This window comes from Salvelinus fontinalis, chromosome 12 (assembly GCF_029448725.1).
Source record: "Salvelinus fontinalis isolate EN_2023a chromosome 12, ASM2944872v1, whole genome shotgun sequence".
Classification (NCBI taxonomy): Eukaryota; Metazoa; Chordata; class Actinopteri; order Salmoniformes; family Salmonidae; genus Salvelinus; species Salvelinus fontinalis.
Genome location: NC_074676.1, coordinates 32,879,057 through 32,940,004, shown reverse-complemented (window position 1 = coordinate 32,940,004; position 60,948 = coordinate 32,879,057). Strand labels below are relative to the sequence as shown.

General features: G+C 41.8%; 1 protein-coding gene across 5 annotated transcripts; it reads right to left on the bottom strand.

Moving 5' to 3' along the window:
- Positions 1–1,324: 1,324 nt before the first annotated feature.
- Positions 1,325–52,871, bottom strand: LOC129867203 (kelch-like protein 25). 5 transcript variants are annotated; one of them, XR_008761589.1, is made up of 5 exons: positions 52,628–52,871; positions 46,774–48,622; positions 19,658–19,848; positions 15,229–15,307; positions 4,909–14,889 (listed from the first exon to the last, which is right to left on the bottom strand). XR_008761589.1 is itself a non-coding variant. In XM_055940444.1 (3 exons), the coding sequence occupies exon 2, from the start codon at positions 48,576–48,578 to the stop codon at positions 46,812–46,814; it is 1,767 nt and encodes a 588-aa protein (XP_055796419.1). In that variant the 5' UTR covers positions 48,579–48,622; positions 52,624–52,869; the 3' UTR covers positions 1,325–2,822; positions 46,774–46,811. The 5 variants fall into 5 exon arrangements, 2 of the variants coding, with proteins under 2 accessions (XP_055796419.1, XP_055796420.1); XR_008761587.1 differs by having other exon boundaries at positions 52,624–52,870; XR_008761588.1 differs by lacking the exon at positions 19,658–19,848 and having other exon boundaries at positions 52,624–52,870.
- Between the last annotated feature and the right edge of the window lie 8,077 nt (positions 52,872–60,948).

Genomic DNA, 60,948 nt, shown 5'->3' with positions numbered 1-60,948 from the left:
ACCATCTTAAATGGTCATAATGAAAAGAAAAAGGAATGTGATATTAGCAGTCTCTTGTAAAAACCTAAGGGCATTAAAGTATGTATGTTGGAGGGTGATCTTGGATGATATTGGATATCAGCGATGATGAAGGGCAGCAGGTGGTCTGTCCAGACGGCTGAGAGGCAGGTGGGATCGTCTCCTGGCAGAAGACTCACCTTCCACCTGCCCAGAGGACTTGCTACGCTGCCTGGCGACGCCTGCCTGTGCCCTTCCTTGGCTGCCTTTGGAACTCCTCCTAAAGCTTCTGGGCTGACAGCCACACAGGCAGATTAGAGGTGAGGGTAAATGTGTCTGTAATGAGCTAAAAACAGAGTTGCAACAACCTTGTGGACATACTGTCACTCTGAGTGTCAGATTGAGAGATTGGTGAGTGGGTTGGTGTTATTATTTGAACGGGTTTAAGGATGAGTGGACATCTAGATCGAATATTCCCATTTTCACTACTTAAAAAGTGACCGGGGACCATACTTCTGTTTTTAAACTTTCCTTTCAGCTAAAAAAAAAAAAAAAGCTGTGAAATCTACAGTTTGCATTTATTTTCCCTGAGGGGAAATATCACTGTTGTGGTCAGCTTCCAAACCTGTCACTCCCAGCCTAATGGGTCATGCTAATATCTTCTCGCTGTAGCAGAGCAAACGTTACAAGAAAAGACCCTTGTATCCCAGGAAAGAGAGGATTGCAAGGCAAACAGTTATAAATAAAACTCTAAATAATTGATTTAGGCAGACAACATATTCAGCAGAGCAAGGTTTATTGTTACTGTTGCCTTCACTGGGCTAGCTTTAGGGTCTTTATATTGGTGCTCATGAAGGAGGGATTCTATATACAAGTGAAAATACAGAATAGGTCATTTGATGCAGCATGCTGCAAGAGTAAGTGTTTTGAATCCTATAGCAAAACAAAAAATATCGACCGAACTGTGCTTCCAAAAAACCTTGCATTAAATAATGAATCTTAGCTTTCAAGAGAACATATTTCTTGCATTGTTGTTGCTACAGCCAGTGAAGTGGACACCTCCTTCTACTACTTGGCTAGCTTAGCTGTGCCTATTACCTCTTCTATTAACGTTCTCATCAGACTAACCACATCAGAAAAAGGATGAAATTCCGGAATAAATCCCTACTGGTCTTAATCTAACTCTAATTACGATCATAAGATGATTTTGTCTACTTCAAAGCCCTCTGGAATGTCTGCATTAGAGGTGTGACAAATCAGGACGGCAGGCTGAGGCACTCATTTAAGCCCCCGTCCATGTACTTATGGAACCAACCAGTAGTCAATGTGAATTAAAAAGTAATTTATTCAAACACTTTAACAGAGTGAATTTATGACAAACCTTTCTACCAGTATTAGGCACAATGAATTCAGTTCACAAGGAGGCCTTATTACAGTCCTTGAAGGCACCCCCCACATGGAAAAGTAACTGTAGTTTAAAAGTGAGTCTTTATCATCATTTTTATTTTTTTTAACTTCTCCTACGGGGCTTCTGAAGAAAAAGGTTGTAGCTTCTGGGCGGCTATCATTCACACAAATAAACTCCAGAAATAAACCAAATTCACCCCCCAAAAATCCCAGTATCAAATCTTAGTACCCTCATTGACATATTATGAAATGTATAGTGCCAAGTGCAAATGTTGTATAACTAAAACACACATCAACCACAATGTACCCACTGGGTACAGATGCAATTTCAACATCTAGTTTTGATTTTACATTTGGTTGAGTTGTCAACAAATGTGAATTCAACATGAAATCAACAAGAAATGTCACCATGTCCATTGGATTTAGGTTAAAAGGTGGGTGAAAAAAAGAAAATTCCCTTACGATGATTACTTTTTGCTAATCCAATCAGTTTTCCATGTTTTCAATGTAATCACATTTAATTTTGGGGGTGAAATGACATGGAAACAATCTTGATTAAACCAGTTTTTGACCAGTGAGTAATGGGTATTGTTTCATACCTTCAAGAAATGCTTCAATGATAAGAGGTCTACAATAGCAAATTGTGCTGTGGTGTTGACAGGATTCCCAGGCTGAATTGTTTCATAGATACGAAGTAAATACAGTACAACTGCTTATACTTTAACATGTATTTCCCCTGAAAGTTAGATGATACGTGTTGTGTTTCTTTGATATACAGTATCTCATTGTTTTAAAGAGTTGACTTACAATGTAGTGTAGGGCTGCTTGTTGGATCTGAGTGTCTGCTGAGGCTCATTAATCGTGTGTGCTGAGAGCCTACAGCAAAGAGCCAACAAACAGCACCACATTTTATGATGGAAGGGATAGTGTTCCTGCTTACTGTAGTTTATTAATTGTCATTTACAAAAACCAATCACCCCTTAAGACTACATCGCCTGGGTTCAAAGCTGGAATGATCTAATTGGGGATCCCTCAAATAATAAGACATTTAAAAATGGCCTCAGTTAGAAATACTGAGCAATAATACCCACATCGGTTGTCTGTCTATAAAGGGTCTGTTTCTCACAGTGGTCATGAATAAGACTGTTAGGAAGCATGGTATGGATGTCTCCTTGTGCTGTGAGGGAGAAGATCCAGCGAATGGCATCCCTCTTGGAGGACCTTGTGTTCTGCCGTTGGACCACACACCCCTCAGATAATCTGGAACAGTCTTTACCTCCGAGGGGGTGTTTGGCGTAACAGCTATAGCTGGACGACCCTGGCGGAACCAACCCTTCGCTTGACACATCTCGTTGGTTTACAGGCAGGCAAGCCCCAGCAAGCCTCTGCTAGTCACTATGGCCGGAAACATGTGACATCTGTGAACAGAGAGGCGGATGGATACACAGTGAAACCAAAGTCTCATGTCTCAGAGGCAAAACACTGAAACAGACAAAACAGCACCAACGAGGAATACAGACTCAAGAAATGAACACAACTTATTGGTTTATTCAGATCCCCATTAGATTTTGCCGAAGCAGCAGCTATTCTTCCACAGATACACTGATAGACAAGAACGGTCACACAAATGTAAAATACAACGATATACAAACAATACAACTAAAGAATGTGTAGACTGTTAGTGTGTGCATCATTTCAGTCCCTATTGTGCCATGAGATGTTTTCTACATTTTTAATGGTAATTTTGCTTGAGTAATTGGAGATGGAAGGGAGTTCTTTGCGATCATGGCTCTGTATAATAAATACTGTGTGTTGGCATGAATTCGTTTTGGACTTGGACTGTGAGGAGACCCCTGGTGGCATGTATTGTGGGGTCTATATGGGTGTCTGAGCTGTATGTTATTTGATTATGCAAACTATCTGGAATTTTCATCACAGTAATATTTCTCATAAAAACTAGGAGAAGCAGTTAATCTCTCGTCAACCCTCAGGGCTCACTGCATCTCAGTGCAAGAGGCGTCATTACGGTCCCTGGTTTGAATCCAGGCTGAATCACATCTGGCCGTGATAGGGAGTCCCATAGGGCGGCGCACAATTGGCCCAGCGTCGTCCAGGTTTGGCCAGGGTATGCCGTCATTGTAAATAAGAATTTGTTCTTAACTGACTTGCCTAGTTAAATAAAGGTAAAATAAACCAGGAATGACTGGCATACATGCATGTTGTTGATGTTAGTTCTGTATGTGCAATTAAACCCCCTGTAGATTTAAGTCCTTAGATCACAATATCTACTAAGCTAATGTATGGAATTGTTATAAGTTGGTCATAAAATGTATAATTTAGCCATTTGATTTAGAATTTTTTAGGACCTATGTAGGTATAAAAAATACAATAAAAACATTGAATATAGCCTTTACTGCTAGAGCCCATAGAAACGCATTGAATAATTCATAAATGGCAAAACATAGTAAAAAATAATAATAATAAGAAACAAGGTTTTGAAGTGTCTGTCCTAAATCAGAGAGATATAATAAAACTCAGGTTTGGTCATATTATTTTGGGCTCATTACCCCGTATGCACTTTTTGCAATTTTTACAGCCAGGTCCTGGGTTACCTTCAGATGACTCCCCTGAAGCTTGTGTGCGTCGTAGAGCAGGTCAACCGACATCTTCATTCTCATGAGAGTCTCACTTGTCGATATTTGTAGCTCACACGGTTCGGGTTTTGCAGACTATATCATGACCAATTTCTTTGCCGGATCTTCTCATGTGTAAAAGAAAGTCCACTTTCACAAGTCCAATGTTTTGGAATGGGTGCAAACTTTATAACGGCGGAAAGAGGGGATTGAGCCACTAAAGAAATGTTAAATCTCTAGCATAAACACACGGAGCTGTTCAATATTCAAAATGATGTTACCGTTTGACGCTGTGGAGCTTCAATTGACTTTAGGGGGTTAAATGAAAGGCATGCTGCTCGGTTTTAGTTCTGAATTGTGTAAGTGCAAGATTATTACTGTACATTCATGTCGTGCAAAGCATTTTTTCGCAAGCAGATCCGCGTCATGTGAATCCCCCCCAATGATGTACACAGTAATGAAAGAGGCACATTATTTTCCTGTCAAACGGGCTCACAGTTTGTACATCTGCTGTTGCATTCTTCTGGTTTTGGCTTTGAGGCAACCTCTTTCGCTCACTCCTCCACCCACCAACCAGACCCCTTTGTCAGCATTCCACATATTGTGTAGATGCACATGGAGCATGATCAGCGCTGGAATCAGAATTAACTGCAGCCCAGAGAACAATGGGCCAGTGAGCTCCACAGAAACACAGCCACACAATGTGAGAATGGCTGCTCATATTAAACAGGTACAGCGCCTTCATAGAGTACTCACACCTCTTGACTTGTTCTACATTTTGTTGTAACAACCTGAATTCAAAATGGATTCAATATTATTTTTTCTAACCCATCTACAAACAATACTCAATAATGACAAAGTGAAAACATGCTAGTTGACATGTTTTGCAAATTTATTGAAAATGAAAAACAGAAATATCTCATTTACATAAGCATTCAATACCCCTGACTCCATTCATGTTACAATTACCGTTGGCAACGATTACAGCTGTGGGTCTTTCTGGGTAAGTCTCTAAGAGCTTTGCACACCAGGATTGTACAATATTATTTTTAACATTCTTCAAGTTCTGTCAAGTTGGTTGTTTATAAATTGATAGACAGCCATTTAAGTCTTGCCGTAGATTTTCAAGCCGATTTAAGTCAAAACTGTAATTAGGCCAGTCAGTAACATTCAATTCCAGTGTACAGTGTACATTTGGCCTTGTGTTTAGGTTATTGTCCTAATGAAAAGTGAATGTCTCCCAGTGTCTGTTGGAAAGCACACAACCAGGTTTTCCTCTAGGATTTTACCTGTTTACCTCGATTTATATATATTAAAAAAAGCTTGCCGATGACAAGCATACCCATAACATGATGAAGCCACCACCATGCTTGGAAATATGAAAAGTTGTACTCAGTGATTTTACCCAAACATAAGGTTTTGTATTCAGAACATAAAATGAATTGCTTTGCCACATTTTTTGCATTTTTACTTTAGTGCCCTATTGCAAACAAGATGCATGTTTTGGAATATTTTTATTCTGTACAGGCTTCCTTTTCAGGCTGTCAATTCGGTTAGTATAGTTTAGAAATTACAAATTTGTTGATCCATCATCCATTTTGTCATATCACAGCCAATTTGACTCTAACTTTTCTAAGGTCCTCATTGGCCTCATGATGAAATCCCAGAGCGGTTTCCTTCCTCTTCAGCAACTGAGTTAGGAAGGACACCTGCATCTTTGTAGTGACTGGGTGTATTGATCCACCATCCAAAGTGTAATTATTAACTTCACCATGCTCAAAAGGGATATTAAATGTCTGCATTCATTTTTTTAGCTGCCCTTTCTGAGGCATTGGAAGACCTCCCTGGTCTTGTGGTTGAATCTGTGTTTGAAACTCACTGCTCGACTGAGGAACTCTACAGTTGAAGTCGGAAGTTTACATACACTTAGGTTGGAGTCATTAAAACTCGTTTTTCAACCACTCCACAAATTTCTTGTTAACAAACTATAGTTTTGGCAAGTTGGTTAGGACATCTACTTTGTGCATGACACAAGTCATTTTTCCAAGAATTGTTAACAGACAGATTATTTCACTTATAATTCACTGTATCACAATTCCAGTGGGTCAGAAGTTTACATGCACTAAGTTGACTGTTCCTTTAAACAGCTTGGAAAATTCCAGAAAATTATGCCATGGCAATAGAAGCTTCTGATAGACTAATTGACTTCATTTGAGTCAATTTGAGCCAATAGGAGGTGTACCTTCAAACTCAGTGCCTCTTTGCTTGACATCATGGGAAAATCAAAAGAAATCAGCCAAGACCACAGAAAAACAATTGTAGACCTCCACAAGTCTGGTTCATCCTTGGGAGCAATTTCCAAACACCTGAAGGTACCACGTTCATCTGTACAAACAATAGTACGCAAGTATAAAGACCATGGGACCACGCAGCCGTCATACTGCTCAAGAAGGAGATGCGTTCTTTTTCCTAGCGATGAACGTACTTTGGTTACGAAAGGTGCAGATCAACCCCAGAACAACAGCAAAGGACCTTGTGAAGATGCTGGAGGAAATAGGTACAAAAGTATCTATATCCACAGTAAAACGAATCCTATATCAACATAACCTGAAAGACCGCTCAGCAAGGAAGAAGCCACTGCTCCAAAACCGCCATAAAAAAACAGACTACGGTTTACAACTGCACATGGGGACAAAGATCGTACTTTTTGGAGAAATGTCCTCTGGTCTGATGAAACAAAAATAGAACTGTATGGCCATAATGACCATTGTTATGTTTGGAGGAAAAAGGGGGAGGCTTGCAAGCCGAAGAACACCATCCCAACCATGAAGCACGGGGGTGGCAGCATCATCATGTGGGAGTGCTTTGCTGCAGGAGGGACTGGTGCACTTCACAAAATAGATGGCATCATGAGGAAAAACAATTATGTGGATATATTGAAGCAACATCTCAAGACATCAGTCAGGAAGTTACAGCTTGGTTGCAAATGGGTCTTCCAAATGGACAATGACCCCAAGCATACTTCCAAAGTTGTGGCAAAATGGCTTAAAGACAACAAAGTCAAGGTATTGAGTGGCCATTACAAAGCCCTGACCTCAATCCTATAGAAAATTTGTCGGCAGAACTGAAAATGCGTGTGCGAGCAAGGAGGCCTACAAACCTAGCTCAGTTACACCAGCTCTGTCAGGAGGAATGGGCCAACATTCACCCAACGTATTGGGGGAAGCTTGTGGAAGGCTACCCGAAACATTTGACCCAAGGTAAACAATTTAAAGGCAATGCTACCAAATACTAATTGAGTGTATGTAAACTTCTGACCCACTGGGAATGTGATGAAAGAAATAAAAGCTGAAATAAATCATTCTCTATACTATTATTCTGACATTTCACATTCTTAAAATGAAGAGGTGATCCTAACTGACCTAAAACAGGGAATTTTTACTTGGATTAAATGTCAGGAATTGTCAAAAACTGAGTTTAAATGTATTTGGCTAAGGTGTATGTAAACTTCCGACTTCAACTGTAGATGAGGTAATCATTCAGATATCATGTTAAACACTATTATTGTACACAGAGTGAGTCCATGCAACTTATTATGTGACTTGTTAAGCAAAGATTTACTTCTGAACTTTTTTTAGGCTTGCCATAACAAGCCACATTCCACATTATTTTCATATTTTGGGATATTGTGTGTAGGCCAGTGACACAAAATCTCAATTTAAACAATTTGGTTGCTTACCAAGATGACATTGAAATTTCCTGGGTGGCCTGGCTACAGTTTTGACTTACACTGAACAAAAATATAAACAACATGTAAAGACTTGGTCCCATGTTTCATGAGATTAAATAAAATATTTTCCATACGCACAAAAAGCTAATTTCTATCAAATGTTGTGCACAAATTTGTATACATCCCTGTTAGTGAGCATTCCTCCTTTGCCAAGATAATTTATCCACTTGACAGGTGTGGCATATGAAGAAGCTGATTAAACGGCATGATCATTACACAGGTGCACCTTGTGCTGGGGAAAATAAAAGACCAGTCTAAAATGTGCAGTCGTGTCACACAACACAATGCCACAGATGTCTCAAGTTGAGGGGCGTACAGTTGGCATGCTGACTGCAGGGATGTCTACCAGAGCTGTTGGCAAATGATTTAATGTTCATTTCTCTACCATAGGCCGCCTCCAACGTAATTTTAGATAATTTGGCAGTACGTTCAACCGGCAGGCATAAACTACGGACAACAAACACAATAGATACCGTGACAAGATGCGGATGCCCATTGTAGTGCCATTCATCCTCTGCCATCACCTCATGTTTCAGCATAATTCATGAATCCATTTTGCAAGGATCTGTACACAATTCCGGGAAGCTGAAAATGTCCCAGTTCTTCGAGGGCCTGAATAGTTACCAGCCATGTCACCCATTGAGCATGTTTGGGATGCTCTCGATCAATGTGTATGACAGCGTGATCCAGTTCCCGCCAATATCCAGCAACTTCGCCCAGCCATTGCAGAGGAGTGGGACAACATTCCACAGGCCACAATCAACAGCCTGATCAAATTTGTGTGAAGATGTATCTCGCTGTACGAGCCAAATGGTAGTCACACCAGATACTGACTGGTTTTCTTATCCACGCCCCTACCTTTTTTTAAGGTATCTGTGAACTTATCTGTTGCTTAACTGTGTCCCCAATCATGTGAAATCCATAGATTAGGGCCTAATGAATTTATTTCCATTGACGCAGCTTTCCAAGCTAAGCACCGTTAATTCTCTCCACGTAACCTTGACATGTTTTCACTGCACTCCAACTGAATGCTAATCATTTCCCTTTGAGAGTGCAAAGGCATTAAAAGAAAGATTCAACCATTTGGAATGTTATATCGTTTTTGGGCATATCGATTCCTAGGATAATTTCATGTTTTCATGTGTTTCACAAGCTCTTCCCGTTCACGCAGGCCGGAATAAACCTGGCATGAGGTAGCATTGTGATGAAGCCACTCCCACTACTCTGCAAGTTAATAGTATGATTACTTTAAGATCTCAAAAATATCCATTATACATGTCAGATTTCAATACAGGCCAATGTCTTTTCTATAATGAGACATTGATTATATTTTTGTGATATTCCTACCTCGAAAAATCAGTGACATGGATGCCAAAGAAAGCCAGGTTCACCCAAGAAATTGATCAAGAAAAAATAAATATTTTGTCTGTTTCATAATTTTCTTTCACCTGAACGTCTCACCGGTGAAAGCATCCAAGCAAGCGAAACAGCGCCCCTCTGACTCAGTATGTGTAGGCCACCTATCTGATGCTGTCAGGTCAAAAATAGTGACATTTTTTGCGCACTTAGCACTGAATGCAAGTCAAGCCAGCAAGCATTTGGCCTCTCTTGATAAAAAAAGTATAAAATAATAGCCAATCAGTGTTGAGCTAAACTGAGAGAGCTCAACTATGTATGAATGATCCTGGTGCACAAAAAAAATTAAAGTGTAATGGGAAACCAGTTTGGATTTGTCTTCACCAATCGAATCACGTCAAAATACCAAACATCATTGACAGAAAATAAATGAGAATTGTTGAATCTCGTTGTCCCCAGGTGGTTAACTAGCTATCTAAAAATGGCCCTTTTCTAAACTAGCCATGGATGGGGATAGGGATTTGGAATCGTGGTTTTACTTAATTCTCCGTACTGGCCAATGATTATAAACACAGTTCTTATCCAACCATAAATTCATACATTGTGCCCCTGGCTTGATAGGATGGGAGTTCAATATGTAGCTAGATGTAGTAGGCTAATGTTAACAAGTTGGCTCATTGTGCCCATGAAAGGAAGTTAGGATAGCAAGCAAGCACTTTAGCCAGGTAGCCTAGGACAAAAAATATATGACAGTCATAGACCATTTCGTCAACATGTTTTTTCTATTTGCGTGCATGCACACGCATATTTATCTTATGTTGATTGGACTAAATTGTTTTTGGTATCTTTCAGTTGGCACTGTATAAGACTTATTAGCATAGGTGATTTGATGTTGAAATGTTGCTGAAATAGTGGAGGCAGCTCTTGCTTTTGCTACTTGCAGTAATTCCGTGGTTCTAAATCAATAATTGTTTAGTAGTCTGAAAATGTCGGAAGAATGTACTTGTTTGACCATGCTGTAGGTCATGTAACTGTTTGTTACATGCAAAATGCTTTGAAGACTCGTTTTGTGATGAAACAAAATGTGTGGTTAATTTTATTCTGCCAATGTGTGGTCTTATTGTATCGGTCTTAAGCACAACCAGTCAAAAGTTTGGACACACCTACTCATTCAAGGGTTTTCTTTATTTTTACTATTTTCTACATTGTAGAATAATAGTGAAGACATTGAAACTATGAAATAACACATGGAATCATGTAGTAACCAAACAAGTGTACCACAAATCAAAATATTTTATTTGAGATTCTTCAAAAGTAGCCACCCTTTGCCTTGATGACCGCTTTGCACCGTCTTGGCATTCTCTCAACCAGCTTCATGAGGAAGTCACCTGGAATGCATTTCAATTAACAGGTGTGCCTTGTTAAATGTTAATTTGTGGAATTTCTTTCCTTCTGAATGCGTTCGAGCCAATAAATTGTGTTGTGACAAGGCAGGGGTCATGTACAGATGGCCCTATTTGGTAAAATACCAAGTCCATATTATGGCAAGAACAGCTCAAATAAGGAAAGAGAAACAACAGTCCATCCTTACTTTAAGACATAAAGGTCAGTCAATGCGGAAAGTTTCTTCAAGTGCAGTTGCAAAAACCATCAACTGCTATGAAAAACTGGCTCTCATGAGCCGCCACAGGAAAGGAAGAACCAGAGTAAGTTAGATACCAGCCTCAGAAATTGCAGCCCATCTACATGCTTCAAAGTTCAAGTAACAGACATCTCAACATCAACTGTTAAGAGGAGACTGCGGGAATCAGGCCTTCACGGTCGAATTGCTGCAAAGAAACCACTACTAAAGGACACCAATAAGAAGAAGAAACTTGCTTGAGTCAAGAAACACAAGCAATGAACATTAGACTAGTGGAAATCTGTCCTTGGTCTGATGAGTTCAAATTTGAGATTATTTTTCTTATTTTATTTTTATTTCACCTTTATTAACCAGGTAGGCCAGTTGAGAACAAGTTCTCATTTACCACTGCGACCTGGCCAAGATAAAGCAAAGCAGTGCAACACAAACAACACAGAGTTTCACATGGGATAAACAAACGTACAGTCAATAACACAATAGAAAAATATATATACAGTGTGTGCAAATGTAGTAAGATTAGGGAGGTAAGGCAATAAATGGGCCATAGTGGCGAAATAATTACAATTTAGCATTAACACTGGAGTGATAGATGAGCAGAAGATGAATGTGCAAGCAGCGATAATGGTGTGGAAATTAGCAAAAAAATAATAATATGGGGAGGAGGTAGTTGGGTAGTCTATTTACAGAAGGGCTGTGTACAGGTGCAATAATCGGTAAGCTGCTGACAGCTGATGCTTAAAGATAGTGAGAGAGATATAAGACTCCAGCTTCAGTGATTTTTGCAATTCGTTCCAGTCACTGGCAGCAGAGAACTGTAAGGAAAGGCGGCCAAAGGAGGAGTTGGCTTTGGGGATGACAAGTGAAATATACCTGCTGGTTCCAACCGCTGTGTCTTTGTAAGATGCAAAGTAGGTGAACGGATGATCTCCGCATGTGTGGTTCCCACCGTGAAGCAGGAGGTGTGATGGTGCTTTGCTGGTGACACTGTCTGTGATTGATTTAGAATTCAAGGCACACTTAACCAGGATGGCTACCACAGCATTCTGTAGCGATCCGCCATCCCATCTGGTTTGCGGTCAGCGGCACTATTATTTGTTTTTCAACAGGTAATTTGATGCAGCACTCCATCACTCTCCTTCTTGGTCAAATAGCCCTTACACAGCCTGGAGGTGTGTTGGGTCATTGTCCTGGCCTCCACAATCACCCAACCTCAACCCAATTGAGATGGTTTGTGAAGAATTGGACCGCAGAGTGAAGGAAAAGCAACCAACAACTGCTCAGCATATGTGGGAAGTCCTTCAAGACTGTTTGAAAAGCATTCCAGGCCAAGCTGATTAAGAGAATGCCAAGAGTGTGCAAAGCTGTCAAGGCAAAGGGTGGCTACTTTGAAGAATTTCAAATACAAAATATATTGATTTGTTTAACACTTTTTTGGTTACTACAATGTAGAAAATAGTAAAAATAAAGAAAAACCCTTGAATGAGTAGGTGTGTCCAAACTTTAAAACGGATTAAAATGTTTTTCCCACTTCAATCTACACACAATACCCCATAGCGACAAAGCAAAAACAGGTTTAGACATTTTTGGAAATATCAGATTTACATAGGTATTCAGACCCTTTATTCAGTACTTTGTTGAAGGACCTTTGGCAGCGATTACAGCCTAGAGTCGTCTTGGGTATGACACTATAAGCTTGGCACACCTGTATTTGGGGAGTTTCTCCCATTCTCCTCTGCAGATAAAGAAGCGCTGTCAGGTTGGATGGGGAGCGTTGCTGCACAGCTATTTTCAGGTCTCTTCAGAGATTTTCGAGGTTCAAGTCCGGGCTCTGGCTGGGCCACTCAAGGACATTCAGACTTGTCTCAAAGCCACTCCTGCATTGTCTTGGCTGTGTTCTTAGGGTCGTTGTCCTGTTGGAAGGTGAACCTTCACCCAAGTCTGAGTGCTCTGGAACAGGTTTTCATCAAGGATCTCTCTGTACTTTGCTCCGTTCATCTTTGCCTCGATCCTGACTAGTCTCTCAGTCCCAGGCCTCTGAACGCAAGGCACTACAGACTGTAGTGCGCACAGCCCAGTACATCACCGGGGCCAAGCTTCCTGCCACCCAGGACCTCTAGACCAGGTGGTGTCAGAGGAAGGCCCTACAAATTGTCAAAGACTCCAGCCACCCTAGTCATTGACTGTTCTCTCTGCTACCGCACAGCTAGGTCTAGGTTCAAGGGCTTCTAAACAGCTTCTACCCCCATGCCATTAGACTCCTGAACATCTAATAAAATGGCTACAGACTTTTTGCACCCCCCCCCCTCCCCTCCTTCTACACTGCTGCTACTCTGTTATTATCTATGCATAGTCACTTTAATAACTCTACCTACATGTACATATTACCTCAACTAACCGCACATTGACTCTGTACCGGTGCCCCCTGTATATAGCCTCGCTATTGTTATTTTACTGCTGCTCTTTAATTATTTACCTTTTTTAAGGTATATTCTTCACTGCATTGTTGGCTAAGGGCTTGTACATAAGCATTTCACTGTAAGGTCTACATCTGTTGTATTCAGCACGTGACAAATAAAATTTGATTTGAAAACATCCCCAAAGCATGATGCTGCCACCACCATGCTTCACCGTAGGGATGGTGCCATGTTTCTTTCAGACGTGCCGCTTGGCATTCAGGCCAAAGAGTTTAATCTTGGTTTCATCAGAGCAGAGAATCTTGTTTCTCATGGTCTGAGAGTCTTTAGGTGCCTATTGGCAAACTCCAAGCGGGCTGTCGTGCCTTTTACTGAAGAGTGGCTTCCGTCTGGCCACTCTACCATAAAGGCCTGACTTTGGTGGAGTGCTGCAGAGATGGTTGTCCTTCTGGAAGGTTCTCCCATCTCCACAGAGGATCTCTGGCGCTCTGTCAGTGACCATTGGGTTCTTGGTCACCTCCCTGACCAAGACCCTTCTCCCCCAACTGCTCAGTTTGGCCAGGCGGACAACTCTAGGAAGAGTCTTGGTGGTTCCAAACTTATTCCATTTAAGAATGGAGGCCACTGTGTTCTTGGGGACCTTCAATTCTGCAGGCACATTTTGGTACCCCTCCCCAGATCTGTGCCTCGACACAATCCTGTCTCTGAGCTCTAAGGACAATTCCTTCAACCTCATGGCTTGGTTTTTGCGCTGACATGCACTGTCAACTGTGGGACCTTACATACAGGTGTGTGCCTTTCCAAATCATTTCCAATCAATTCAATTAATCACAGGTAGACTCCAAGTTGTAGAAACATCAAAGATGATCAATAGAAACAGGATGCACCTGAGCTCAATTTCGAGTGTCATAGCAACGGGTGTGAATACTTTGTAAATACGGTATTTCTGTTTATTTTTTAAAAATGTATAAGGTTTGTTTTTTAATACAATTGCAAAAATGTACACTTAAAAATATAAAACACAACATGTAAAGTGTTGGTCCCATGTTTCATGAGTTGCAATAAAAGATCCCAGAAATTTTCCATACGCACAAAAATCGTATTTCTCTCACATTTTGAGCACAGTATAAGTCATTCCCCAGTGAGGGACATCACTGAGATTAACCTCCAACATTCATAATCTTGTTCAGTAGATGAGGGCAAATTTTGTCATGACATCCACAGGTTTTTAAAATGTTTTTATACATAGGAGTTTACAGGTTTTTGTTCCAGCCCTTCACCACACCTCAATCAACTAATTATGGTCTAAATGTAAGACTTGCACACAGTGCAATTCCCCAGAAGTCAAATCTGTATTTTAGAATGAGCGTCATAAATTACAATGACCTGAACAATCTGCATGATAAATAACATGGATGAATCTATTTCTATATCAAATAAAAGTTTATTGGTCACAGATTAGCAGATGTTATAGCTGGTGAAGCGAAATGCTTATGCTTCTAGCTCCAACAGTGCAGTAAGTAAGTATCTAACATTGTGATGTTGCACACCCCCCTGAAAAAAATCCTGGGATATGGTGATTGTCCTGGTGGCTGGGGAGGTTCAAGTTCTTTACATCTGGCCAGGTGTCAGGGTGGGATCTCCTTCAACCTGGAACAAGCACAGATAAGAGGGGAGAAATTAACCCCAATGCTCAAATTTCAGTGCTGGTTCAAGTTGCTGAAGCCACAACAAAAATAATTGCACATTAAGAGGTTGTTAAGTTTTGCATATTTATAGACTTGTTTTCATTAAGAGTAGTAAAATAACTTATCCTCTAATTTTAACTAGTAAAGCCAAACCCAATGGTACAACACAATATCGTAAGAGAAAGTTAGGTAAACAGACTCAACAGAATGCACAAATAACTTGGCTGGCAAGCAAGCCTAGATTGAAAAATGTAAATCCAGCCAGTTGTGTTCTGTTCAATCAGACGTTGAAATGTCTTACCTCCAAACGAGTCAAGCATGACTGTTTCCTCCTGCTAAGCAAATGTGTGAAATGCCAAATCAGGTGCCCTCTTTAGTCCCTGAAAACAAATGGGAAAACTAATTTGCCACATGTCTTTAGCTGGCTAGCAAATTAGCCAATTCATGATAAAAAAATAATAATAACGTCTGGGTCTTCACAATTAACACTACGGAATCTACGATTAGTGTTCATTTCCGGTCACAACTTGTAGACTTGTTTACGTGCTGCTGTGCGGTTTGTTGCTCACCTTTACCTGCCAACTTCACGGTTTCAATTTTTTAATTAACGTTTATATTTTTATTTTATCCCCTTGCTCAACTTTTTTCATTCAATTTCTTTCACCCTTTTTCACTCAGGACCTCCACTAGCCGAAGCTAAATAGTAACATTAACATGCTTTCTTATTGCAGTCGCTGTACTCATAATATACAGGAGAACGATCACCTTATGGCGAGGAAAGCTGTGCTGCAATCGTTAGGCATGGGTAATTTAAGTGTAGGAAAGGATGAAACAGCGTATACAGTATAAATCCCCTCGCACAGTCCCCACAGCCAGACAATGTTCTCATGGCTTCTGGAAGGAAATGCTGTAGGAATGCTCAACCGGTGTTGCTCATTCAGCCGACAAACTTTCAACGGGTCTCCCCATTAAGCAGCGGGTCGGAGTTAGAGGCCGAACCTTCTCTGGTCTCTGACTCCTCCCATTACGGGGTCTGAGACGCCGAAGCCTCCCACCATTAGCTCTGACAAATTGAAAACCCTAGTCATTGGCGACTCCATTACCCGCAGTATTAGACTTAAAACGAATCAACCAGCGATCATACACTGTTTACCAGGGGGCAGGGCTGCCGACGTTAAGGCTAATCTGAAGATGGTGCTGGCTAAAGCTAAAACTGGCGAGTGTATAGGGATATTGTTATCCAAGTCGGCACCAACGATGTTAGGATGAAACCGTCAGAGGTCACCAAGCGCAACATAGCTTCTGCGTGTAAATCAGCTAGAAAGATGTCGGCATCGAGTAATTGTCTCTGGCCCCCTCTCAGTTAGGGGGAGTGATGAGCTCTACAGCAGAGTCTCACAACTCAAATCGCTGGTTAAGAACTGTTTTCTGCCCCTCCCAAAAGATAGAATTTGTAGATAATTGGCCCTCGTTCTGGGACTCACCCACAAACAGGACCAAGCCTGGCCTGTTGAGGAGTGACGGACTCCATCCTAGCTGGAGGGGTGTTTATCTTATCTACGAACATAGACAGGGCTCCAACTCCCCTAGCTCTACAATGAGATAGCCAGCCTGCCAGCTTAGTGGAGTCTGCCACTAGCACAGTCAGTGTAGTCAGCTCAGCTATCCCCATTGAGAATATCTGTGCTTCGACCTAGGTTGGGCAAAACTAAACATGGTGGTGTTCGCCTTAGTAATCTCATTAGGATAAAGACCTCCTCCATTCCTGCCATTATTGAAAGAGATTGTGATACCTCACATCTCAATACGGTTACTTAATGTTACATCCCTCACTTCCAAGGCAGTTATAGTCAATGAACTAAAGGCTGATCATAATCTTGATGTGATTGGCCTGACAAACATGGCTTAAGCCTGATGAATATACAGTGTTAAATGAGGCCTCACCTCCTGGTTACACTAGTGACCATATAGCCCACACATCCCAGAAAGTCAGAGGTTTTGCTAACATTTACGATAGCACATTTCAATTTACAAAAAAAACCTGACGTTTGTGTCTCTTGAGCTTCTAGTCATGAAATCTATGCAGCCTACTCAATCACTTTTTATAGCTACTGTTTACAGGCCCCCTGGGCCATATACAGCGTTCCTCACCGAGTTCCTACCGGACCTTGTAGTCATAGCAGATTAAAGTCACGAAAAATGTGAATATTATTTTCACATGGAAAAGTCCACAGACCCACTCCAAGGTTTTCGGAGCCATCATCGACTCAGTGGGTTTTGTCCAACATGTCTCTGGACGTACTCACTGCCACAGTCATACTTTGGACCTAGTTTTGTCGCATGGAATAAATGTTTTGGATCTTAATGTTTTTCCTCATAATCCTGGACTATCGGACCACCATTTTATTATGTTTGTAATCGCAACAAATAATCTGCTCAGATACCAACCAAGGATCATCAAAAGTCGTACTTTAAATTCTCAGACAACCCAAAGATTCCTAGATGCCCTACCAGACCCCTGCCACCCACCCAAGGACATCAAAGTACAAAAATCAGTTAACCATTTAACTGAGGAACTCAATTTCACCTTGCGCAATACCCTAGATGAGTCGCACCCCTAAAAACATTTGTCTTAAGAAACTAGCTCCCTGATATACAGAAAATACCCAAGCTCTGAAGCAAGCTTCCAGAAAATTGGAACGGAAATGGCTCTACACCAAATTGGAAGTCTTCCGACTAGCTTGGAAAGACAGTACTGTGCAGTACCAACTTAATTGAGGAAAATAAGAACAATCCAAAATGTATTTTTGATACTGTCGCAAAGCTAACTAAAAGCAGCATTCCCCAAGAGAGGATGGCTTTCACTTCAACAGTGATAAATTCATGAACTTCTTTGATGAAAAGATCATGATCATTAGAAAGCAAATTACAGACTCCTATTTAAATATGGGTATGCATCCAAAGCTCAGCTGTCCTGAGTCTGACAGGATCTAGGATCAAGGGAGACACTCAAGTTATGTACTAGATCTCTAGACACATTGATGAAAATAATCATGGCCTCTAAACCTTCAAGCTGCATATTGGACCCTATTCCAACTAAACTACTGAAAGAGCTGCTTCCTGTGCTCTGCCCTCCTATGTTGAACATAATAAATGGCTCTCTATCCACCGGATGTGTACCAAACTCACTAAAAAAGTGGCAGTAATAAAGCCTCTTGAAAAAGCCAAACCGTGACCCAGAAAATATAAAAAACTATTGGCCTATATCAAATCTCCCATTCCTCTCAAAACATTTTGAAAAAGCTGTTGCACAGCAACTGACTGCCTTCCTGAAGACTAACAATGTATACGAAACACTTCAGTCTGGTTTTAGACCCCATCATAGCACTGAGACGGCACTTCTGAAGGTGGTCATTTAGCTTTTAATGGTATCAGACCGAGGCTCTGCATCTGTCCTCGTGCTCCTAGACCTTAGTGAAGAAACAGAGATCTGTTGAATCTGACAATTAATCTTGATGGTTGTACAGTCGTCTCAAATAAAACTGAAGGACCTCGGCATTACTCTGAACCCTGATCTCTCTTTTGACGAACATATCAAGACTGTTTCAAGGACAGCTTTTTTCCATCTACGTAACATTGCAAAAAATCTGAAACTTTCTGTCCAAAAATGACGACGAAAAACTTATCCATTCTTTTGTCACTTCTAGGTTAGACTACTGAAATTCTCTACTCTCCGGCTACCCGGAAAAAGCACTAAATAAACTTCAGTTAGTGCTAAACATGGCTGCTAGAATCTTGACTAGAACCAAAAAATGTGATCATATTACTCCAGTGCTAGGCTCTCTACACCGGCTTCCTGTTAAGGCAAGGGCTGAGTTCAAGGTTTTACTGCTAACCTAGCCAGCCATAGCTTTCCACCAGCACCGTACCATCCTCCAGTCCAACCAGCTGTGCGACGTTGACCTTACAGTGCTGTCCTTCACAACACTAGCAATCTCAGACAAAGTGTTCACTCTGGTCTTTCTGAAGCGCCGCTTGATGAGGCCGAAGCACCAGCCGGGGGCAAACTTGGTGAGTTTTGATAACTGTATTTCATTTTTTTTTTGGTGACTATGACTGTGGATTAGAGTCAGGCGTATTCTACTGATTGATGCTGGAAGACAAATTCCAGATAAATATTTTTGCCTTATTATATAATAGATGCGAAATGGCATTCTGAGGTATCACTACACAGTTCATACAGGGAATGTTAGCTACTGTAGCTAGCCAGCCATCTAACGTCAGCTGGCTAGCTAACAGCACGCTTTAACTAGCAATACAAACCGATTGTCATAGCTAGCTAAAGTTATCCAATAGGTTCAATGTTAGCTAGCTAACATTTGGCTCTAACTAGCAATGCGGAATGGCATTCTGAGAACTACACCAACGTTACACACACACACACGTTAATGTTAGCTAGCAAACAGCAAGCTTTAAATTGGGGCATTTTGTTTAGACGTCACATTAAGTAGCTAAAATATGAAATATAATCCCAATCCATAGAGTAACGTTACTAGCAATACAAACCAATTGTCATAGCAAGCTAAAGTTAACAAAGAACCTAACGTTATTTGGTTAGCAGGCCAGCCATCGAACTCCAGCTGGCTAGCTAACAGCAAGCTTTAGCTTGCAATTCAAATGTTAACAAAATTAGAAATGTATAATGTCTGAATCTGTAGCTAGATTCTTACCTGTATAAATGGATGAAAGCTTCATGGCAGACTACAACCCCTGTGTTTCCGTTTAGCTCGCACAGCTTGTTTGGCCGGTTGTGTTCCACCGATTTCAAAACGTGTTATTTTCAGAGAGAGTCAGCATTGCATGGCACGATCGTCATCCAGAAGTTTGTCCATCACAACTTTATCCCACTGACCTTTAGCATCTGATAAATTCAGGGCAGCAATGTTATTGAGAGCATTAGCAACATATTTGCAGTTCTCCATAGTTAAATCTTTCCAAAACTGCATTACGAGCAGCTCATTATATAGAAAAGATGCAACACTGCAGACCAATCCACACTCACATGCATGTCCAGCCCACTCGTTATCTCAGCCAATCATGGCTAGCGGGAAGGTTGCTGTCTTTGTGTCTAAACCAAATAGGCTCGTAATTCAACAATTTTATTCGTATTTAGAGGACAAAAAAGTTTGATATTAAAAAAGGCACATGAAAGTTCACATTCCACACATTCACATTACAGTCTGTAAGCCATTCAGTCACTACTATAGGATGTACACACACGTCAGTAAGCCATTCAGTCTTTACTATAAGATGACGTGTCCATAACAGTAAGATTTTTCCCATGTTTTGAGAAATGCTCATTTCATGTCATGCTTCCTTTCCATTTCTAGATATCAAAAAAAAAAAAATGTAATCAAGAAAACTCAAGATCTGACAAAGCAACATGAAAAGAAAGCACAGTGGCGGGAAAACGCAAAAGGTATTACAGAAAAAATAAACATCTAAAAGCTGTATTGGACATAATACCATCAAGCGAGGAAGACGAAACACTTCATGTTCAAGAAGCAAAATGAAGTTATTCAAAATCTTCAAGAAGACACAGCCTCAAGAGAACAGCCATTCTCACCTCAGCAGCCATCAACTCAACTCCTAAAAGAAGAGACACCAGGAACAATGAAGACATCTACCCCAAAGGACTCACCCAGAAAGAGGAACCGAAGAAAGAAAACAAATCAAAATTGAGGTCAAAGTTGCACTACACAGAAAAGCTGCTGGAGAAGACCAAAGAGATTGTCAACCTAAAGAATAGACTTGAGATGATGGCCAAGAGGAAGCAGGTAATTGACAACATGGAAGGCAGATAGGTCCAAAAGAAAACTACAAAGAGAGGTCATCAGAGAACATTATCCAGTAACAGCCAGAGAAGACTAATGTGCAAACTCATTAGCCACTTCTTTCATCAAGATGAAGTCTCCACTGTAATAAATGGTAAATCCGGAGAAATTCCGAAAGAGCCAGACATTCCATAAGAGAGCCCGGACGGACACTATGGAAGATTTGTCTGAGAATTCAAGGCACAACCTTTCAAAAGGCTCTACTTGCACATCATCATCTGCACATCCATCACTCCAGTGTTAATGCTAAATTGTAATTATTTCACCTCTATGGCCTATTTATTGCCTTACCTCCCTAATCTTCTACATTTGCACACACTGTACATAGATTTTTCTATTGTGTTATTGACTGTACGTTTGTGTAACTCTTGTTGTCTCACTGCTTTGCTTTATCTTGGCCAGGTTGCAGTTGTAAATGAGAACGTGTTCTCAACTGGCCTACCTGGTTAAAATGAAGGTGCAATAAAAAACATCTTTAAACTTAAGCCACTTTGGATTGGCCAGAAAAGAGTCAGACAGAAACATGTGCTTGCAAAACGCATGAAAACTTTGGCTGAAAGATAAAGCTGCACCAGAGCTTGGGGTCATAGACACATCATCAAGGGACACTGTACAGGCCAGTGTGTGTGTAGTGACAATGACATGTGCTCTAATGTTTTTGTATGCGTTTTGTTTTTAGCCTGTTTGTTATGTACTTTTGAAGCACTGCAAAATGAAATTGATTTAACTTAAATCCATGGTTGTGCCAATATGATCTCATTTTCTACATTAAAATGTCATGTTTTTAACCATACCTCAGTATCATTACCAAAATCAACCTCATTTCCTAACCTGTGTTCATTTAATTTTAATGAATGGAAAATAGTTCGCTTTTAAATGCATATGCAGAATCTTAGTTACATTCTTTCAGGCTTGCCACATTTTGAAAATATGTCAGGTTTCAATGAAATATCAAAAATATTAGGTTGAAGATGTTGCGGTAATGAGAGAAGTCAGTCAAAATCAAATAATTTTTTATTTAAATATATATTATTTGAGTTTCAAGTAACTTAAATCTATTGTTATTTATTTTTTCATGTGAAAATGTATTAGCTTTCCTAATGGTCTTGACGTTTTCAGACCGTTGCGGTAATGAGATTACGGACTCGTTTTGGAAAATAAGTTAAGGCGTTAAATTGCCAGTAAATGTTTTAAATTAATGCTCAAACACTTCAGACCTTGTTATTAATGCCTAAAAAGGAAATTTGTTGATGCATGTCTTTAAAGATTATGTTTGAAATCAAGATTGTGAGAATCACCCTAGCATACTCATTTAACCAACTTAATTCTGTAATTATAATAAAATGTTGCATTGCTTACAAATCTTCCACGTCGCTTGCTCAAAATGGAGCCTCTGACAGAGCTGCTTTGACTAAGTGACAATTAGAGGTCGATCGATTAAATCGGCTTGGGCGATTAATTAGGGCCGATTTCAAGTTCTCTTAAACGGAAATCAGCATTTTTGGACGCCGATTACATTGCAATCCACGAGGAGACTGCGTGGCAGGCTGACCACCTGTTACGTCAGTGCAGCAAGGAGAAAAGGTAAGTTGCTAGCCAGCATTAAACTTATAAAAAACAATCTTAACATAATCACTAGTTAACTACACATGGTTGATGATATTACTAGTTAACTAGCTTGTCCTGCATTGCAAATAATCAATGCGGTGCCTGTTAATTTATCATCGAATCATAGCCTTCTTCAACTTCACAAAAGCGCATTCGCGAAAAAAGCACAATCATTTCACCAATGTACCTAACCATACATAAACATCAATGCATTTCTTAAAATCAATACACAAGTATATATTTTTTACACCTGCATATTTAGTAAAAGAAATGCATGTTATTAATTAACAGGCAATATTAACTAGGGAAATTGTGTCACTTCTCTTGCGTTCAGTGTAAGCAGAGTCAGGATATATGCAGCAGTTTGGGACAGAATTTTACATAATTATGACATAACACTGAAGGTTGTGCAATGTAACAGCAATATTTATACTTCTGGATGCCACCTGTTCGATAAAATACAGAACGGTTCCGTATTTCACTGAAAGAATAAACGTTTTGTTTTCTAAATGAGTTTCCGGATTTGACCATATTAATGACCTAAGGCTCATATTTCTGTGTGTTTATTATATTATAATTAAGTCTATGATTTGACTGAGCGGTGGTAGGCAGCAGCAGGCTTGTAAGCTTTCATTCAAACAGCACTTTCCTGCGTTTCCCAGCATCTATTCGCAATGCTTGAAGCACAGCACTGTTTATGACTAAGCCTATCAACTCCTGAGATTAGGCTGGCAATACTATAGTGCCCATAAGAATATCCAATAGTCAAAGGTATATGAAATACAAATGGTAAAGAGAAAGTCCTATAATACCTAACCTAAAACTTGTTAACTGGGAATATTGAAGACTCATGTTAAAAGTAAATCAGCTTTCATATGTTCTGAGCAAGGAACTTAAACTTTAGCTTTTTTACATGGCACATATTGCACTTTTAATTTCTCCTCCAACACTGTTTTTGCATTATTTAAACTAAATAGAACATGATTCATTATTTATTTGAAACTATAGATTTTATTCAAGTATTAAAATAAGTGTTCATTCAGTATTGTTGTATTTGTCATTATACATTTCTTTTATTTTTAAAAGTCTGATTAAATCGGAACCGTCTTTTTTTGGTCCTCCAATAATTCGGTATCGGCGTTGAAAAATCATAATCGGTCGACCTCTAGTGACAATAACAAGCTATTTAGAAACGCATAGTCCTTCCTTGTATGTAGCAATGTCACAGAATTGAATACAATTTTAGACAAAGCCTTTTAATTAAAATAGGTATTTATGTTCTCAAATTAGTCTCGCAAGTAAATCGAATACTAACGTCCATTTGGATATGCGAATAACTGTGCCCATCCCTACTTAACCTCTACCGAGCACCTACCCCGGGTCCAGGAGCACCCCCCACACACTGATTAGCATCGCTAGCATAGCGTCACAATTAAATAGTAGCATCTAAATATCATTAAATCACAAGTCCAAGTAACCTAATGAAAGATACAGATCCTGTGAATAACGCCACCATTTCAGATTTTTAAAATGTTTTACAGGGAAGACACAATATGTAAATCTATTAGCTAAACACGTTAGCAAAAATCACCATTTTTCTTGTCCACCATTCTCTCAACACCAGTAGCTATCACCAATTCGGCTAAACTAAGAAATTGATAGCCACTAACCAAGAAAAAACCTCCTCAGATGACAGTCTGATAACATATTTATGGTATAGGATAGGTTTTGTTAGAAAAATGTGCATATTTCAGGTAGATGTCATAGGTTACAATTGCACCCACCGTCACAAATGGACTAGAATAACTACATAGAGCAACGTGTTTACCTACTTACTAATCATCAAACATTTCGTAAAAATACACAGCATACACGAATCGAAAGACACAGATCATGTGAATACAGACAATATTTCAGATTTTCTAAGTGTCTTACAGCGAAAACACAATAAATCGTTATATTAGCATACCACATATGCAAACGTTACCAGAGCATTGATTCTAGCCAAAGACAGCGATAACGTAAACATCGCCAAAATATATTAATTTTTTCACTAACCTTCTCAGAATTCTTCCGATGACACTCCTGTAACATCACATTACACAATCCATATAGAGTTTGATCGAAAATGTGCATATTTAGCGGCACAAATCGTGCTTACACAATGGAAATACTGTCCAACTACTCAAGCAATCTGCCCGGCAGCATCATGATAATACAACTATTTTTATCGAAAACTATTCATAAACTTGACTAAAAAAATACAGGTTGGCCATGAAATGAAAGATGCATTAGTTATTAATGCAACCGCTAAGTTAGATTTTTAAAATTAACGTTACTAGACATTCAGTGTGCGTTACAGACAGACTAGTGCCGCAATAACTGCGTCACCATTTACCATTATTGAGTTTACATTTTTCCACATAAAAATGGAATAACATCATAAATAGCTCTTACTTTTCGACGAGCTTCCATCAGAATCTTGGCCAAGTGGTACTTTTGTCCAAAAGAATCGTTGCTTGGTTGTAAAACGTTGCATTCAACTTCTGATGTAGCAGCTAACTATAGCTAACAATTGCTAACATTAGCTAACGTGTCCAAATCCTCAATACGCAATACTGAGGAAATTCCGAAAAATAGCAATATACTCGCATAATCTGATATAACTCGGTTTCAAATAGCTTCGTTATGATGTTTCTAACACCTATATCAAATTAAATTACAGAATGATATATCTAAAGTTCATTACTGAACGCTCGAAAATGGCATGCCCAGGTCTCTCTGTGCGTAAAGTTCAACGTCGAAAAGATGGCGCACCTCACTCCTTGGTGTTTTATAACCTCTGAGAGCTACGCAGAAAGCCCATTCCACTTCTCATTGGTTACTGACATCCAGGGGAAGGCGGGTGCAGTTCGTGTCGTTCCATAGGATACACACCCCTTTAAACTGAACTGAGATCAGAGCTTCGCTCTCAGACCTCCGCAAAACCTGTCATGGATTTCGCTGTAGAAAAAGTTCTGTTCCACTCAGAGACATAATTCAAACGGCTATAGAAACTAGATAGTTTTTTCTATCCAATAATAACAATAATATGCATATTGTACGATCAAGAATTGAGTAGGAAGCCGTTTCATCTGTAGAGACAATTATGCTAATTTGAAACAGCACCCCCTATAGTCGCAAGAAGTTAAACAGCATCGAACAAGAAATTATACGATGAGTTTTGCTTTTTCTGTTGATGAAATGGGTTAAAGCACTTTAGAGGATAATATTTATGAATAATCCTGGAGATTTAACCTTCAAAGTTAGACTGTCAGAAGCTGGACTGCATTCCTTTACTATCAAAAGGAGTAAAAGGCGGAAGACAGTCAATTACCTTTTAACTTGTTCTGTATCAACCTACTATTGTTTATGGCTCAGACAATATGGAACATGCCCTGGAAGTTGAGACCAATAAGGTTTCATTAACAAGTCTATCAATGCTTTGTATTTTTAACATCTCTGCACATCCTGCTTTCACACCCCACACAGAGTGTGGAAGAAAGGCAATTTTCTTTAAAGAAGAAACAATAGCGGATTTGGCATATCACCGGTTCCTGGTAATTGTATGATGAAGGATCTCAGCCTCCTATTACAGTGTGCTGTGTAACGGCTCATGATATCCTTATCTGGACACCGGTCTAGACTGGAGCAGAATGAACATAGCTCTGCTGCATAATGCGATAAGGTTTGAAATTTCAGGGCGGATAGGGATAGTAACGAGCCAGTGGATTCCAGGAAAGGGAAGTTCAGTGCAATGCCATGTCAGCCTGTTCAGATTACTGTCAATTTACATAGGGCAGGCTGAACAAGCAACGCCTAGATCCTCCTATTCTGGTGAGAGGAAGCTGTGTTTAATGTATGTAGACAGGGTTTGTGGGAGAGTCTAGTATGCTCTCAGTTCCCTGTGTCTAGCTACCAGCTGCATGGCGTTAGTTGGAGCACCAGTACATTGGGCCAAAACACCATGTTTCCTGCGACAGTAACATGTGCCACAGAGATCAGATTAATATCCACAAAATATGATGTAGTGCCTCTGCAACAGCCACACAATTAGCTGGTTTAGTCTTTCTGGAAGCAGGGGGTACTGGTTGGCATGGTGTCACTACTGCTTGTTCTGGCAAATTAACTGGATTACTGATCTAGGCACAGTCACAATGCAGCTACCCAATACAATCCCTCTGGACTGGAGGTAAAAGAAGCAGTAACATAAGTGTACCATGCTTTCAAACACAATGTCACGTGGTGGGACTGGGACACACATGGAGCTGCAATATGCAACTTTTTGGGTGTCCCGACCAAATTCACATAGAAGTATGTGTTATAGAGCTTTAATTCTCATTGAAAGCAACATAAGTACAATATCTATTGCCATTTCTATGCTTCCGTTAAGTCTAGTTTGAGTCTTAACCTGGTTTAAAAAACTGAAAGTAAAAACAGCTGGAAAATATATTTCACAGCGGTTTACATGGTGCAATGATGCCACACCAGGGGTGTCCAACCCTGTTCCTGGAGAACTACCTTCCTGTTTTGTTTTTGATCCAACCACAGTTGTAACTAACCGGATTCAGCTTATCAACCAGCTAATTATTAGAGTCGGGTGTGCTAGACTAGGGTTGGAGTGAAAACCTACAGGAACATAGCTCTCCAGGAACCGGCTCTACACTATACTTGCTTTTTTAGTCAAACTGAAAGTAGGTGAACTATTAGAATTTTAGCAACCAGGAAATGGCAGAGCAATTTCTGCATAGTGCATCTTACTAGCAAAGCTCCGCCGGTGCCATGTAAATTGTTGGTCCCAGGTTTTATAACTGAAATAAACAATCCCAGAAATGTTCCATATGCCCAAAAATGTTATTCCTCTCAAATTTTGTGCACATTTGTCAAGATAATCCATCCCCATGACAGGTGTGGCATATCAAGAAGCTGATTAAACGGCATGATCATTACACAGGTGCCTCTTGTGCTGGGGACAAGAGGCCAATTTAAAAATGTGCAGTTGTAACAATGCCACAGATGTCAAGATGAGGGAGCGTGCAATTGGCATGCTGACAGCAGCAAAGTCCACCAGAAATGTTGCCAAAATTTCCCTACCATAAGACTACTCCAATGTCATTTTAGAAAATTAGGCAGCATCTCCAACCGGCCTCACAACCACATGTACCCACACCAGCCCAGGACCTCCACATCCAGGTTCTTGATCTGCGGGATCTTCTGAGTCCAGCCACCTGGACAGCTGATGAAACTGAAGAATGTTTGTCTGTAATAAAGCCCTTGTGTGGGCAAAGAAAAATAATTGATTGGCTGGGCTTGCTCCCCAGTGCGTAAGCCAGTATCCCAATTGAAATGGACTGATATCCTTGCGATCAGCCATAACACAAAGCTGAAAGTAATACCTTTCAAAAAAATAGCAACAACACTTTATTACGGATGGCTGAGAACTGTCACAGTATGGTCAGACTTTACTGACCAAATGATTGATACTTGCAAAACAGAGATTATACAGCTTTTAAAAAAGGAGAACTCACCCCAGTCATCATTCACTTGGAAAGGTTTTGACAAACTGACTACTTGGAAAAGTAGCATCCTATAAATGGTGCCACATTGAGCTCTTCAGTACGGGCCATTCTACTTCCAATGTTTGTCTACGGAGAGTGGATGGGCGTGTGCTCAATGTTATACACAGGTCAGCAACAGCTGGGGCTGAAATAGCTAAATCCACTAATTTGAAGGGGTGTTCACAATTTTGGCCATGCATCTCAGTGCTAGAGGCGTCACAATAGACCGGCTGTGATGCAGCCTGCATTCAAACCATGAACTGCAGTGACACCTCTTGCACTGCGATGCAGTGCCTTAGACCGCTGCGCCACTCGGGAGCCCAAAATATATAAATCTATTGAGCTCACATGCAACGAATGAATCGATTGTGGTGAGATATGATTAAGCACCTCAATGGATCGTAAAGGAAATCACTCATGCACTTATGGAGATCACAAATATCATGGATACATTAGAACTAGTGGATATATGGAGGCTGAAAAACCCTGACCTAGTGAGATATACATGGGAGGCTTAACTTCTCTAGGATAGGGGGCAGCATTTAGAATTTTGGATGAAAAGCGTGCCCAAATTACACTGTCTGCTACTCATGCCCAAAAGCTAAGATATGCATATTATTAGATTTGGATAGAAAACACTGAAGTTTCTAAAAAAGTTTGAATCATGTCTGTGACTACTAGAACTTATTTGGCAGGTGAAACCCCGAAAACAAACCATTCAAATTTTTTTGTTTTTTTGAGGTTACTCTTTTCAATGGGAATCCAGATTTCTAAGGGACCATCTTGCAGTTCCTATCACTTCCACTGGATGTCAACAATTGGTTGAGGTTTTTCCTTTAAGAAATTAAGTAACACTGTTCAGAATGAGAGTAGAGGGAAGTGTACTCTGTTAGAGGCGCGTGACCTGAAAGCTAGCTACACTTTGTTTTCCTCCGGTATTGAACACAGTATATCCCGTCTTCAATTTCATCGATTATTTACGTTAAGAAATACCTAAAGTTGTATTACAAAATTAGTTTGAACTGTTTGGAAAAAGCTTACAGGTAATTTTGTAGTCATGTTGGAACAGGTGTTTTTCTGGATCAAACGGGCCAAATAAATTGACATTTTGGATATACAGTGGGGAGAACAAGTATTTGATACACTGCCGATTTTGCTGTATTAACTGCACTTGTTGGAACTTGTTACCTGTATAAAAGACCTGTCCACACAATAAAACAGACTCCAAACTCTCCACAATGGCCAAGACCAGAGTGCTGTGTAAGGACATCAGGGATAAAATTGTAGACCTGCACAAGGCTGGGATGGGCTACAGGACAATAGGCAAGCAGCTTGGTGAGAAGGCAACAACTGTTGGCGCAATTATTAGAAAATGGAATAAGTTCAAGATGACGGTCAATCACCCTCGGTCTGGGGCTCCATGCAAGATCTCACCTCGTGGGGCATCAATGATCATGAGGAAGGTGAGGGATCAGCCCAGAACTACACGGCAGGATCTGGTCAATGACCTGAAGAGAGCTGGGACCACAGTCTCAAAGAAAACCATTAGTAACACACTACGCCGTCATGGATTAAAATCCTGCAGCGCATGCAAGGTCCCCCTGCGCAAGCCAGCGCATGTCCAGGCCCGTCTGAAGTTTGCCAATGACCATCTGGATGATCCAGAGGAGGAATGGGAGAAGGTCATGTGGTCTGATGACAGAAATAGAGCTTTTTGGTCTAAACTCCACTCGCCGTGTTTGGAGGAAGAAGAAGGATGAGTACAACCCCAAGAACACTATCCCAACCGTGAAGTATGGAGGTGGAAACATCATTCTTTGGGGATGCTTTTCTGCAAAGGGGACAGGACGACTGCACCGTATTGAGGGAAGGATGGATGGGGCCATGTATAGTGAGATCTTGGCCAACAACCTCCTTCCCTCAGTAAGAGCATTGAAGAAGGGTCGTGGCTGGGTCTTCCAGCATGACAACGACCCGAAACACACAGCCAGGGCAACTAAGGAGTGGCTCCGTAAGAAGCATCTCAAGGTCCTGGAGTGGCCTAGCCAGTCTCCAGACCTGAACCCAATAGAAAATCTTTGGAGGGAGCTGAAAGTCCGTATTGCCCAGAGACAGCCCCGAAACCTGAAGGATCTGGAGAAGGTCTGTATGGAGGAGTGGGCCAAAATCCCTGCTGCAGTGTGTGCAAACCTGGTCAAGAACTACAGGAAACGTATGATCTGTAATTGCAAACAAAGGTTTCTGTACTAAATATCAAGTTCTGCTTTTCTGATGCATCAAATACTTATGTCATGCAATAAAATGCTAATTAATTACTTAAATCATACAATGCGATTTTGGATTTTTGTTTTAGATTCCGTCTCTCACAGTTGAAGTGTACCTATGATAAAAATTAGACCTCTACATGCTTTGTAAGTAGGAAAACCTGCAAAAACGGCAGTGTAACAAATACTTGTTCTCCCCACTGTATAAATCGACGGAATTAAATCGAACAAAAAGGACAATGTGATGTTTATGGGACATAGTGCCAACAGAAGCTCGTCAAAGGTAAGGCATTAATTCTATTTTTATTTATGCGTTTTGTGTCGCGCCTGCAGGGTTGAAATATGCTTTTCTCTCTTTGTTTACCATTGTGCTATCCTCAGATATTAGCATTCTTTGCTTTCGCCGAAAAGCCTATTTGAATTCTGAAATGTTGGCTGGATTCACAACCAGTGTAACTTTAAATTTGTTAAGTTTCATGTGTGATTTCATGAAAGTTTGATTTTTACAGTATTTAATTTGGTGCTCTGCATTTTCTCTGGCTTTTTGCCAAGTTAGACAGAATCGTCCTGCCTAAACTCAGATTTTTGAATATAAATATGAACTTTACCTTACAAAACATACATGTATTGTGAAACATGAAGTCCTATGAGTGTCGGGGGGTAGTTTGTGTCAGGGGGCTAGGGTCAGTTGGTTATACCTGGAGTACTTCTCCTGTCTTATCCAGTGTCCTGTGTGAATTTAAGTATGCTTTCTCTAATTCTCTCGTTCTCTCTTTCTCTCTGAGAACCTGAGCCCTAGGACCATACGTCAGGACTACCGGGCATGACGACTCCCTGCTGCCCCCAGTCCGCCTGGCCTTGCTGCTATTCCAGTTTCAACGGTTCTGCCTGCGGTTACGGAACCCCTACCTGTCCCAGACCTGCTGTTTTCAACTCTTAATGATCGGCTATGAAAAGCCAATAGATTTATTCCTGATTATTATTTGACCATGCTTGTCATTTATGAACATTTTGAAAATCTTGGCTCTCTAATTTTCTCCTCTCTTTCTTTCTCTCGGAGGACCTGAGCCCTGGGACCATACGTCGGGACTGCCGGGCGTGGTGGCTCCTTGCTGTCCCCAGGCCGCCTGGCCTTGCTGCTGTTCTGCCTGCGGTTATGGAACCGCCACCTGTCCCAGACCTGTTGTTTTTCAACTCTTAATGATCGGCTATGAAAAGCCAACTGAATATTATTCATGATTATTATTTGACCATGCTTGTCACTTATGAACATTTTTGAACATCTTGGCATAGTTCTGTTATAATCTCCACCCGGCACAGCCAGAAGAGGACTGGCCACCCCTCATAGCCTGGTTCCTCTCTAGGTTTTGGCCTTTCTAGGGAGTTTTTCCTAGCCACCGTGCTTCTACACCTGCATTCTAGCTGTTTGGGGTTTTAGGCTGGGTCTCTGTACAGCACTTCGAGACATTAGCTGATGTACGAAGGGCTATATAAAATAAACTTGATTGATTGAGTGTCATCTGATGAAGATCAAAGGTTAGTGATAAATTCTCTATTTCTGCTTTTTGTTACTCCTCTCTTTGGCTGGAAAAATGTGTTTTGTGGCTATCTACTGACCCAAACGTTTGGTTTGCTGTCGCCGTAAATCCTTTTTGAAATCAGACATGTTGGCTGGATTCACAACAAGGGTAGCTTTAAAATGTGATTTCATTAAAGTTTGATTTTTAATAGTAATATTTGAATTGGGATCTCTGCATTTTTACTGGCTTTTGGCCAAGTGGGACGGTAGCGTCCCACATATCCTAGAGAAGTTAAGGTACATGAAAGTTTACATGTTCCATAAGGCATCTGCCAAAAAACGCATTTTGATTTAAAAAAAGTTTACATTCAAACGGCTCTCCTGTGAAGTGGTGACCAGCAACATACGCCTAGATTCCTGGAACGGGTCACAAATGTGGAAAACTTCAAGGGGTCTGAATACTTTCCGAAGGCACTGTATTATGCGACACTTGTCATGAGGTTTTAGTCCAGAGAGGCTAGAAAAGCGAGCAAGATATCCAAAGACTGTGCAGAATCACAGAATGCAGACTTAAGAGCTTTTGTTTTTAACCTTGGATTTCTAACACCTTGATGTTCTTGTTGCACTTAATTTTAATAGCTAGCATTTATGGCCATAATAGATATGGAGACAACTGACAGCCTTGTTTAACTCCTCTTAAAATACTTTGACAATTTATTTACTATTTTACACCTGGGGTTGCTGTACATAGTTGGTTAAAGTTATGAGATTCACTGAAATTAAAGTAATCCAGGCATTTTTTAAATATAAATTCAGTCGTACTTTATCAAACGCCTTTTCGAAATCTTTCATAATGTTCCATTATTTCAAGTAATTGTCGTATCTCTCAAATATGTCATCCATGTAAAACAAACCTGTCTACCAGATATTGTTCATCTTGATCAATCTTTCTTTATTCTGTGCTATGCATTTTGCAGGATTTTCACATCACAACATTGTTTTTTTTAAATAAAATGTACTGGATTTTTACTTACCACCTGCATCCTGTTTCAGTAGTAATGAAATCAGACCTTGAATACCTGAAAGGTCTACCATTTTCCTTAGAGTAATTAAACATGTTAATAATAGATCTTTGAGTACATCAAAGGTCTGCTATACCGCTACTGGTATACCCTCAAGCCCTGGTTTTTCCAGACTGAAAATATTTAATTGCCGCAAGTTCCTCCTGTAAGTTGGCCTTCACACAGGTCTTTCTGTAAATGGTGTTAATTTGACGTTTATTATTTTGAAAGAAATAACGAAGCTAAGTGGCGAAGGAGACTGAAAAGGAAACATGCTTCAAATATTTTGCTTCCTCTTTCAAAATATAATTTGTTGAATCATGGATGACTTATTTGTAACGATTCTGTAAATTATTTTTGGTAGCATTTCTATGTTGAAGATTAAAGAGATGGTAAAATGCATATTTTCCATCCAATTCGCTTTATATTTTGTATTAAACTCAGCAATAAAAGAAACGTCTCTTTTGCTGGACCCTTTCTTTCAAAGACAATTCGTAAAAATCCAAATAAATTCACAGATCTCATTGTAAAGGGTTTAAACACCGTATACCATGCTTGCTCAATGAACCATAAACAATGAATGAACATGCACCTATGGAACGGTTGTTAAGACACTAACCGCTTACAGACAATAGGCAATTAAGGTCAGTTATGAAAACTTAGGATAGTAAAGAGGCCTTTTTACTGACTCTGAAAAACAACCAAAAGAATGATGCCCAGGGTCCCTGATCATCTGCGTTAACGTGCCTTAGGCATGCTGCATAGAGGCATGAGGACTGCAGATGTGGACAGGGCAATAAATTGCATTGTCCGTACTCTGAGACGCCGAAGACAGCGCTACAGGGAGACTGCGAGGACGATCAGCTGTCCGTCCTCGCATTGGCAAACCATGTGTAACACCTGCTCTTGATCGGTACATCTGAACATCACACCTGCCATACTAGTACAAGAAGACAACAGGCTGAGTTACACCAGGAACACACAATTCCTCCATCAGTGCTCAGACTGTACGTAATAGGCTGAGAGGCTGGACTGAGGGCTTGTAGGCCTGTTGTAAGGCAGGTCCTCACCAGACATCACCGGAAACAACGTTGCCTATGGGCACAAACCCACCGTCGCTGGACCAGACAGGACTGGCAAAAAGTGCTCTTCAATGAGTCGCGGTTGTGTCTCACCAGGGGTGAGGGTCAGATCCCCGTTTATCGTCGAAGGAATGAGCGTTACACCGGGGCCTGTACTCTGGAGCGGGATTGATTTGGAGGTGGAGGGTGCGTCATGGTCTGGGGCGGTGTGTCACAGCATTATCAGACTGTCTGCAATGACAAGCTCAATCTCAACACTGTGCGTTACAGGGAAGACATCCTCCTCCCTCATGTGGTACCCTTCCTGCAGGCTCATCCTGACATGACCCTCCAGCATGACAATGCCACCAGCCATACTGCTCGTTCTGTGCGTGATTTCCTGCAAGACAGGAATGTCAGTGTTCTGCCATGGCCAGCGAAGAGCCCGGATCTCAATCCAATTGAGTATCTGGGACCGGTTGGATCGGAGGGTGAGGGCTAGGGCCATTCCCCCCAGAAATGTCCGGGAACTTGCAGGTGCCTTGGTGGAAGAGTGGGGAAACGTCTCACAGCAAGAACTGGCAAATCTGGTGCAGTCCATGAGGAGATGCACTGCAGTACTTAATGCAGCTGGTGGCCCCACCAGATACTGACTTACTTTGGGTTTCAACCCCCCCCTTTGTTCAGGGACACATTCCATTTCTGTTAGTCACATGTCTGTGGAACTTGTTCAGTTTATGTCTCAGTTGTTGAATCTTATGTTCATACAAATATTTACACATGTTAAGTTTGCTGATTGATGTATGGCATAAATAGATCTCAGCTCTGTAGACTTTGCTGAGAAGAGACAAGCACTAGATCATTTATTCTGATATTGACCCTACGTAGCATGTTTCTGGTCACAGCTTCAGGACTGGTAAAAAAAAAAAAAAAAAACAGGCCTACTCAGATGTGGCGGTAATTAATGCCCTTGCAGTGTTCAATGTAGAATTGTTACTCAATTTAGAAAATGCAAGGAATGGGCATAACCTAAATTGAATGTGTGTATATCGAAAAGAGATTTGTTTGTAACCCTCAACTTGCCAAATTAAGCCCAGTTTCAAATAATAACTGAGACGTGAATCACGTCGCAACATTCTGTTATGACATGGGTTTTTTTACTATAAAATAGGAGTCTTGACCATAAGAGCCCAGGAAACAAGTGTTTTGTCTACCAAATTAATAAAACAAGCACCACACAGCTGAGGTTACTACCTTTTTGAAGATTGTGTGCCACGACATACCCAGTTGATATTACGGTTTCAATAATTTTATCTTAAAATGGCATGTATTTTTCTTCACCCTTCCCAGAGTACTTGTGGGGGGGGGGGTGTACTCGAACAGTCAAAAGGTCAAATGCCTATCCCGAGCAGACAGAAAATCCACAGAGATGAGATGATTTGGGATTAAATAATGAAGTCATGAAACAAATGTAATATACACAACTGACATTTTTGTAAAGTAATGTGAATTAATTATGGTTAATTGATAAGCGGTCACTACCATCATGGGACTATTAATTGTTTTATTCTGCGTTACACTATTCAGCCCACAAGAGCACATGTAACTTTTTACATTTATCTTGAAACCAAAGTGTTATAAAATATAGAACAGAAACCAAACCAATATCAAAAAGCACTAACAGTAAAACTAAAAGCAGGTAAATGGTCATGTGTTTAACATTTCCCATTTAGTATTCTCTACAGTGTGGATGCTTGGGGTGGAAAGTTCTGGTGAAAGAACAGGCAGACTGTAGCCTGAGGTGTGTAGCAGCATGGCAGACTCCCTCTGAGGACCATTAACTGTAGTGGAGCTCAGATGTTTGTGATATGACTGACTGGGTGCTGGGCATCTGTCCAACATCTCTGCAACTTTGTCTAATTGCCCAGGGTATTGGTGGTAAACTCAGATTGGTTCATTAAAACCTCCTTAGGCTAGGGGGCACTATTTTTATGTTGGGAAAAATAACATTCACAAGGTAAACAGACTATTTCTCAGGCCCAGATGCTAGAATATGCATATAATTTACAGATTAGGATAGAAAACTAAAGTTTTCAAAACTGTGAAAATATTGTCTTTGAGTATAACAGAACTGATTTTGCCTTTTATTTAGAAAAATCCCTTTTCCATTGCATGCCCCTCCGAGAGTTGTAGCTCGACATTTTCTTTCTCTGTAGTATTGAATAGTTTAGCGTCCGGTTGAAATATTATCGATTATGTATGTTAAAAACAACCTGAGGATTGTTTATAAAAAACATTTGACATGTTTCTACGAACATTACGGATACTTTTTGGAATTTGTCTGCCCTTCAGGACCGGAACGAGCCTGTGGTTTTCTGAACATAACGCACAAAACAAATGGCGGTTTTGGTTATAAAACTAATCTTTATTGAACAAAAAAAACATTTATTGAGTAACTGGGAGTCTCGTGAGTGCAAACATCCAAAGATTATCAAAGGTAAGCGATTAATTTTATTGCTTTTCTGACTTTCGTGACCAAGCTAATTTGCGGCTAGCTGTTCTTACTGTTGTCTAGTGATTGACAGACAGACGCTTGGATTGCTTTCGTTGTAAAGCATATTTTCAAAATCTCACACAAGCTAACCTGTGTTTTGGTATATTTCACATGTGATTTCATGATTATAAATATATATTTTTTTTAAATTTGGCGCTCTGCAATTCAGCGGTTGTTTATGAAAATGATCCCGCTAAAGGGATCCGTGCGTCAAGAGGTTAAAAGACACCATTACTGTATTTCTGTTCAGAATTATGGTCAACCATCATTATATAGTTGCCTCTGGGTCTGAGGTTCATAAAAAAACATGCTTAAAAATATAATAGCATTGGGTGGGAGCAGAAGACCTTTAGTGCAGTGCCTTGATTCATACAGTAATATTTTTATAATTTAACCAGGCAAGTCAGTTAATGACAAATTCTTATTTACAAATGACGGCCTACACCAGCCAAACCCAGACGACGCTGGGCCAATTGTGTGCCGCCCTATGGGACTACCAATCACCGCCGGTTGTGAAAAAACCTGGATTCGAACCAGGGTGTCTGTAGCGACACCTCAAGCACTGAGATGCAGGGCCTTAGACCGCTGTGCCACTCGGGAGTACTGTAACTAGGTTACTTTAGTTTGCTGAGCGTGAAAGCGACCACGATGTTATAGTATTCCCTTAATTTCTGCTCAGGCGTAATTCAATTAAATCTGAACTCACTGTGTAGCCTAACCACTGAGCTGGAAAACCCCCATCTCCAAGCCAGACAGACACACCTCATAGCTTTGACACTTTTTTCCTCTTCCTCCCACAACCAACCACTATAACGTTGTACAGGAAGGAGTCAGCTGTAAGACACACTCAAACCAATAAATACTATCAGCTCAAGGCCCTGTGGGTGACGTTCACAAATATCAGGAATGAGAAGAGGATACAGGCCTTTGTACAGTCACCATTTTGGACTGACGAGAATTCAGCCCTGGGATACAGCTAAGCCGAGAGAGGCATCATCCCTGTGCCAAGAGAGCATTCTAATAGGTCTACACCTCCCTATAGACATTCATTAGATTAAAAACGAAGCGCTTTGGGAGGGCAAAGCCTGTGAGACCAGCACTTTACAGCATTCTTCAGACACACTGGCAGGCCAAATTAAGCCCATCAGTACTCCAGATACATTTTCCATAGTGTTTCTACCATGTTGGTATTGAAAAGGGTTTACCTAGGGGTCATGATAGGGGCTGTACCAAATGTTTGATGTATTATATTAATTGATTATACTTGTTTTATGAATAGAAGGGGAGGGGTTATAAGACCCCACCCTCCTTACATTTATAGGGTCCTAGACTACAGATTAACAATATATACTCATTCTAGAGGTTTAGTATTGTTCCAGTTGTTTTCTAGGCTCTCTGCTTCTTATGAAGCATTTCTGAGAAATAAAATCAACTTGGACATTTACTGCTAAGCTTTTATATAGCTATATAAACAAGAGTTTTAGTGTTGAGTAGGCATGGTTCTGGTCTCAGGAGTAGAAGATAATGACGTAGGCAGTGATATCCCTAGGGCTGGACTTCGGGTTTAATAAAATAATTTGGGACCTTTTAAATTTTGCAGAACTTACTCAGAAACATACGCTATGTTTCTGTTGTCAACTTCTGTCTGCAAACGCATTAAAGTTTAATATTATTTAATTAAATAGTCATAATGCTAATTTCACCAATATTGACAAGGAAACAAACCAACAGTAAAGGCTTTTAATATTATAACAAATTTCCTAAATTATATTTCATAGAATCATTCCTCATATTGGATTGGATTAATAAGCAAGACTATTCGACCACCTGAAACCATCCAGTGTAACCCTAGTCCTCACAGGCTGGCTTCTAGTCTGGGGGACAAACAAGGTTAGATAAAGTTATTGCTAAGTCCCCCATTAATGTTAGAGCTTCAAGCCCTGAGATCTGATTAAGTGTAAGAGGGTAACAAAATGTCTGACAAGAGGCTTCAGTTGAATCTAAAATGATTAGGATACGCACTTCTGGCATAAAAATGTGCCTACTGAGTACTGACATGCTCTTCTATTCACTGGTTTGGTCCAAGACTATGGCTCAACCATGTTGCTGGGGAGTCAAGACTGTCTTAAAGTTCAGGGGTAGTACCAGAGATACTTGAAAAGCAGGTGGAGTGTGGCTAGATGCAGGCAGGTCCCCTTTAGCCTTCTGCAGTTGTAAAAAAAAAGTAAATAAACAGGATTCACAGGCCTACTCACAGACCAAAGCATGTGGGTGTCTGTACTGTGACCACCTCACCGACTCCTTTACAGGGGAAGTCGGTTGCAGTCATTCAAAAAATTGTGTTTAGGGAGAAATGGATGTGTGGAGAGGGTGAGGATTAAACAGCAGCTGTAAGCTCAAATCAAAATCAAATTGTATTTGTCACATGGTTAGCAGATGTTAATGCGAGTGTAGTGAAACACGTGTGCTTCAAGTTTCAACCATGCAGTAATATCTAACAATTTCACAACAACCAGAGAGTCACCCAGCTACTGTCTCCCAGGCAGCCCAGCCGCCACATTCAGTCAGGGAGAGAGGAAGGGAAGCCACCCTGGGGATCCAGCCTCTGTAGCCTGGCCCCCAGGGGCTAATTATGAAGCTGGGCCATCTGCTCCTTTGAAATGCAGCCCTGTGATGTTGGCTGTAAGGTGAGTGTTAATGATTACACAGGAGACTAAACCTCAGCTCACAGCACAGGGGTAATGTGAACTAAGTTAGTTGTTTCTGTTCTCACCAGTCTGGTAGATGACTGGACATGGACTTGAGCCTCCCTGTAGCAACATCATCTATTAAGACTACAGGGGTGATTGGGTTTGAAGGTCTTTTCAGCAATACCCCAATAGTAGCTCAGCACCAGCAAACACACTCACCTACCTCTCAGATAAGAACCATAGCATTACACAATTCTGGCACATGCATAACCGTAAATAACTGCGATGGTCTCATTTATTCATGATAAAAACAGGACATTATTTAAGAAACTACAGGGCTGTACTTTAGACTATTTAATTGGGTTATGGTACATTTGGGAGCTACTGGCTTTCACAAGTGAACATCACCCGCCCCGATTAGAGTTGCTCTCTGGTCACTCCATGTAAAACCGATTGAGCCCCAGCGTGTTCTCCAATAGGCTAATAGCCAATTGACTGGAAAACCTCTAATGCAGCTCACAAATAAATGTCTGAGTGGCTTACTGCTCTGCTGATCCTGAGAGGCACAGCGATTTCCCCCTGATAAACCTTCTATCCTTTACTGCTACTATAGTACTAGCAACCACTCCCAAAAGCCATCATCCAGGTACTGCAGAGTTTGTACTTTTCCTTGTTACCACTCCAGTGATGCACCGATATGACATTTTAGGCCGATACCGATATTTTCCCTGCACCAAAAAATGTATCAATGTTGTTTATATAAAAAAATTAATAAAAATCTACCGATATCAATTTTTTTAGCTGCCTTAAGCTGCCTTAAGCGTACAGTTAAATAGTTAACACACACGGACGGACACAGCAGTCTAAGGCAACGTCTAAGGTATAACAAGGTATAAAGGTATAAAAATGACATCCGGTTTGGGGCGAGCGGTCGCATTTGCATTCGCTCTGCATTCGCTCTGCAGGTAGTATAACTTTTATAACTTTTCATTACATTTCATTATAGTACAACGATTTAATTTGTCCAACCTTAGCAATTCCTTCTTAACTAGCTACATAGCCGTCTGTGTATCAAAGATAACTGCGTAATTATCGTATTTCGTCGTCTCGTTGTCCACTGCTATCTGCCCAGCAGCTAGCAAACGTCCACCGTCTACCGAATAGTAGTATAACTTTTCATTACATTTCATTATAGTACAACGGTCTGATTTTCATTTTCATTACAGTACAACGGTTTGATTTGTTTGATCTTAGCTAGCTACATAGCCGTCTTTTATCAAACATAATTGCGTCGTTATTGAGGTTCGCTAGCGAGCTATTTTCGTTCGAAATTAACGCAACGTAGCCAACACTGCTAGCTAGCCAGCTTGCCACCGAAGAGCATTGTAGAAACGATTACAATACAACGGAACGACTTGTTTTGTGTAGTGTTAGCTAGCTACATAGTTTTCTTTGCTAGCTTTGTATCTAAGATAATTGTGTAACTTTGAGTAATTATCGGTTAGCTAGCCAGCTAGTTTCGCCTGCCGCGCTGCCGTCCTCCTACCTAGCCAACACTGCTAGCTAACACTGCTAGCTAGCCAACTTCTACCGAATAGCAGCACTGTAGAAACTTACATTACAACGGAACGACTTGATTAGCGTAGTGTTAGCTAGTTGTCTTTGCTGTCCTTGTATCCATGATAATTGTGTAGTTTAGAGAAACTTAGAGAAACTGTCGAGGTCACCTAGCCAGCTTCACTTTCAACAACGCAGCTACTGCTAGCCAGGCTACTTCACCAGCCAGCAGTACTATATCATTTTAGTCAATAAGATTTTTAATTTTATTGATTTTTTGCTACGTAAGCTTAACTTTCTGAACATTCGAGACGTGTAGCCCACTTGTCATTCTAATCTCCTTTGCTTTAGCGTAGCCTCTTCTGTAGCCTGTCAAATATGTGTCTGTCTATCCCTGTTCTCTCCTCTCTGCACAGACCATACAAACGCCTCACACCGCGTGGCCGCGCCCACCCTAACCTGGTGGTCCCAGCCCGCACGACCCACGTGGAGTTCCAGGTCTCCGGTAGCCTCTGGAACTGCCGATCCGCGGCCAACAAGGCAGAGCTCATCTCAGCCTATGCGTCCCTCCAGTCCCTCGACTTCTTGGCACTGACGGAAACATGGCTCACCACAGATAACACTGCTACTCCTACTGCTCTCTCTTCGTCTGCCCACGTGTTCTCGCACACCCCGAGAGCTTCTGGTCAGCGGGGTGGTGGCACCGGGATCCTCATCTCTCCCAAGTGGTCATTCTCTCTTTCTCCCCTTACCCATCTGTCTATCGCCTCCTTTGAATTCCATGCTGTCACAGTTACCAGCCCTTTCAAGCTTAACATCCTTATCATTTATCGCCCTCCAGGTTCCCTTGGAGAGTTCATCAATGAGCTTGATGCCTTGATAAGCTCCTTTCCTGAGGACGGCTCACCTCTCACAGTTCTGGGTGACTTTAACCTCCCCATGTCTACCTTTGACTCATTCCTCTCCGCCTCCTTCTTTCCACTCCTCTCCTCTTTTGACCTCACCCTCTCACCCTACTCACAAGGCAGGCAATACGCTTGACCTCATCTTTACTAGATGCTGTTCTTCCACTAACCTCATTGCAACTCCCCTCCAAGTCTCCGACCACTACCTTGTATCCTTTTCCCTCTCGCTCTCATCCAACACTTCCCACACTGCCCCTACTCGGATGGTATCGCGCCGTCCCAACCTTCGCTCTCTCTCCCCCGCTACTCTCTCCTCTTCCATCCTATCATCTCTTCCCTCTGCCCAAACCTTCTCCAACCTATCTCCTGATTCTGCCTCCTCAACCCTCCTCTCCTCCCTTTCTGCATCCTTTGACTCTCTATGTCCCCTATCCTCCAGGCCGGCTCGGTCCTCCCCTCCCGCTCCGTGGCTCGACGACTCATTGCGAGCTCACAGAACAGGGCTCCGGGCAGCCGAGCGGAAATGGAGGAAAACTCGCCTCCCTGCGGACCTGGCATCCTTTCACTCCCTCCTCTCTACATTTTCCTCTTCTGTCTCTGCTGCTAAAGCCACTTTCTACCACTCTAAATTCCAAGCATCTGCCTCTAACCCTAGGAAGCTCTTTGCCACCTTCTCCTCCCTCCTGAATCCTCCTCCCCCCCCCCCCCCCCTCCTCCCTCTCTGCAGACGACTTCGTCAACCATTTTGAAAAGAAGGTCGACGACATCCGATCCTCGTTTGCTAAGTCAAACGACACCGCTGGTTCTGCTCACACTGCCCTACCCTGTGCTTTGACCTCTTTCTCTCCTCTCTCTCCAGATGAAATCTCGCGTCTTGTGACGGCCGGCCGCCCAACAACCTGCCCGCTTGACCCTATCCCCTCCTCTCTTCTCCAGACCATTTCCGGAGACCTTCTCCCTTACCTCACCTCGCTCATCAACTCATCCCTGACCGCTGGCTACGTCCCTTCCGTCTTCAAGAGAGCGAGAGTTGCACCCCTTCTGAAAAAACCTACACTCGATCCCTCCGATGTCAACAACTACAGACCAGTATCCCTTCTTTCTTTTCTCTCCAAAACTCTTGAACGTGCCGTCCTTGGCCAGCTCTCCTGCTATCTCTCTCAGAATGACCTTCTTGATCCAAATCAGTCAGGTTTCAAGACCAGTCACTCAACTGAGACTGCTCTTCTCTGTATCACGGAGGCGCTCCGCACTGCTAAAGCTAACTCTCTTTCCTCTGCTCTCATCCTTCTAGACCTATCGGCTGCCTTCGATACTGTGAACCATCAGATCCTCCTCTCCACCCTCTCCGAGTTGGGCATCTCCGGCGCGGCCCACGCTTGGATTGCGTCCTACCTGACAGGTCGCTCCTACCAGGTGGCGTGGCGAGAATCTGTCTCCTCACCACGCGCTCTCACCACTGGTGTCCCCCAGGGCTCTGTTCTAGGCCCTCTCCTATTCTCGCTATACACCAAGTCACTTGGCTCTGTCATAACCTCACATGGTCTCTCCTATCATTGCTATGCAGACGACACACAACTAATCTTCTCCTTTCCCCCTTCTGATGACCAGGTGGCGAATCGCATCTCTGCATGTCTGGCAGACATATCAGTGTGGATGACGGATCACCACCTCAAGCTGAACCTCGGCAAGACGGAGCTGCTCTTCCTCCCGGGGAAGGACTGCCCGTTCCATGATCTCGCCATCACGGTTGACAACTCCATTGTGTCCTCCTCCCAGAGCGCTAAGAACCTTGGCGTGATCCTGGACAACACCCTGTCGTTCTCAACTAACATCAAGGCGGTGGCCCGTTCCTGTAGGTTCATGCTCTACAACATCCGCAGAGTACGACCCTGCCTCACACAGGAAGCGGCGCAGGTCCTAATCCAGGCACTTGTCATCTCCCGTCTGGATTACTGCAACTCGCTGTTGGCTGGGCTCCCTGCCTGTGCCATCAAACCCCTACAACTCATCCAGAACGCCGCAGCCCGTCTGGTGTTCAACCTTCCCAAGTTCTCTCACGTCACCCCGCTCCTCCGCTCTCTCCACTGGCTTCCAGTTGAAGCTCGCATCCGCTACAAGACCATGGTGCTTGCCTACGGAGCTGTGAGGGGAACGGCACCTCAGTACCTTCAGGCTCTGATCAGGCCCTACACCCAAACAAGGGCACTGCGTTCATCCACCTCTGGCCTGCTCGCCTCCCTACCACTGAGGAAGTACAGTTCCCGCTCAGCCCAGTCAAAACTGTTCGCTGCTCTGGCACCCCAATGGTGGAACAAACTCCCTCACGACGCCAGGACAGCGGAGTCAATCACCACCTTCCGGAGACACCTGAAACCCCACCTCTTCAAGGAATACCTAGGATAGGATAAAGCAATCCTTCTGCCCCCCCCCCCCCTTAAAAGATCTAGATGCACTATTGTAAAGTGGCTGTTCCACTGGATGTCATTAGGTGAATGCACCAATTTGTAAGTCGCTCTGGATAAGAGCGTCTGCTAAATGACTTAAATGTAAATGTAAATGTAACAGAACTCATATGGCAGGCAAAAACCTGAGAAAAAATCCAAACAGGAAGAGGGAATTCTGAGGTTGGTCGATTTTCAACACAGCCCCTATTGAACACAGTGGGATATGGATGAGTTTGCACCTCCTACGGCTTCCACTAGATGTCAACAGTCTGTAGAACCTTGTCTGATGCCTCTACTGTGAAGTGGGGCTGAAGGAGACAGGAAATAGTCAGGTCTACCATGACCTGACCATACGCGTTCACATGAGGGAGCTCCGTTCCATCGCACATCTGAAGTCAATGTAATTCTCCGGTTGGAACTTTATTGAATAGTTATTTAAAACATTCTAAAGATTGATTCAATAAATCATTTGACATGTTTCTACTGACTGTTACGGAACTTTGACATTTCGTCTGCTTTTAGTGAACGCGCTTCCTGACTTTGGATTTGTTTACCAAACACGCTACCAAAAATAGCTATTTGGACATAACTGAACAAAACGAACATTTCTTGTGGGAGTCCTGGGAGTGCATTCCGACGAAGATCAGCAAAGTGAAGATTTATAATGCTTATCATGAGTTATGTTGACTGCACAATTTGGCGGGTAACTGTATGGCTTCCTTTTGTGGCGGAACGCTGTTCTCAGATTATTGAACATGTGCTTTTGCCGTAAAGCTTTTTTGAAATCTGACAGTGGTTGCATTAAGAACAAGTGTATATTTAATTATATGTAAAACATGCATCTTTCATCAAAGTTTATGATGAGTATTTATATTATTTGACGTGGCTCTGCAATTTCTCCGGATATTTTGGAGGCATTTCTGGACATGAAGCCAATGTAAACTGAGGTTTTTGGATATAAGTATGAGCTTTATCGAACAAAACATATGTATTGTGTAACATGAAGTCCTATAAGTGTCATCTGATGAAGATCATAGGTTAGTGATTCATTTTATATGTATTTCTGCTTTGTGACTCCAGTCTGGCTGGAAAAATGACTTTTTCTGTGATTTTGCAGTGACCCAACATAATTGTTTGTGGTGCTTTCGCTGTAAAGCCTATTTGAAATTGGACACTGGTGGGATTAACAACAAGATTACCTTTAAAAATGGTTTAAAATACATGTATGTGTGAGGAATTTTAACTATGGGATTTGTTTGAATTTGGCACCCTGCACTTTCACTGGCTGTTGTCATATCATACAGTTTACGGGATTGCAGCCATAAGTAGTTAATGGTGGTCGGACCCATCAATGTGAAGCTAGCCACATTAAGGACTAGCCACAATAGTGGACGCTGTTAGCCTTCAAAATAAATGGCATAATTCTACTATTTGTACTCATTTGCAACACTGTCAATGACACTTACAAATTCCACTTGTGCCTAATCCTTATTGTGGCTAGATTATGAACAATTTTATCTAGGCAGATCAGTTAAAACACAAATTCTTATTTACAATGATGGCCTAGGAACACTGGGTTAAAAGCCTGGTTCAGGGGAAGAACGACAGATTTTTTACCTTGTCAGCTCAGGGAGTCGATCTAGCAACCGTTCGGTTGGTAGCCTAGCTAATACTTGAAATAATGAAAATGAGTGCAGGTTGTACTGGTAATTGTTTTCAGGCTGGTTGTAATGGTGCTAGCTAGGTACCAAGCTAAAGCTAGCTACCCCAGAAGTTGCGGTCGAACAAATAATGCTTAATTACCAACATGGTATTGTAAACACATTGTTCGAGCCGGTGTTTGCAGACTTTTCTATACAGCTTTGACAGTGCTACTGTATCTTTTTTGACACGCAAAGACAAACGGTGTTCTATAGTATGTATGCCGTGAAGCTAATATCAGTGACGTCATTACTGTGTAACTCCGGTAGCGCAACATCTGAAAAATAGCGCACCTGGTAGTGTGTACCAGTGCTCAACAAGTCGGCAAAAGCCAACATCACCCACAACAGAGAACAGTTGGTTGTCAAGGGCAATGAATTCCATCATCTTGGCTTTAACGGATTTTGTCTTTGAGTGGGCACGCTGAAATTCTGTTACTCTTTCAAATGACTGCTCAATCCACACAGCAGACATTGTGGGCTAGTTTAGGACTACTGTGTTGCACTTAGAGCGCAAATTTTTACGTGGCATCATTACGTCATGTACCTACGTTATATAGGTATGCATGGCAGCTTTGACATTGGTTTTGCAAATTATCTAAAAACGTTAACATTGGTATCGGCCGATTCCGATATGTTCACCAATATATCGTGCATCCCTACCCCTTTCCTTGAGTAGCCACACCTCTCCTCAGCACACACAACATACAATATGGATTCCCCTAATGACTTTAAACAGCAGAACTTAGACAATCTTAGCAGTCTGGCGTTCACTTATCCTGAGATCAGTCTGCCGAGTGTGTACATGTCAGCAGCTAGCAGACTTCTGAGGCGCTTTCACTTGAAAGCCTTTAAATTAGAAAATACATCCAGCATTTGGGGAAATATAGTACACATCTTATGGAAAGTGCTCCATGAATATGTTCAAAGGATTTACACAGTGCATAGTTTTTTTTTTACTATTACAAAACAATATGCATATGGCTTACCCAGTTCTGGAGACCACTCCTTGTTCACGTCAAGGCTGCTAGGCAGGTAGATGTTTCCAGGTGCTTACGAACGCAGTGGGAATTAGTGAGTAAGGCACTGTGGTTATACTGTTCCAGCTATCAGACGTGGGGTCATAACAGTCTAGAGTCTTGCAGCGCTGCGTCCCAAAGTAGCCCCCCACAACGTACAGTTTGTTCCCAGAGGCCACCGCATGGCAGCTCATTCTTTTAGAAGTCATGTCCCCAACACGAGACCACTGGTTGGTCTCACAGTCAAAGCGGTAGGCGGAGGCGGCGGTGAACTCCGTGTCTCCGCCCATTATGAAGATCTGGCTGCCCAGAACAGCAGCGGCTGTATATCTCCACGGTTGTGGACATTCTGCTGCGATGGCCCAGCGGTTCTCTAGAGGGTCGTAGCACTGCACCTTGGAGGCCTTGTCTCTGTGTATGGTGGTGCCACCAAAAACAAACAGCTTTAGCTTGGCGCTGACCACAGCTGCATTGCTAACACCATCTCTGAGCGGCGCCATCATGGTCCATTTGTTGGTGAGTGGGTCATACCGCTCTACCTGTTTGAGGGAGACTGAGGGGGAGGCAGGGAAGATGCCTGCTATGGCAGTGTGGCCACCCACCACATACAGCCAGTTCTCCAGTTCAGCCGAACCATGGCCAAACCGTGCTATCAACATGGGAGCTCCTTTAGACCACTCCTCGTGGACCGTGTCATAGATCCAAACATCCTTGGACACCCCGTTCTCAGAACCCCTCCCCCCAGTCACGTAGACCTTACAGCCAATTGCACAGGCGCTGAACTCCTTCCTGGGACTGGGCAAGTCCGACTTAGGAATGATCTCCTTGGCTTTGTGGTCCACCTGGTAGATCTTATCACACATGAAGGTCTGTCCTCCCAAGATGAGCAGTGTGTGGCCTGCCTTGCGGGGCCGGGCACAGGGGCTGGTGACCACCCCATCGTTTTGCAGGATCTTCTTGCACTGCATGGCCTCCTCCACTATCTGCCGGCTCCTCTTGTCTGACATCACCAGCTCCTCGCAGGCCACCGCCTCGATCAGACACTCAGAGGGTAGCAGGGCCAGGCGGATTCCACCCAGCAGCTCAGGGAGGTAGTCTCTGCGGCCGTCCAGGTCGTAGCGTACCCAGCGCATCACAGAGTTGAACACGATATGCTCGTCCTCGATCTCCAGCTCGTCGCTGAGGATCAGGTCCAGCAGCTTGTCTTTGTTGAGGCCGTAGAAGTCCTCTGTGTCCCGCAACGCCTCAAAGTGCACCAGGCACATCCTCCAGGAGAGCTCATACAGCTGTTTGCACTGGTGGGCATCAGACAGTAGCATCATACCCAGGCAGTTGGACAAGTGCAGGTTCTTCTCCAGAAACGCCGCAGCAGCGTCTCGGATGTCGTGGAACTGCAGCATGTCTCCCGCCTCCAGCAACGACTCTGCGTTCTTCTCGTTGATGATGACACGTGACGAGTAGGCAAAGTCCAGCAGCAGCTCCAACACCTCTGGATGCACACTGTCTCTGAAGTTCACCTCGTTGTCCAGGCTCTCACGGAGCCCGCCGCTGAACATCGCCTCAAAGTAGCGGCTGCATGCGGCCAGTACCGCCCGATGGCAGGGGAAGGAGCGGTCCCCCGCCCACAGCGTCACGTCAGTGAACATGCACTGCTTGCGGAGGGTGTTGAGGTGGGTGAGCACGCTGTCTGGATGCGAGGGCTTATGGAACAGAGAGATGTTCATGGAGCCCGTGCTGGTCCGGGACTTACGGTTTTCGTGGACGCTGACTGACATGATTTCAGAGCCCTCCAGGGAGTCGCTTGTCCTAATTTCTCCAACTACAGATAAACAAAAACAGAAAATGAGATGCAAAACTGGTGGATGTTTTTCCCAACATACAATTTACTTCTAAAGTTGAGCTCAAATGGGGATTTATTGTTAAATCAAATAAACAGATTCTTTACATCTACTCATTGGCCCAAAGTTGAGGGCGGACTTAAAATATCAATTTAATTGTTTTATTTATCCAACTGATCATAGACAACCAAATGGGGGAAATGTATTCCATTACTAGGCAACATCTAGATCATGTGATAACGTGCTGCTTATTTGAATGCCATTCCTACATTGGAATAATGCCTATTACAACACCTCTAAGCCTAATTGCAGAAAATGGATCATCCTAAAGTGCATATGCCTATTTAAAATCAAAGTTAGGCCTATGATTTGGGTTAGGCTATCTATTGAAATCAATCCAATTAGTGCATAAAAAAAAATAACTTCAGCAAAGTCTAATTTAAATTAACAGTGCTTAGTAGGTACAATATGATATTTATCACCTGATGTCTGAAATTATTCAGCAGTCTCAGCATTTTTTTATTAGAGCTCACACACACACTGCAGAGAAGGCCCACAGAGTAATATGGGCAGAATGCACTCCTCAGCTATATTGCACATTCAAGCCACTTAATGAATCTCCTGAGTAAAGCATAGCCTAATTGTTAAGAGTTTGTGGAAAAGCCTTTCAAAATCAACCTTCCTTCAAAGTAACCAAAGCCTATTTATTAAATTGTAGTAGATACAGTTCCTAGCCTATGTAATGTCTTAGATGAGCTACATGCATATTAAATCATTAAGCAGACTCCCTGGCACGTTTCATAGCAGATCAGCAAATATACAGTTGAGCCGGTTTATTAATAGTCAGTCAACACAGGGCATCCCTTTTTAAAACGGTTTCTCCCACTTGACATCAAAGTCCACAAAGCAATTCATATAAACCGCTTCAGAGCTTTCAAACCATTATTATACCACAGAGCATTCGATTAGTGAAGTCATTCCAATCTGAGACAAGCAGACATTGCACTCAATATTCATTAGAATGCTTTTCTTTTCATCCTAACAGAGGGGAAATATTGTGGGGTGCACACTGCTGCTCAATCACTGTTAGTACTTTTACCGCATAGCAACACTCCAAACCCAAAAGGATCAAGTCTTCATTTAACTACATGGGATGGAAACAGACAACTAAGAGAGTATATAAAAGCACTGTTTCAGCAACTTAATTTTATAGTAGCAGCTCAAGTATGTGTGTGCTGACATGCAGTTTGGGGTCCATAGCGGACAGGGGTTTGGGTTCAGTTGTGGCAGGTTGGAGGGCACAGGCAGGCATACACACATCAGCAGGGCATTTAAAATGTCAATGTCGGGTTGACAGGGAACACAATGCAGCGGGTCAGTCACAAAAAAGATGGGGCACACAGCAAACCATGAAATTGAGTAAATGCAAAACGGTGCGATTGTCCTGTACCAATTACAACAGGAAATACAGCTGATCCAGGCACAGACTGAAGAGGGTTGGGGGGGGACCATCAGATCCTCAAATTTTCCCTCTAGAGTCCGGTCTGATAAAATTAGGGCTGGGTGATATTTCATGCAGTCAACAAAGTGTTTTAAGTCAGGAAAAGTGCTATGCAGCTTGTGAGCTCGTACAGTACTTAGGCCGGGGAACCACAAAATGGCCAAAGGAGTTCTGGTGGCGGTTTATGTTATTCAAATAAGTTTATTGGTCAGGCACACAATTTTGATGATGTTATCGCAGGTGCAGCAAAACACTTGGGTTTCTAGCTCCTATAGTAATGAAGCAATACAATAAACAAGAGTAAAACTTAAAATAAAAAATTAAGACATATCAGAACAAGCAATATCAGAGTCCGGAATATAAATATGGGAATGGTGTGTGTGTGTGTGTATATAGACAGTATATGACTAGAAAAGGTGTGTACGGCAGTAGTCATATAGGATGAGCAATGACTAGAATACAGTAAATGTGGGTAAAACAGTATGTAAACATTTAAGTGAGCAGTGTTGACTATGTACAAAGGACAGCAGTCTAAGGTGCAGGGTAGAGTACCGGGTGGTAGCCGGTTAGTGACAGTAAGGTTCAGGCCAAGGTACAGGACGGAGGCCAGCTAATGATGACTGTTCAGCCTGGAGATAGAACCTGTTAATCAGCTATTACTGCCAATAATAACTGCCAGTCATGCCCAGCGTGATCAGGACGATGCTGAATCATTCTCTGTGAGACTAAATACCAAACTTCCAGGACATTCACACATGAATGGGACCTCAGAATTAGATTTGGCAATAGGCAACTCAGAAACAAAGGTCCCTATTTTCCCATCTTGTTTCTTCCCTCCGTAAACATCTCAGCCCTTCTGACTAAAAGCCTTTCCAGGATCTTTTCACAGTGTTTGTATTCCAGTGCTACTCCCTTAGACATAGGGAGGATGGAGAACCGGGGGGGGGGGGGGCTTTTTCAGGAGTCTGAAGCAGGGAACTTCTCTGCATTTGTGATGCTGAATGGATCACCAGCTGGTTTGCAGTCCTAATAACCAAGAGCTTCTATCAATCCATAGGGACTCTACATGGCCCATTGGGAAATGGCTGGTGTCAATCCCTCACGGGTTCAATCCCTCACGCTACTTTAACAAGCCAGTGCGTGAGTCTAATGAAAAAGTGTTTGAAAGAACAGCCAGGGAGTCAGGGACATTCAGCAAGGAGCTTTCAAAGATGAGAATTCTTCTCTTAGTAGAATAGTTATTCCTTTATGGCTGAGAAACAATTGTTTGAGGCCACTTAGCCATCCTGTTCCAGATGGAACGGAGAGAAAAGCCAGAGATAAGTTACATTTTGGACTGAATCTGCCATCTAAAGTGGGATGAATTTATTAATGCGTCTGGTGTGACTTGGAAACGGAAGATTTTAATTGTAAAAGTTGTCATTGTAAATGAACCTATTTTCCACAACTAAGTCTAATAAAGCTATTTTGTTTTACTGCAGCACTAACTTTAACATTATTTGAGTCACCAAGGTCCCAGTTTGCACCTAGCCTATTATGCTATAGCCCTGGAATTATGCATTTTGCTTTCAACGTCTCAGTAGGGTGCCAAATAACATTTATTTATGAATGGAAATCAACCCTGTTTAGTGTGTTATGATTATTATTAAACAGAGACATCAAAATACACTCCTATGTGCCAGCCAGCAAGCTGTAACTACGCTAATAAATCATATTGAAACCCTGGGTGGTGGGCGGATGGACACTTCCAAACAAATAACTGAAATAAATTATCACGTTAACGAAGTATCACCTAGGCTACAACAGCTGTTGAGTGAATCAATTTCAATTTTAAAACTCCTATAAAAGTACAAAAAGTTGAATTCAATACATCAAAAAGGTGGTGTGGTTAGATAGCTTCGATTTCCTTCAGACAATTTAACACAAGCCACATGTGACATCATGTCATGACATCAAAGCTGGCATTCCAATAAATGTTGTACTGTAGGCTAGCAAATTAAGTCCGATTATGACGATTGCGAAATTAATTGAAACGCTCACATTGTTAAGGCAAGCTAACATGACTGCTGACAATCTTAGCCCCAAAAAATATCTTCAGAATGATCTGGTCAGGCCTTGCACGTTAGCGCTGGCTAATTATCGCTGGTTTTGCCAAAGGACTAGCTAACCAGTTAGCTAACTTGCTAGCTCGTTAACGTTAAATGAGTTAGTTTTTTTTCTATTTCTAGAGTACCACAAATTGATAAAGAAACCTGTTTAACCCTATGTTTTGTCAAGCTAACTAGCTAGTTATATCTATGCAAATAAGATTAACAGCTAATTTACCTAGCCAGCCAGCTAACTAACTAGCAAACAAACTTTAGCTGAAGAAACTAAGTCCACCTAGCTACCCCTTCTGTCAAGACTTCAGATGACAAGCTAGCAAACATTATCCAGATAAACATTTGCAAAGTAGCCTATAACACTTGACTGTATACTCACATACATATGGTTGTTAAACGGGAATCCAAGAAGTGTATAGTTTCTGGTTGATTGATTAAACCATGATTTTACTATGAGTAGTTGAGGTCCTTTCAAGCCACTTTGTCTGCAACTGGGTTCGGTCTGAGGTGGGAAATCAGGAAAAAATGCATATCCAGTGGTGTGTTTCTTGCAAGTGATTGGTGTCTCTTTACCCAATTCCGGCAACCTATTTTATGCAAATCAGCACCACAACCAATAAAAGTAGATCTTTGGGTGCGATTTTGACAACTAATAGACCAATCGGACTAAACGACAGAGTGGGATCCGCCCTCTTCCTCTTGGTGGTAACAGCAAAACAATAGCATGCCCACTGACAATTAATGAATTACAGTACAGAGATAATTTGTTAGGAAAAGTGGATATCTAGTCAGTTGCACAATAAATGTGTCTAATGCATTTAACCAAATCCCTCTCGCCTCAACCTCTTCCAATTTTTTTTGTCTTGAATGATTGTTTTTCTCAAGTCTTCCCACAAAGATCAGGGCTTTCCCTCTCTCCCTAGCAATGATATTACTCTAAAGACCAGTCTTGTAAAATATTCCAGATAAACTCAACAATGAAAATGAACATGAAGTTCAACCATTGAACAAGGAAAAATACATGTTACTCAATCGTTCATGTTTTGCACTAGATTGACTTAAAAAAAAACTTGGTGTGGCTTCATGTCCATAATTTTGTCTTTGTCTAGTGTAGAGTTCCCTCTAGTGGAAGTTCCCTATACAACATTTTAAAAATCAGAGATGATGGCTTGAATCACAAGATCTGTATCTTTCATTTGGTGTCTTGGACTTGTGATTAAATGATATTTGGATGCTACTATTTAATTGTGACGCTATGCTAGCTATGCTATTCAGCTTTTTTACTGGTGGGGGAGGTGGGGGGTGCTCCCGGATCCGGGTTTCTGAGGCAGTAGAAGATATCTTCCAACATATTGTGATTTTTTATTTTTATTTTTTTAAATTTTACTCCCTTTTCTCCCCAATTCCGTGGTATCCAATTGTTAGTAATTACTATCTTGTCTCATCGCTACAACTCCCGTACGGGCTCGGGAGAGACAAAGGTCGAAAGCCATGCGTCCTCCGAAACACAACCCAACCAAGCCGCACTGCTTCTTAACACAGTGCCTCCAAACCGGAAGCCAGCCGTACCAATGTGTCGGAGGAAACAGTGTGCACCTGGCTACCTTGGTTAGCGTGCACTGGAGTCGCTGGTGCGCGATGAGACAAGGATATCCCTACCGGCCAAACCCACCCTAACCCGGACGACGCTAGGCCAATTGTGCATCGCCCCACGGACCTCCCGGTCACGGCCGGCTGCCACAGAGCCTGGGCACGAACCCAGAGTCTCTCGTGGCACAGCTAGCGCTGCAATGCAGTGCCCTAGACCACTGCGCCACCCGGGAGGCCGCATATTGTTAATTTTGTATTCAGCATGAAATATCTACACTATTAAAAACAAAAAAACGATGATTTAAGTGAGAATAGGCAGTGGTGACCTGTCATTCAGGGCAGGTGAGGGAAGATCCCCACCTATTTTAAGCCCCACCTTTATAGCAAAAAAAACAACATATAATACATATGTGTATGTATATACAGTTGAAGTCAGAAGTTTACATACACCTTAGCCAAATACATTTAAACTCAGTTTCTCACAATTCCTGACATTTAATCCTAGTAAAAAGTCCCTGTTTTAGTTCAGTTGGGATCACCACTTTATTTTAAGAATGTGAAATGTCAGAATAATAGTAGAGAATTATTTATTTTAGCTTTTATTTCTTTCATCACATTCCCAGTGGGTCAGAAGTTTACATACGCTCAATTAGTATTTGGTAGCATTACCTTTACATTGTTTAACTTGGGTCAAACGTTTTGGGTAGCCTTCCACAAGCTTCCCACAATAAGTTGGGTGAATGTTAGCTCATTCCTCCTGACAGAGCTGATGTAACTGAGTCAGGCTTGTAGGCCTCCTTGCTCGCACATGCGTTTTCAGTTCACACATTTTCTATAGGATTGAAGTCAGGGCTTTGCGATGGCCACTCCAATACCTTGACTTTGTTGTCCTTTTGCCACAACTTTGGAAGTATGCTTGGGGTCATTGTCCATTTGGAAGACCCATTTGCGACCAACCTTTAACTTCCTGACTGATGTCTTGAGATGTTGCTTCAGTATATCCATATAATTTTCCTGTCTCATGATGCCATGTATTTTGTGAAGTGCACCAGTCCCTCCTGCAGCAAAGCACCCCCACAACATGATGCTGCCTCCCCTGTGCTTCACAGTTGGGATGGTGTTCTTCGGCTTGCAAGCCTCCCCCTTTTTCCTCCAAACATAACAATGGCCATTATGGCCAAACAGTTCTATGTTTGTTTCATTAGACCAGAATTCTTTTTTTCAAAAAGTACGATCTTTGTCCCCATATGCAGTTGCAAACCGTAGTCTGGCTTTGTTTTAATGGCTGTTTTGGAGCAGTGGCTTCTTCCTTCCTGAGCCGCCTTTCAGGTTATGTTGATATGACTCGTTTTACTGGGGATATAGATACTTTTGTACCTATTTCCTCCAGCATCTTCACAAGGTCCTTTGCTGTTGTTCTGGGATTGATTGGCACTTTTCTCACCAAAGTACGTTCATCTCTAGGAGACACAACGCGTCTCCTTCCTGAGCGGTATGACGGCTGCGTGGTCCCGTAGTGTTTATACTTGCGTACTATTGTTTGTACAGATGAACATGGTACCTTCATTTGTTTGGAAATTGCTCCCATGGATGAACCAGACTTCTGGAGGTCTACAATGATTGTGGAGGTCTTGGCTGATTTCTTTTGATTTCCCCATGATGTCAAGCAAAGAGGCACTGAGTTTGAAGGCAGGCCATGAAATACATCCACAGGTGCACCTCCAATTGACTCAAATGAAGTCAATTAGCCTATCAGAAGCTTCTAAAGCCATGACATTTTCTGGAATTTTCCAAGCTGTTTAAAGGCACAGTCAACTTAGTGTATGTAAACTTCTGACCCACTAGAATTATGACACAGTGAATTATATGTGAAATAATCTGTCTGTAAACAATTGTTGGAGAAATGACTTGTCATGCACAAAGTAGATATCCTAACCGACTTGCCAAAACTATAGTTTGTAAGTGGTTGAATGATTAGTTTTAATGACTCCAACCTAAGTGTATGTAAACTTCCGACTTCAACTCTGTGTGTGTGTGTATATATATATATATATATATATTTCTCTCAACAAGGTAGTCACCTGAAATGCATTTAATTTAACAGATGTGCCTTGTTAAAAGCTAATTTGTGGAATTTCTTTCCTTCTTAATGCGTTTGAGTCAATCTGTTGTGTTGTGACAAGATAGGGGTGGTATACAGAAGATAGCCCTATTTGGTAAAAGACCTAGTCCATATTATGTCAAGAACAGCTCAAATAATTGAAGAGAAACGACAGTCCATCATTACTCCGAGACATGAAGGTCAGTCAATACGGAACATTTCAAGATCTTTGAAAGTTTCTTCAAGTGCAGTTTCAAAAACCATCAAGTGCTATGAAGAAACTGGCTCTCATGGGGACCGCCACAGGAAAGGAAGACCCAGAGTTACCTCTGCTGCAGAGGATACGTTCATTAGAGTTACCAGCCTCAGAAATTGCAGCCCAAATACATGCTACACAAAGTTCAAGTAACAGACACATTTCAACATCAACTGTTCAGAAGAGACTACGTGAAATCAGGCCTTCATGGCCGAATTGCTGCAAAGAAACCACTACCAAAGGACACCAATAATAATAAGAGATTTGCTTGGGCAAAGAAACACAAGCAATGGACATTAGACCATAAGAAATCTGTCCTTTGGTCTGATAAGTCCAAATTGAGATTTTTTGTTCCAAACGCCATGTCTTTGTAAGATACAGAGTAGGTGAACAGATGATCTCCTCATTGTGTGGTTCCCACTGTGAAGCATGGAGAACATGGTGTGGGTGTGCTTTGCTGGTGACACTGTCTGGGATTATTTTCGAATTCAAGGCACACTTAACCAGCATGGCTACCACTGCATTCTGTAGTGATACTCCATCCCATCTGATTTGCGCTTAGTTGGGCTATCATTTGCTTTTCAACAGGACAATGACCCAAAACACACCTCCAGGCGGTGTAATTGTTTTATTTAATTCTTATTTAACTAGGCAAGTCAGATAAGATCTTATTTACAATGACGTCCTACCCCGGCCAATCCCTAAACCGGATGACGCTGGGCCAATTGTGATCGTTCCTATGGGACTCCCAATCACTGCCGGTTTTGATACAGCCTGGAATCGAACCAGGGTCTGTAGTGATGCCTCTAGCACTGAGATTCAGTGCCTTAGACCGCTGCAGTTCTATTTGGGCTATTTGACCAAGAAGGAGAGTGATGGAGTGCTGCATCAGATGACCTGGCCTCCATAATCACCCAACCTCAAACCAATTGAGATGGTTTGGGATGAGATGGACCACCGAGTGAAGGAAAAGCAGCCAACAAGTGCTCAGAATATGTGGGAACTCCTTCAAGACTGTTGGAAAAGCATTCCTCATGAAGCTGGTTGAGAGCATGCCAAGAGTGTGCAATGCTGTCATCTAGGAAAAGGGTGGTTACTTTGAAGAATCTCAGAATTAACACTTTTTTTGGTTACTTCATGATTCAATATGTGTTATTTCATAGTTTTGATGTCTTCACTATTATTCTACAATGTAGAAAATAGTAAAAATGAAGAAAAACTAAAAAATGAGTAGGTGTGTCCAAACTTTTGACTGGTACTGTATATAAGTTCATCAGTCAGGACTGAGCTCCAGCAGATTTGTCCCCCAGTGGGAGAGATGTTCTTATTGGATCTAATTAGGAACTGAGTTGATCAAGTCTGATTGTATTGGAATATAATGGTCATTCATTAAAAAAAATGTTGTGATGCATGTTTTGCATGCTACTTTGGCATTAATACGTGTCCCATATCAGTTTGCAAACATTGTAAAAAGTGTGTTTTAAAATGTTTTCATTAATAAAGCCGCATACAAACTTTGTGTCCTTTTTGCTTTCTTGAGTAAGGCAGCTCCAATATGCAGGTGTTTCAGCCTAGCTCAGTGCTTTCTGTGATGGTGGGGCAGCAAGTGAAAAATACATACCGTAGGGGTTGGTAATGTTCTCTAGTTGTGCCATGATTGGCTCAGTGTTACTGATCACTCATAGGGATACTACATCACCGCCAAATCTAAGTGTAGAGCTCTAAAATTCAATCCCTTGGAGTGCTACCATAGAGTTACATTAGAAGTGCCCATCTAAAAGGCTCAAGGTCATTGGCCACAGATACAATTACATCAAATCACATTATATCTACAGCAGCTTTGATTGGACTGACCATGTCAATATCATACTTTCAAAATCTTAGCTAGCAAGCTAGCAGTCATCATGAATCAAGTCGACAATTTACTGGCAAATCCTTTTGAATTATTGTCATATGAAGAGAAATAATGAAGAGAAATTATAGATAAAACGTATCTGTGGTCATCGGCCATTGGACATAAATATTACAGAACAAGTTGGAAATTCAAAAATGAGTGCTTTGGAAGGAATCAGTGGTTAACTGCAAGCATTGCAAAGCAATCAATAGCGTGCTATTCAGTGGAGTAGGTGTGTGGTCCGAAGTCTGGGTTTAAGGGTCTTTTTTCCAAGCTTAAAAGGATAAACATTCAACATTGGCCATGGTGTCAATCTAGCATGACCTGCCACGCTCAAAACAACTGGGAACTGGGAACTTGGAACTGGGAAATCAGATTTCAGTGAGTTCAAGACAACTGGAAACTCTAGAGAGAGAAACTAGCTCCGACTGGGAAAAGACATTTTGAACGGTCATCCAACTCAGAATTGCAGGTCGGGAACTCTGGCCTCTTTATAGAGTTCCGACCTCAAGATCACTGACGTCATCATGATTTGACCTTGTTTCTATCAGAGTTCAACGTTGTCTTGAAAGCACCATAAATCCAGAGAATACCAGACTTTGATGACAAAGTTTGATAACATTTGCCCACGAAGGACCGCCGTGCCACTTTCCTATTCAAGTGAGCATAGCACAACAATGTGAGTCCAAAAAGGAATTGTATGCTGCTGCATAAATGATGTAACATACCAGGGAGTTATGTATTTTATTTTATTTCACCTTTATTTAACTAGGTAGGCCAGTTGAGAACAAGTTTTCATTTACAACCTGGCCAAGATAAAGCAAAGCAGTGCAACACAAACAACAACACAGAGTTACACATGGAATAACAAAACGTACAGTCAAAAACACAATAGAAAAAGTCTATATACCGTAATTGCTGGACTATTAAGCGCACCTGAATATAAGCCGCACCCACTGAATTTATTTTTTTTATTTATTTTGTACATAAATAAGCCGCACGTGTCTATAAGCCGCAGGTGCCTACCGGTACATTGAAACAAATGAACTTTACACAGCCTTTAAACGAAACACGGCTTGTAACAAAAATAAATAGGCTTTAACGAAACACGGCTTGTAACAAAAATAAATAGGCTTTAACGAAACAGGCTTGTAACAATTTTTTTTTTTTAAATAGCAGTAAACAATAGCCTACCAAGAAAGTCCTTGGTCACTATCTTCCTCCTGTGCACTGAAACCACTGAAGTCATCTCCTTTGGTGTCGGAGTTGAATAGCCTCAGAATTGCTTCATCCGATGTTGGATCGTTTTCATTGCGCTCTCCTCACTTTCATCCGGAGGCAAACTCATCCAAGCCTCATTTTCTAGTTCGGGCCATCTGCTTTTCTTTCCTCTGAAAACTTTTGTTGTCTTTTTGCACTAAGTCAGTTTCTCACGCTGCTGTTTCCAACGTCTTATCATCGACTCATTAAGGCTCCCGTGCAGCAGCACTATTTCCTTTTCCAACAGCCAGATCGATCGCCTTCAAATTGAAAGCTGCATCATATGCATTTCTCCGTGTCTTTGCCATGATGAGGGTGACAAAATGACTACCGTAATCAGAATGATGGAAAGTTTGAGCGCGCTCGATTTACGTCACATTATGTGACGGTGCTCAGTTTTTTGGCGGCATGAATTTGTGAAAGCGGGAAAAATCCATAAATTAGCCCGTCATTGTATAAAGCGCAAGGTTCATAGCATGGGAAAAAAGTAGCGGCTTATAGTCCGGAAATTACGGTACAGTGTGTGCAAATGGCGTAAGGAGGTAAGGCAATAAATATGCCATAGTACGAATTAATTACAATTTAGCAAATTAACAATGGAGTGATAGATGTGCAGATGATGATGTGCAAGTAGAAATACTGGTGTGCAAAAGAGCAAAAAAGTAAATAAAAACAATATGGGGGATGAGGTAGATAGTTGGACGGGCTATTTACAGATGGGCTGTGTACAGCTGCAGTGATCAGTAAGCTGCTCAGTTAGCTGATGCTTAAAGTTAGTGAGGGAGATAAGTCTCCAACTTCAGCGATTTTTGCAATTCGTTCCAGTTATTGGCAGCAGAGAACTGGAAGGAAAGGCGGCCAAAGAAGGTGTTGGCTTTGGGGATGACCAGTGAGAAATACCTGCTGGAGCGCTTGCTATGGGTGGGTGTTGTTATGGTGACCAGTGAGCTGAGATAAGGCAGAGCTTTACCTAGCAAAGACTTATAGATGACCTGGAGCCATTCTAGATTTTATTTTGGATTGGAGATGTTTAATATGAGTCTGGAAGGAGAGTTTACAGTCTAGCCAGAAACCTAGGTATTTGTAGTTGTCCACATATCAGCGAACGGTTGAAGAGCATGCATTTAGTTTTACTAGCATTTAAAAGCAGTTGGAGGCCACGGAAGGAGTGTTATATGGTATTGAAGCTCGTTTGGAGGTTTGTTAACACAGTGTCCAAAGAAGGGCCAGATGTATACAGAAGTGTGTTGTCTGCGTAGAGGTGCATCAAGGAATCACCCGCAGCAAGAGCGACATCGTTGATATATACAGAGAAAAGAGTCGGCCAAAGAATTTAACCCTGTGGTACCCCCATAGAGTCTGCCAGAGGACAACAGGCCCTCAGATTTGACACACTGAACTCTATCTGAGAAGTAGTTGGTGAACCAGACGAGGCAATAATTTGAGAAACCAAGGCTGTTGAGACTGCCGATAAGAATGCGGTGATTGACAGAGTCGAAAGCCTTGGCCAGGTCAATGAAGACGGCTGCACAGTACTGTCTTTTATCGATGGCGGTTATGATATTGTTTAGTACCTTGAGCGTGGCTGAGGTGCACCCGTGAC

Bases quoted from the DNA above. Each gene is read 5' to 3' on its own strand.
- LOC129867203 (XM_055940445.1), bottom strand. From the start codon at position 48,578: ATGTCAGTCAGCGTCCACGAAAACCGTAAGTCCCGGACCAGCACGGGC.